At 39.2% G+C, this 71558-nt stretch overlaps 5 protein-coding genes across 5 annotated transcripts in view; 2 read left to right on the top strand and 3 right to left on the bottom strand.

Annotated features, from left to right (window-relative positions):
• Nucleotides 1–5015, bottom strand: part of LOC140941958 (protein amalgam-like) — a 6394-nt gene extending 1379 nt beyond the window's left edge. Inside the window, exons 1-5 of the mRNA XM_073390956.1 lie at nt 4973–5015; nt 3879–4208; nt 2740–3015; nt 1916–2242; nt 195–343 (exon numbers count right to left, since the gene is read on the bottom strand). Of these exons, the coding sequence (XP_073247057.1) occupies nt 195–343; nt 1916–2242; nt 2740–3015; nt 3879–4208; nt 4973–5015 (1125 nt within the window). The remainder of the gene's footprint in view (nt 1–194; nt 344–1915; nt 2243–2739; nt 3016–3878; nt 4209–4972) is intronic.
• Nucleotides 5016–10759: 5744 nt separating this feature from the next.
• LOC140941957 (roundabout homolog 1-like) lies at nt 10760–14169 on the bottom strand. Its single transcript, XM_073390954.1, has 5 exons — nt 14004–14169; nt 13435–13719; nt 12606–12911; nt 11460–11771; nt 10760–10953 (listed from the first exon to the last, which is right to left on the bottom strand). Exons 1-5 carry the CDS (start codon nt 14029–14031, stop codon nt 10760–10762), a joined length of 1125 nt encoding a protein of 374 aa, XP_073247055.1. The 5' UTR covers nt 14032–14169.
• A 10067-nt stretch (nt 14170–24236) lies between these two features.
• Nucleotides 24237–34238, bottom strand: LOC140941956 (protein sax-3-like). Its single transcript, XM_073390953.1, has 6 exons — nt 34127–34238; nt 32292–32627; nt 29050–29334; nt 28098–28385; nt 24470–24685; nt 24237–24400 (listed from the first exon to the last, which is right to left on the bottom strand). Exons 1-6 carry the CDS (start codon nt 34206–34208, stop codon nt 24237–24239), a joined length of 1371 nt encoding a protein of 456 aa, XP_073247054.1. The 5' UTR covers nt 34209–34238.
• Nucleotides 34239–43309: 9071 nt separating this feature from the next.
• Nucleotides 43310–46240, top strand: LOC140941526 (uncharacterized). The gene is made up of 3 exons (XM_073390538.1): nt 43310–43554; nt 44531–44646; nt 46026–46240. Exons 1-3 carry the CDS (start codon nt 43530–43532, stop codon nt 46200–46202), a joined length of 318 nt encoding a protein of 105 aa, XP_073246639.1. The 5' UTR covers nt 43310–43529; the 3' UTR covers nt 46203–46240.
• Nucleotides 46241–50826: 4586 nt separating this feature from the next.
• Nucleotides 50827–59327, top strand: LOC140941955 (uncharacterized). Its single transcript, XM_073390952.1, has 7 exons — nt 50827–51106; nt 51212–51292; nt 53598–53672; nt 54211–54653; nt 55322–56274; nt 57121–59136; nt 59220–59327. Exons 1-7 carry the CDS (start codon nt 50886–50888, stop codon nt 59325–59327), a joined length of 3897 nt encoding a protein of 1298 aa, XP_073247053.1. The 5' UTR covers nt 50827–50885.
• The last annotated feature ends 12231 nt before the right edge of the window (nt 59328–71558 follow it).

Genomic DNA, 71558 nt, shown 5'->3' with positions numbered 1-71558 from the left:
AATGTTTTGTTCTCCGAACACTATTTGAGGACAGGTCTCAGCAATTTTTTCGCCGATTGAAGGTCAGGAATACCTTTAGTCATAAATAGTATTGACAAAATAAATAGCAATTAAGTAACTCATACTAAGCAATTCATACTGTGTCGTTATTGCATGTCAATGTCAAGTAATGCGTAATCCTTTCTTCATTTTACCTCTTTTTCGACGCTAAACGCAGCATTTCTGTTCTTCTTATAGATCACCAATATCAGTAACACCATCACAAACAATAAAATTCCTGTTGCAGCAACTAAGATCCACAGGAGAAGAAAATGATCGTCGCTTGTTGAAGCTGAAGTATCATCTATAAATAGCAATCTCGAGATAAACATTTCAACGAGAAGTGAACATGTGGTTGTTGATATCCATACAATATTTATCTCTTACTTTCTTTACCGGGCTATAGTACTAGTTGTAAATGCTCAGTCTTTTCCTGATCGGTGGAATTGATTGCTTGTTTGTGTTCATGTTTAATATTAGCAGTACGTCCAGTTTTCGTTAGAGCATGGAGTCAACCTATTCGTGCAACCTATATAAAGGCCAAAACGAGGAGGCTTCCTCTGAACGGGGAACCTTTTTTAGGCTTCAGGTATATGAGAGGTTAGGAATTTCAGTTAGGCTGAAGTATATGAAAGGGTAGGGAAATTTGCTAAATCGGTCTGTATTTTATGGCTGTGAAAACGTCAGGAAAACGTTCAGCGGGTTTTGTCGGACGTGTTCATATATATAAGACAATGCTTTTACAGAAATCGAAACGGATGTAAAGTTCTTAAACATGTATGTGAAAGGGGTACCATTTTTGGAATGCAGAAAAGGGGTACCTTTTCTGTCAAAAATGGTATATATAAAAGTAAGGGGTTGGACCTCGGGGATTGATGACCCCCTGACCCCGGGGCACATCACCAAGCATTCCGATCCTCTAACAGATTTACGTCTGTAATTTTGTAAGCTTAAATAGATGTACTTTATTTCAGGATAGCGTAGATCCAGATTAGAATGGCCAAATAATGCGGCGGATTAAGCTCCATCAGGAACCTGATCAATAGGCACATGGCTGTTAGTCTCTAGTTTTAGAAACGATTAAACATAACAGACTTTAGCTAACTTGGTGCCTAGCATATCTTTGATCAGTTGTCATGGATTTCACTAGTTAAACTATAAAACAGTAGGGAAATCTGTCATTTGGGTCAGATGAATGTTATGGCTTACGAAAAGTTGAGAAAATGAGGTATTTTTGTGATTGATTCCTTTTTTAAGAGACAGTGCATTTACAGCAGTTAAAAGGGATGCAACGTTCTTAATAGGAAGAAAGCTCATTTTTTTATAACCTTTGCTTGGTTCGGACCGATACGGCACAGACAACATGAATTTTTTTGTGCGCTGCTAAAATCTTCTTTGTCAAGGATTAAATTGAGAGCTCGAGAAGACCACCTTATATACGAGGAACAAGAGTGGTCCAAGTTTTGATCATTGCAGCACGCAAGATAATACAGGGAGAGGTTCAGAGTTGACGCCGAGAACGGCGACCCTTTAGACGCGGTCAGTGAGATGGTCTTCGAACCAAGACAATTTTCTAGCGTAGCATTTATATTCAACGAACACTCTGTTTCTCGAACCATTCCCATGTGTCCGGTTGCGCTGTTTCCCATTGTAATCCATTGTAAGTCCACTCTTTCATTTACAGCAATTAAATTAAATTCTTAATCTGTTTGTTACCGTGAAAGGTTTGAACCCAGGAGTCATTTCATAAGTAGGTTGGGTATGATCGTCCGGCTGAACGGCTGAGACGAAAGCAGTCGGTTTATTATCAAAACTGTGTTCAATATAACAGACTTTAAAGCCTCTTGAAAGCTTGGAACATATTTTATTTTGTTACCTTTTAGGGTTGATAGAGATTTTGTAGTGGGTTTCTCTGCGAAAGTCAACGCTGCTTCGCTGGAATAAGTTCTTCCCATTGCATTTGTTGCCACACACATATACTTAGGATCGTCTTCCTTTATAGTACGTAAAACAAGGATGAGAGTAGAAACATTTCCATTGCTAGTCACGGAGTCGTTGACGACTGTCGAGTTGTTTCTTAACCAGATTATAACTGGAGGCGGAAAGCCTTCTGCAGCACATTTTAGGGCTACAACTGCAGTCCCAGATTGTAACTTCACAGTATTGTCTTGAGGATGCATTGTGAAGAAGGGCTTCCACAATACTAAAGCATAAAGCAAGCGAACGAATTTTATATTAATGATATAAAATCTAACCATGTAGTAATGCAATGGCAAACAATAAACACTTAATGACTGGTCCCGAGAGGAAACAGCTAATTTTGGTTCCGAGAATCTCAATATTTCACGAGGGGAGGCCGAGGGAAACATTGAGAACTTTTTTGATTTATTATATAGCTGGAAATTTTGAAGCAGAAAATTCATTTAACTTCGTTGTAACCGCGGTTGTCGGTCAACATTCCGTATTACCCTCTGACGTCATAGATTTTTTGCGATGTTGCCCGCTCGGAGATTTTGGCGGGAAACAGTTTTATTGTTGGATGTCATGTTGTGACCCCGAAGTAAATAATGAAAGAGCGCTGTTGGGAAGAAATTTCCAGCTATATAATATCCAGTACTTGTTAGTTTTATGGAGGGCCCCTACGTTATCTTTCCTCTGAAGCACTGGACATATCCGTGATACAAAAATGATAATATTTACCTGTGAGAGTTGCAGTCGATGACCTTTTCCAACCTGCAAAATTGATCGCCTCACACCAGTAATCCCCTTTGTCTTCTCTTTTGATCGACTCATAACGTAATAGGGAATGACCCTTGACAGTACTAATTGGAGAATGCAGAAGGGGACTTCCATTCTTAAACCAAGTGATGGTTGGCAGCGGAATTCCGGATGCTTGGCAAGTCAGGTTGAATTTGCTTGTAGAGGGAACAGTAACTTGTCGAGGCAGATCGAGGGAAAAAGTTGGTGATACTGGGTCTGAATCATAGAGGAAATTTTGATAGTTTAGATTATCGTAGTTTACAAAAAGTTTTGCCAATTACTAGCCCGGTTTACCCTTTTATTTTGTTTTTGTTTTCTGCGGCTAAAGCAATTAACTTCGTACTAGCTTATTTTGCTAAAAATAATTGCGGAAAAGTATCCCAGAGAGGAAAATGGATAACAAGCAAGCGTAATTGCGGGATCATGAATGGTAAGGCTTAGCATAGATTCACCATACTTTGTTTGTACAGTCCATAATATTACTAGTGCATGAACAACAAAAGCAAATCCACTTTTTTGAAAACTAAAGCGTGGACGTTCTTAATTTTATATTAGCGAGCCCGGCTATATAACCTGTAACCGGTATCAGTCATATATAGTTACTAAGAACTTCAATTGCTACCAGCCCTAAGGCGTTCAAATTGTTGAATGATTGCACCCTTTTTTACGTCATGGTTTACTTAGGAGCTAGCCTTTTTTTGTGTCTCTTTTTTCTTCCCATTTTACTAATTGAGGAAACAGTAATGTCATACTCTTAACCAAGTTAATAGCGAAGGAAGGATAGGCTGTCAGGACTTCAATTACTTCCAGCCCTTTCAAACTGAATAAATGCAACTGGTATTACGTCCTAGTTTTCTTTGGAGCTAGTCAAAATCAAGTCTCTTCTTTCTTCTCGTTTGCCCAGAAAAAGCCCTTCGAAAGAGGAATTAATAATAATTACAATAATAGAGATGATGACGATGATAACAATCATCATGAAAACAAGGTGCTTAAAAACGCATTTTATAACGCATGTCCCAATTAAGTTAGGACATTTTCAGAATTATGAACGAACAGATTAAAATGAAGCTGCTAAATACCTTTGAAATCTAGCTGAATAGACCCAAATGTGCAGGTCCAGGAGTTTCTAGCCCAGCAGGTGTATTCGCCAGAATCGCTTTTTGATGCATTGCGGATGACATAGGAGCAAACTTTTCTTTCTTCTCTATCGCTGGGGTGACCGCCGCATTGATTCTTTTTTGTGCCATTCAAATAGAATTCGACCGAATACGGCAGGGAGTAATCTAGATGTCCGAGATATTGCCTTGCACGCTCGGCGGTGCAAACTATTGTTATGTTGTAGCCCACTGGCACCCCGTACTCATCCGGGAATTCAAGGATGTTGATAGTCAGAAAAGGAGCTAGAGGAGCTGAAAAAGTTATCAAGAGAGCAAGCATCATAATTCAGGTTACTTAGAAGAAACAAAAGAGAAAAGTCGATTTGGTTCCATTTACCGGCATGGAATTAACAGCGATGTTAAAGGTGAAGACGGAAAAAGTAACTACTTCCCTTCATCAAGAAGTTAACTAATCGTTCTCGTGTTCAATATAAATTATGTAAAAAAGTGTAGCTCAACTGCCTATAAACAGAGCAGGAATAGAACAATACAACTCGACAAAGGCGGCTGCTATTTGATTGGAGGAATATCGTCTGCTAGACCATTCAAAATTAAATCCTCTGAATTTCTCGAGGAAAAGGCTCCTTCCTAATTCTGCAATCCAGCAACGCTCCATAAGAACATATACGAAATTATTTGGTAGCTTGCATCTTTATATGCCCCGCGCATTATTAATGGTGATATTTAATAATGACAATGAATGAATTGCAGTGAATTGAAAATATTGTTTCCTTTGAAGGCATAATCCTCGTCCTTAGTAATTAGCTTTAGAAGGTCGATTTTCACTAGCGTCGGAGTTTACGTTTCTTTTTTTTTTTCTTCCGACTGAGAGCTTGGATCTGACTAGAGTTATAAACTAAATACAGTTAGACCTCTTTTGACTGACATAAATACGCCATCTGAAATCAAGTCGTACTACAGTCAAGCCACGACTTTTGTAAACGGTCCTAATAAAAGGATAACAGTAGAAAAATAACTGCTCTTTGTACTCTTCGATTTAACAGGTTCACGTTTACCAATGTCACACTCTAAACGAACGTCTTCACTCTTTTTGTTCATGAGCTCTTTGGAACAATATATTTACTGTATCTCTATTAGGGTGTAAAATCTTTTTTAAGTGGTCGAGTTGCCGGTTTCTATATAGCATACCTTCACCCACTTGAGAGCACGCATCGCTGAGGTAGAAATACGCTAGGCAAATGAAGATGAATAACTGCATATTAACACAGCGTGTTCCCTTACTAGTTTGACCTGAAAACATCTAGGAAGACAACAAATTAAGGATTAAGTAATAACAATAATGAAAGCATCTTTATTTAACCGATTTTATAACCAACCGTTTAATCATTCAACAAGTAATCCCCAAGCTGATTCTGATAGCTGAGAGTCATGAATTACACCGGTTCTAATATTTAAACTTCACGATCAAGCCCTGTACGCAATTCTGGTTGCACAATGTATGATCAGAGTGTAAATGGCTTTAAAGGCATGCACTTCATGTCAATGAGGTCTAGTTTTGTGCCTGCGTGTGTGACACACTAATTTCACTTCATTCTTATTTATTCTTGGCGGGAATCAGTAAAAGTTTAAAAAATTGTGATTCGGCCAACCCTTTTGTTGTTGTTACCTAGCTACCGTATTTTCCTCGAATACAGAGCGATGATGTAACATTTTTCTTTAACAACAAGTTTTGCTCATGAAAAAGGGAAAATTGTCTACAGCAGGTAGCTATAAGCGATTTGCAAGGCTAATATGACTAACGCCACAGCAAGATTGAACAAATTCAGATTCAATTCTTTGAAACAGGTGTTTCTCAATCGATTTCATCTGACGGCATATTCATGAAAAGGGAAAGCATTTACCTATGTGGTTTGCAAGTGGTTTGAATAACGTCAGAAATTGAACTAAGGCTACGTTCACTAGATACCAGATAACGTTTTGTGCCAACACGAAAAGCTATTCTGTAAAGTATCACGGAACACTTACCCGATGTATGAGTCTCCACTTTGGAGATCAGCACGGCGCAGCTTCGTTCCGACACCGGCAGAAATCGCGCCGAATCACCGTTCTTATATGTGAACAGAAACCCCATTCACGAAGCTTTTCCAGGTGCCGGCGCAAAAGATATCCGGTATAGTGTAAACATAGCTTAAATTTTTTTCTCACTCTCCTGATTGAATTAAGGAACTCAATGGCACCGAACGAGAATATATTTGAAAACCACTTAAACATAGCACTGTTTAACGTATTTTAGTATTTAAACGGAAGAAATAGGCATATTTTTTATCCCCTAACAATTTTTCATCTCTTCGGATTTCCTAGCGGAAAATCTAGTGATCCGAAAATTATGGGGAAATTTCAGACAGAAATAAAGGCTACCGAAAATTCTACGTGACTATTACTAGTAGAAATCCGTTGAAAATGGGCAATGATAGCATTTTTTTAGATGTTCGAAAATCGTAGGAGAGGCAGGCAAGCAAGAAATTTTACAACAAATGTTCTGAAAATTCTAGATCTCAATTCTTCTTCCGAACAGATATTTTCCAAAAATTGACGTTGGGTGCCCCTGGCAACTTTGTGTAGTAAAGCGAACATTCGGAAGAGAATCATTTACGTTGTGTTACGTAATCTATTAAGAAGTGGGAAAGGGAACATACTAGATGTTAGACAGCACCGCTTATTAATTGAGAAGATGAATTAAGATTATTATTTCGGTCAACAAAAACTCTTAAAAGAGATTGACTGGCCATTTCATTATGAACTGCTACTAATTACACTTCCACTAGAAATAGACTGTGGGTTACGACGGTTTCCAAGTCTCCAGCTCTGTTAGAGGTATTATCATGTCTACATTTGAACTACGAAAAAATTATCTCAAGTCGAGTGCTCACCATGATTATCTCTTGCTCGTTCACCAAATTCATCAGTTGTCAGAGATTATGTGGTGCTGCTATAAGGCGCGGCCAACTGGTTAGGTTAGACGTAACGCTGCTGAGTAAAATGAGCCCAATCATTAAGAACATGACGTACGAGTGAGCTACTACCTGCAGAGGGACTCCCACTATATTTAAGATGAAATAGAACGAAAGGGTGAACCCGGAAACGAAAAAGAACATCTTATTCAACAGAAGATCGAAGATACAGAATTGTATGGACTGGTCGTTTTTATTTTGTTGCATTCGAATTCTTAAATAAGTACGTGGAACAGTTTTATTACAATTTATGGGGTAGTTCTGTTTTGCATTCTTTTAGGCTAATATGGATGTACGTTGCCAAAACTAGGAAAATATGAAATTAAAATTGCTGAGGTAAATTTTAAAAGGAATAACCCTATCGAAGGATAATTAGTAAGATCAAAATTTAAACATCTGAAAAGAAAAAATAATAAGAAATGAGAACAAAAAGTACACTGAATATATGTAAAAAACTTTATCATCTGACGTGGCACTTACTTATACCCATACCTCCCCCCCTTCCCCCTCCCCCCCCCCCCTCCCGCTTAGAAAGAATGAGATGATTCAACGGCAGTGACCAGTTGACGGTCTTGTGTCCTAGTAATTCGCGGAGCACAATAACTCTAAGAGGCCTAACTCATAAACTCTCAGGCAGTTTTTCGAGCCTTTTAGACTCAAAAGCGATTTTATCTCGTGCTATAAAAATTCGGCAGTTCATACCAGCTCATGTCAAAACACGCGTGGATAATTCCATATGTTTAATACCAGCTTAATCAAGCTCGGTCAAGAAAGTTCCGTGTGCGCGAATATTAACAAACCGAATTTTAAAATAGTAATAAAAAGGTACTTCAGCGTGAATAGCATGCATGCGTCGTTGCTTTCGGCCACGATACTCCCAGAATCGATGGCCACCGTATATACTGAGACCAGGATTTTCGATAAAATGTCCGATCCATTACAAATATTGTAGCTTCCGATAGTGGTTGTCATTTGATTTTGCACTTTTTATACAGTACACAGTTTCGTTATTATCTGTGATATTTGAAGTATCAAATAACTTAAAAGCTTCTGCCCAAATTTCCTACCGTATAGCGCAATGGATTTGATTCGGTGAAGAGCAAAATTCTACCGCGAGATTCTGTTTGTGGTGAGAACAAGAACACTGACATTCAGACACCAACCTTCCTTCAAAATTTCTCTTCCTTTAGCCTTTTAAGGCGAATTATGTCCGGTCGTTTTGCTGTTTGAATATACGGGATATCACTTTCGTATATTTATGCCGTGTAATGCTCTTCCTTCTGGGTAACACTGTCACACGAGTGCGTGCGTCCGTAACCTCTAATTTCGAGCATGTTCATTCGCACTCGACCACTTTACTGGCACAATTTTTGATATAAGTTATTTTATTCATTATATATGCTTTGCTTAAAGTCCTTGAAATGCCTTTTGTTCCTTTTTGATATGTAATTGATATGAAATAAGGAACAATGGTTCATTGCGTTTATTCGCACCGTGCGTCATGCAACTTGCCAGTATTGGACCGTTAAGTGTTCCTGTTTATTTACCCATGCTACGGCTAATTTAGATCCGGTTTGAATTCCCTGTTCAAAAACATCCTGTATCCCTGATCTATATATAGTCTATATATGGTAAGTTAAATCCGGTTCCAATGATTTTTGACAGAATACGTAGCCATATCACGCAGAATAAGTAGCCACATCTTCGCTTCGGAGACCTATTTTAATAGGTCTCCGAAGGTCTTCACTCTGCCAACTCAAGAGTCTGTTGTACACTATACACACTGGAAAATATCCGTTCTTAGCAACTAAAGAAAACCATATGCATGACAAAAAATTGTGCTTTTTCGTTATTTGACTTATTTACTTTTTTATTGGTGACTTCTTTATTAAAGGCAAGGGTAAAAGCATGTGGAACAAAACAAATTGAACTTAGGGAGATTGTGTATTTACTCAGGCTAAGATTGTTACTGATTTGACTACGTACTTAAAAAGTTAAGTCCTCCGGTTCCAGTTTCTCAGCATGCTTAAATTTAGCACTGCTGCCTGGACTCTCAAAAGGCGCTGCTTCTCTTTCACGCTCAATTTATGATATTTGTATATATGCAATACCATGTTTTTCATGATGTTCCACATTAAATTTCGTGTTTTAAGGTTAATTCTCCTTTTAGTGGCTGACTTATATAAATTAGTGGAAGATTACATCACTGAGGCTCTGCTCATAAACGAGTATTCTCGATTCGTCTGCTGTTTTCCTCAGCTGTTAGCTATTGAATGATGTAAACCGGGTTTGAATATGACTGTTCTTCCTTGAACTGTGAAAGAATGGAAAAATTTTCGGCGTTAGCGCAAACACCTTTCATGCACAAATGTAACTGAATTATCAAGCTAGGGCTATACGTGAGAGGCAGACAAGACTATAAAGCAAAGAAGTGGTCTAAGAGCCGGTTATTTAAAATTATTATACCTAATTGTATTTAACAATTATTCCACGAGGGCGCGTTGGATATGAGATGATAGACGCGCCTCGTTGGCTATCTATCATCTCATATCCAACAAGCGCGAGTGGAATAATTGTTTTATTAAAAACGCCCACAAAATCTCGTTGAATCTTCCCGACTAGAACAAACCGGAAAAGATAAGGGACTTCCGCTATTCACATGTCACACGTCTATCAAAACTGTCAACGCGCGAACGGACTAGCCTGGACTGCATGAATTGAAAAATCAAAACATTGTAGCGATGAACATTAGTTTTTTTAAAAAACTCATCGGGATTCTAGGATTTTACACAGCAGGACAGCTAAAAAAACCTGGGAGATAATGTAAAGGAAAAGATTTTCAAGTGACAGCTGTCGAAATTACTGTGAATTTGGATTTTCGGGGCAAGTACTGATAAGCAGCATAATTGGATTATCTATTAGTCAGTTATGAGAACAATTTAAAGTTGAAACCATTCTGATATAGTCCTAATAAGTTGCACGCTGGATGGATGATTTTCCAAATTTATCAGTCATTTGTGTTCCATGTAATAAAAGAATTATGAGATTTGATTTTGTGCATAACATCTAAAATCTTCTTAAGTGTTCCTTAAAGCCCCTATTAAAATTTGGATATCCAAAAACGAATCTGAAAATTGTTCAACAAACGTGTTTTAAGTCTAACGGATCGCGAGACCGCGGTTTGAGACACAGAGTACGCCTCCAGATCTGTTTGCAAGTTGTTTATTTTAAGAATTTCTCTCTTGGTTAAGGCGTATGCCTTCTTGACACTATAAACAACAATGGTTAAGTTGTGAGAATGAGGCATAGTTGCTTCAGGAAAAAAAAAAAGCGAAGAAGTGACAAACACTACACAAGGTCGGGGAAAGGGAAGGGAAAAAAAAAAAAGAAAAGGCAGCGAGGATTGACTAATTTTCTTAGATTGTAGACAACATTAACTAATACTATTTAGTAAAATCCAACTGGTGGTCTATTATTAATGTTGCGTTCTGATTGGCTGAGCTACTACTAGGCTAATGTTATAGCCCACTATTAGCGAAAAGCGCCGGCTTTGAAAACCAAAATAATGGCAACTGAATCTCGTTTTGCTTGCTTAAGTTGCTTTTTCTCGATATTTTTGACCAACTAGTTGGATTTCACTAAAACAATTATTCCTCTCGCCCTCATGACCTCTGAATCAATAGCCCATTCGGCCTTCATGGGCTATTGACTCAGAGCCCATTCGGGCTCGAGGAATAATTGTTAAACATTCGTTAACTTTATTCCTTGTGAAGGAGACCAATGTTAATGTCAAACCAAAGACTCGAGAAAACTCGCTTGTGTGAATACTGCTTAAAAAAATGAACTGTCTACCGGTTGTTGTTGTTTTATAGTATTACTAACTTCTTTGTTGACGTTAAATCCAGCCTTTCTGTGCTTTGCGTGGATAACAAATAACAAAGCCCCCACCACAAGAATCAATGCTGCGGCAGCGGCGACTAAGATCCAGAATAGCAAAGAAACTCTTGAAGAGGGTGAGGTGTCTCCTGAAGTAAATAGAAATGACAATGAAAGTTAAATGAAATGGAAATACGGGCATGATACCTCCTTACTGTTGACATCTTACCTATAGTCCTCTCCCATTAATTTCTTCCAGCGGCTTCAGTGAAAATCATAGAGAGAGAAGCGAGCTGAGGGAGACATGATATACACAAGGCCTGCTACACGTGTTATTCTCCCTCGGTGACTGCATTCATGTACTTATAATAGAACCCTAGTTCTCTATAAGATTAAAGTGCTCGAGCAATAAGTCTTCTCACAGTCACCTAATACAAGTAACTTCAAAGGATCAATACAATACTGGCAGTGATAAAAAATGGAGTTAATTAGTATTTCCATTCTCCCCCTGTATGAGTCTTTGTAATCACTTAGATTCAGGCAAAACTGGCGCTGTACCAGGACAAACCATCTTGTATTCTTCCATATGCCCTCTTGTCAATTAGTTTACACAAAATCAAGAAACCTTACAATAAAGAAACTTAATATAACTTGCTTTTCGCGGAGTCAGGTTTTCCTGTTAAGGAAAGCAATGCATTCCTGGAGACGCTACTCCCAATAGCGTTTGCTGCCTTGCAGGTGTAGTTACCAGCATGATGTTCTTGAACGTTAAGAATGTGCAGCTCTGAGATTGTGCTTTCTCTTCCCTGATAGGTCTTGGCCTTATTATCAACGACTTTCAAACCATTCCTCCGCCAAATAATCGAGGGTGCTAGAGATCCTTCGACAGCACATGTAAATATCACGTGTTCACCAGGGGAGGCAGCGAGACTTGCCGGGTGGCGATAGAAAGAGATGACAGTGCTTTCTGGGGGAAAAATTGGTTCAATTTTATTAGTCGCATCCCTGGGGAGAGCGGGGGGGGGGGGGGGGGGAGGTGGATACTATCAACAATTTTTAAATTGGGAGGCTCCGCCCAAGGGTCCAACCCCTTACCCTTTTTGACATTTTTCATGAAATAAGTGCCCCTTTCGTATACCTACTATTGACAAATGGTACTTTTATACCTTGTTTAGAACTGTGCAGCCCTTTTAACTGCTGTAAATGCACTGTTACTTAAATAGGAATCAATCACAAAAATAGAACGTTTTCCCGTCTTAATAAGGCCATAGAATTAATCTATTAGCCCTTTGAGCCCTTTCACATACCCAAATCACAGATTTCCCTAACTTTTCGTATACTTTAACGAGTAAAATCCCTACCCTTTCATATATCTGAAGCCTGATAATGATGATGATACAATGACGACGATGATGATGAATCATGATAACGATAATTTACAATAATATTATAAGATAAGGCTGAGTATCATAAGAAAAATTATATAGAACGAGGAGGGTGTTATCAGCCGAGACCAATTACGAGAGCTCCGAGAGCTCATTCTCGTAAGCGACCAGCCCTAAGTTGAGACCACTTTTTCGGTGGTCGCTTACGAGAGTTTCGATTTTATTTTCCACAGGTGCCTTCTCAGCCACAACTTGTTATCCTGTTGTTAATGTTTTGCTGAAGGAGCTATCCATGCCCTGATCTGAGTTTGTTGGGTGTACTTAAAAATCAACTCAATAAACAGCAGAGCTTGCGTCGTTAGCTGTATTTTCCTAACAGCAGTACCCGTGGTGGCTGTTAGTAAAGCTAGCCTTACCTTTATCTGGAAATGATGTCTGTGTTTTGATCACGGTTGCTTCATTAGAGTAAGCTTTCCCTACTAAATTCCTTGCGAAGCAGTTGTATTTGTTCAAGCTGTTTTCGTCATTTTTTACCAGAAGAAGAATGAGCCAGGACATTCCATCAGTTTCAACGACTGTCGCATTGGCCTGCGTAGAGTTATTCTTTAACCAGGTTACCACGGGTGGTGGTGATCCAGTGGCCTTACACGCGAAGGAAACTAAAGTAGTATTTTCTTTGAATGACACGAACACGTTTTTTGGATGAATTGAAATGGTTGGCACTGCAGGAAAAATAACGGAAGAAAACTAAAAAAAAGGAAAATCAACTTTACGAACGTATTTTACCTATAAGAGGCGAGCGGAAAGCGGACATGGATTTTAGGATTCAGCACTGGATGGAGTATGCGCTCTGGGGTGTGCTCCGCCTGACCTAATTGTGAGTACTTTAGCTCCTAGCTACAGGGCACGTTTCTAAGGTAGGGACTACAAAACATAAGAGGTTTAATACGTCTTCTGTCTTACGATAAACGTTTAATGACGTTTTTGAATGGTCGATTACTAACCAAAGGCATTCTATCACCATCGTGGACTACCACCTAGACTTGAGACTTCGTAGAAATTGCATGTTATCATTATTAAAAAACATGCAAACAAACAAGCCAACAAAAAACTACCCATGGCAAATTAACGTGTTTGCAGCTCTTTGGCATAAAATTAGATTATAGTAACGCCAAAGCAAATTCTGGTTTTTCTACTGCGGATTCACTCCCTTGACTTCCAGCGATGAAAAGAAGGACAACTTACCTTGGCTCAAACTCAATTTTGTAATAAGTGATCTTTGCCAGCCATCCGAGTTGTTTGCTTCGCACCAGTATTTTCCTTGGTTAACTGGTTTGACAAATTCAAGAGTCAAGATCGAGAGTCCCTTGTCTCCAGTGGTGTTTGCCCTTGGTACAGGAATCCCATCCTTGAACCATGTTATTAGAGGGACTGGGAAACCTGATGCCTTACAAGTCATGCTGGCTTTACCACCAGACGATATTAACATTTGTACTGGAGGGTTCACAGTGAAAACTGGAGGAATTTTTTCTGTAAAAATAAAAAAATAAAAAAAAATAGAAAATAACAAACAATAAAAAAAGAAACTGATTTTAAAACAAAAATTTGAATTTTATATCAGCCGAGAAAAGGGATAAAATAAAGGGTAAACTCCTGAATGGCATTGTTGGACATTTGCGTTTGTGACGTTGGATCACCTTGACTAATTAGCCTTTAGTTAAATATTTTTTTCTGTTTGTTTTTTCGTAGAAATCACGTACACTTATTGTAATATTAAATACAGCAAAATTCAACACACTGTAAGTCAATATTACCTTTGAAATCTAACTGAATAGACCCCATTGTGCATTTCCAAGAATTTCTAGTCGCACAGGTCTAATTACCAGAATCGTTCCTTGATGCATTGTGAATGACATAGCTGCAAACCTTGCTTTGCTCCCTGTCGCTTCTGCGACCACCGCAACTTTTTATCGTAATTAAACGGCTATCATGGCCGAAATAGATTTGCATCCAATATGGCATGTCGTATATTGGGTCGGAAATACCATCTTTCGAAGTGTTGCTGGTACAAGTTACTGTTACGTTGGACCCTATAGGTAACACCTCTTCTTCCGGGAGGGTGTTGATGGTAAGAGTAGGAGCGGAAGAAACTGTAAGGAGTTGAATTAAAGAGTGCATAGTGTTAACTATAGGTGTCTTAAAAAATTGTTAGTTATAAGGATACATAGAGGTAACAATACTATTGTGAGCATCGGTATTGAAACGGTATATTTAAAAATCAGTTAACCCCTGTAGAGTAGTAATAAATACAGTAACTTTTCAATCATTGTTCGATGTGTCGGGAAGCACTCCAAAGGCAGCTACAGAAGGCAGTCCCACATGACCCCTACCTGTATTATAAGCCCTTTTGTCTCGAGATATATACTACTTAAAGGTAAAATGGTCATAAAAGGTCAAAAACTGTTCTCTTATATATTGCCAAAAATTGGGCGGACCTCAAGGCCCTCGAATCCCAAATAGTTTCTTTCATTCAACGAGACTCTCTTAAATATCTTTTCTTAAAGAAAGAAAGAAAAAAAAAAAAAAAAAGAACAAAAAAGGTACAAAAATAGTCCATACTGACCGGACATCGACGGCAAGCACAGAACGGTCTATACTAACTAGCGTACTATCTATACCTGTATGTTGATTTTCCATCGAGGCGCACTGGGATGTTTCCGCATTATGGAAGTAGAAAAACGCTAAGCAAATAAAGAACAGCATGGCACGTCCAGCAGAAGTACCTGGAATGATTTGGAATACAAAATTCAAAATAACAAAATAAGTCGGTGTGATAAAAAAAAAAAAAAAAGAAGAAGAGCAATGAGTAAATATGTTTTTTTTGTAATAGCCAACTTCGATCCCAAGAGTTTCAGTTCATGATCAGTTGGTACAACGACGTTAAAAGATTAGCCCGCCATATTGTTATATATATTATTTAGTGCCTTAATCTAAGGATCTCAGGCTTTAAGTACTTCCTTTTGCGCCCCTTCCTTTCCTTGGCTACTGTCACTATAAAATGTCGCTGTACTGGCTGATTTGTGCTACTGACTGTATGTAGTTATACTAATTAAAATAGAATGGTTTGAATAATTATTTGGTTGTTTAGTAAACAACCGTGATTCAGCAGAAACTGTTTTACGAGTTTCGACTGACTTGCAAATCAGGGAACAGTGTATACAGTTGTATGGCTTGAATGGAAAAAACACGCTCGGGATTCTGCATTTTTATCTTGTCAGAAATATTCTAGTTACCCTACTGATTTCCTCTAACTGATTCTAACACCTCAATTAACAAAAACAACGGCATAACAATAATATTGGTAAATTGCATGATTCACTTTCATACTAAAAAAAATAGCTTGTATATTTAGCCATGACGAAGACTGATAAGGCTTATAGTCCAAAGTTTTCTTTTAATTTTCTTTTCGTTTTTTTTTTTGCCCTTGAATATATGACAACAACATTTCACTATGCTCCACTGACAAAATAGTAGAAACAAGATTTTAAGGCAGATGCTGCTTAGAGAAAATCCTAGTAAATAAGAGCTTACAGTCATGTATAAGAGCTTATAAGGAACAGTTAACTAGCCACTCAATCTACTCTCAAGCCCTGGATAATCTGTTTTGCGCCTAGCTTATACTAGAATCGATCTGGTATTGCGAAATCACTTTGTCGTTACTTTTAATAACCACGTTGTCCGTAAAGTAATTGCGAAATTTTAAAGATTTTTTGCTCGCTGCGCTTGCAGGGGTGACAAGGGAGTAACGAAGTAAGAAAACATATAGATTGAAGTTCTTACGTGATATATAGACGAAATCTTCAAACACGATCATAAAAATGAGCGTCGATTGTTTGCCTGACCCTCGCACCTTTCTGGATAGTTAATAATGAGCAGTTCTTATTCAAACACGTCATGTTCTTCCGCATTTTTGTCCATTGCGTGGGTCCAAGGCAGTATGTACTTTACGTAGAGTCTTTTATTAAATCCACAATTTTCAAAGAAGTGGAAAGCGTTTCGGTCTATCACGCCACCTGTCATTGCCGGATGCGATGACGAAAACACCCAATCCATTACTGAGAGAAAACGAAGCAAACGAGAAGCGAAAAGGTAGAAACGTTCACTCTAAATCCATTCGTACCTGAAGACCCCTTTATTTTCGTGGGCTTAGCCGCTTAAATTGGCTAAAAATGAACGGTAATGGCTCTTTCAAAAATCCTGAAAAATCGGCATCTTCTGCGAGAAAGTCTTTCCTTGTGATATTGAACCGTCATGATGTTAGGCATTGAAAAAAGCTTCAATGCGTTAATTTTTGCGGGTTTTAAAAAGTCTTCAAAAGCAAATATTGATGCACGACAAAATAATTGAGCATTTCGAGGGTGAAGCTTTAAGGCGAATGACATACTCATTATCCCATTAGTCCATTTGAAAAGTCTGAAGTTCAAGTCTTTTTTTTTTTGCGCAGGGGCAACCACCATTTCACAATTCCCCAGAAAGGGATGGGGGAGTGGAGAGTAGAGAATGGTTGCACTACTGATTCGAAAGAGAAAATTTCTGTTACGTCGGTATTCTCATTCGGTTTTTTTCCTTAAAGGTCGATCGCAAAACATAAGTATTATCATTTGTTTCTCTCTCATTTTTGTAGTAAAATTATTGGAGAAAAAAGAAAATTTGAAAAAGGATAAGATGATAATAATAATCATCATCAACATCTCAAACACTTTGAATATTGCCAGAACATTTAAGATAAATAGTTAGTTGGGACGTTAGAAACACCACATTTTAATTCTTTTTTTTTTTCTCGAGAAATCCATAAACACACGTGTCGCAAAACCTGTATTTTACTGATGTTTTTACGTAGATTTTGTAGAGTATAATAGTTTGATATTATTCTGAATAGGCTTTTAGTAGAGATGACCACAGTGTGATGGTCTCGTGTAGGTTTATAAGAGAAAATGAGGGTATAAAAACTGAATAATTTTCCCATTTTCTAAATAGGCTTCTAGTATAGAGATAATTATATCATCATGTCTTTGCGTACTTGCCGTCTTCTAAATTGGCTTTTTAAGTAGAGAGAATCATATCATTATGTATAATTAGGATTGTATTAGCTTTCGTACAGACCTTTTTCTACTTCTAAGAATAGCTTCTCAAGTGGTGTAGGTTACGTGCGCCCTAGCTAATGTGGACAGCATTCCAAAGTTTCACACTGCGAGATCAGTAATAGGCTAAGATCATACACATCGCTATCCCTGGAGAGGCGCACTCAGTGGAGAAAGTGACGATTGTAACACGATTGTGATTGTGGTATTGGCAGCTGTAACTATCCGATACGTTTGAGAAATTAAGTAAAGTTGGCCTTCTTACAACTTTAAAGTTTCAGTTTTTTTAGTCACTTAATCGGTCTATTTCGTTTCACATTTTGTGTCAATCAGGCTTAATGCAGCCCAAACCTGACCTGTAACGTAATTTGAAGCCATGAGATATTTGGGCAGCTAAGAGCACACATTCAACTAACGTGCACTAAGTTTAAGCCCTGGTTTGATTTCCGTTTTTTTGTTTGTTTGTTTCCCTTCCTATAATTTGTCAGGTATCTTTCGTGATCATGAACGTAGACAAAATTAAATAATTTTTATGTTGTCTGTGTTATGTTAAAACTAAAGTGTGTATCCTTATTACTATTATTATTATTATTATTATTATTATTATTGTCGAAAATGTTATTGTGAAATTGTAGACTTTAGAAATTTGGTCACCAATATTCAGTTTGCTTAGTCTAAGTTGCTCAAGCTTTGTCGATACAATTTGTTTATTTTAAACTAACTTTTTCCTTTTTTTATCCTTCTTGACTGACAATAAATTTGGTTCAGTGGATAAGCCTTTTGACGGCTTAAAATCCTTATCATTTGGTATTCAACGACGTTTTATTCAGAAAGGATCCGAGGTGACATCTTAACTCTTACCGTTTTTCATAAAACAATTTTAACCTTAAAGGTATCCCTTACGCTCACGTGTTTTTGTAAGATGGTAGTACCCTTTACATGGCTACTTCTTATCATTAATACTATTAAAATGATACGGCCGTAAGATCAGTCTTATTGTATAAGTTAATTGAAGACCTTTTTTGAATACCTAAGTGATAGAGGTTCCTAAACTATTTATATGCCTCTGGAGAGAAGCCTGTTAGAAAAGGCTCCCTTTTCAGCCGAAGCCTTACCACTGAAATGACCGAAAGTAACGACCGCCCGTCCCCCATTCCTTCCCGCAACCCCTCCGCTGCATGTGACAATAACTTAACCCACGCGGGGCAGGCGTTTAAGCTACCATTATTAATTATTTTCAAGACCTACAATCCTCGTCACATTAAGTTGGGACATCCGGTGCTCTTTCCCTCCCAGTGCTGAATTTTTTTGCTTCTGTGATACCAACTCGCAAAAACCAGCATTGAGGAGGCACAAATATCGGACCCTCCAAACTAATGTGACGAGTATTGTAGGAAAGATTACTTTCATATCCTACATGTCCATTTTCGATATGATTGTAAATTTTCTTCGTTCATTTATTCCTATTTTCTAGGTAATTGCTCATCAGACTGAGTTCTTAAGCTTAAATGTCTCGTTTAGCTTTCTGGCTCTAGATAAAAAATTTTCCTTTCATGCGTCTGGAATGTTATAACTGATTTAACCGGGTAGCGAACAGCGTCACTCCGCCTCATATTCATTCATAGGATTGAATAATTAGGTTGTTAACTTCCATCGTAGCTAGGCCAAGATGTACGTACTCATGTGTGCTTGTCTTGTGGCTCAAAAAAGGGAAAAAACTCAAGTTAAGAGCCTTCCGCCGTTTTCTTCCTCCCTAGCGCGGTATCAAATAATCCAAGCTTTATGCGTCACGTACATGCGTCAGTTGTGTCGCTAATATTCACTTCCTTTCCGGGAATTGAAGCTAAGTATTTAATAATTCAATTACGTTCGTTTCTCAAATTTAACTTCCTCGTTTTTTTCAAGCTTACAGCAAATTTACGCAAGGTTACAGAAGCAAATTTAAGTGAATATTTATTTGTTTGCGGGACATGAATTACTACCAAGAGAATTCTCTGTTGTAGCTACCAAAAATGGAGAACTTTCAAGGGTCTTAAAGCAGTCAAAGACACGGACAATATTACAATATTAGCTCCTTAATCTCGATACTGTGCTGGAAGGGGAGTTGGACCCTCTTAATTTAATTTCATTCCATTTACTATAAGGCCATCCCAATAAAATGTTTCGTTTCTCATTGCCCCGTCTCTTGTGATGGTGGGTCGGTCGCTCGGTCGGTATCCAAAAAAAAAAAAGAAGAAAAAAATGTAAACACTTAAAGGGGTCGGGGTTCCAGAGAAGCCGGGCTGCTAAGTAGGAAAGCCTGGTTACAAAGGCAACTCGAGAACGTGGTCTCTTCCACTATCGAATGTCTAAACAACCTTTAAAAAACGTAGTGTTGATGTTAATCAAAGACAAGGACATCACATCACACCAATTGTTGTTAATTAAACAAGATCGTATGCTTGTTAATTAAAGTACTTGGCTTTGACTAGTGAGCCTGGAATTTTTCTGTTTTTTTACTTTTCGAAAAAAATGGGTCGGTCGGGCGGTGGGAAACGTAACATTTTTTTATAGGGGCAGCCTGAATGATCGCTTAACAACAAATGTATTTACTAATCGTGAAATCAGAAATAGAACGTGCTTTTTGGAGAAGTTATTGTCGAATTCCAACTATGTACATATACAACAAGTTTTGGAATTGACTCGGCATTGTGCCATATAGTTACTTAATTTACCTTCGCTTTCAGGTTACTTAAGATGATAGCTGAATGAAAGAAAGCCCATAGATATTCAGGATATTATTTTGAATACAGTCGAACCTCCATCGAGGACTACCACTCTCGTGAGCGGACATGACCTAACATAAGCAGCCTTCTATATCCAAAGAAAACAAACTTTCCCAGCCAAATTGCAATTATACTTGGAATCTCTCGCAAAAAGTAGCTCTCATGAGCGGCCGCAACCACTTTTGGAAGCCCTTCAAAAGTGGTTGCGGGGAAAGTTTATAATAAGTAAATTGCATGCGGTAATATATTCTTCAGAAATTATTTGTGAGGACTCTTATACTCGGAAATAAAAAAATCCTTGTGCTTCGATTATTGGTAGCCTGCGTAACAGGCGTCTATAAGGAAAGAAGATTGGGAGAAAGGGAAAAGGGGAGGGGGGTTGGGAACGATTTTTGATAAGCTTGATGGTCGCTTAAGGGAAGTTCGACTTTAGTAAATAGATGGTAGAAGAGCTCAAGCTTTTCTAATGCTGAGTGCTACATAGAGGCTCTTCTCTGGACAGTCATCGGCCTAATTATATGAGCCGAGAATTTTCGTTAATTTTATTGGCGAATCCGGGTTTGGCCGCTGGCGGAGGTCTCGGTTTGAGCAACCAGCTATCTCAGTAGGTGGGCCAGTCTGCCTTCCAAATACCGCTAAACGGCGATGCTATAGTTTGGTACACCTCTGAACTAAGCTGGCTCTGTCCAATTTAGCTTCTAAAACAAGCCCTCCGCACACAAAGTTGTGGACTATTATTAAAGAACGTTTTAGGTTCAGTTTAAGGCTTAAACATTTACACACACTAGCCGTATTTCCTAGTTATTTTGTTCCATTTAATGAGGAACTGGGCAGTTGCTGATTGATAGCATCTCTGTTGATGTAAAGGTTTGAATATCTTTGTTCTTTGATGATCTGTGTAAAAAAAGAATACAAACTTTGACGTTAGCATAACATATCATAGGGGAAGCGCAGGAGAGTAGGAACATGTAAAATGGGTGAGGGCCGGACGGAGGGAAGTTGGACTGTAAGGTACGCTTCGGCTAGCAAAGTACGTCTGATAACGCTTTCCAAGGGGGTGTTTACATGAGAAAACTCGCACCGGCGCGAGTTTCATATCGGCATGACTTATTGATTTGGTATCGCGTTCACATGATCATGGGTCATTTCATATCTGCATGGGTTATTTGAAGGTATACTTCATGTTGATAAAGTAAACGTGCAATTAAAAATCGCAAACATTACGCATGCGCTACCCGTTCCAGGCCACCGGCAGACCGAATTCACACCGAAGCGGGTGGTCGTTTCGCGTTCACATGATACCGTTGCGAGATTTCGTACCGGAGTGAAATTCTCGCCCCGATACAACAACCGGGGTGAACTCACGCCGGGGTGACTCGCGCCGGCATGACATTTTGTGGTGGTATCATGTAAACAAATGTAGAGCAATGACAGGGGACCGGAGTGAACTCGCGCCGACGCGAAAGTCGCCCCGGTGTCATGTAAACACCCCCTAATATAATCAAATCTGCTTTTCGCTCTCGGGCTACTGATTAATACCATAGGGCTATTACAAAAATCAGGGGCGGCAGGAACTTTTGATTGGGGGTCCAAACTTTGCTTCAGAAAGGACTGTTGAACTGTTTTTGTGGCTAATTACTTCTCACAGACATAATCACGTGTTTCTCAATCTGTGAACGCGAGCGCCGTTGGCGCGGGATATAATGCTTTGTTAGAAGAGGCGAACAGATCACAGGAAGGTACACAAAAACAATTACATTTTTTAATATCCCTGGAATTTACTTTAGTAGCAAAATGCAACGCTCGTTTCATTAAAAAAAAAATCAGCCAGTTAAAAAGTGATATACGATCCTGTCGATATAAGAATTTCAGTCTCAAACAAACGTCAGGTCTGAAGAAAGTGGTGGTGTTGTTTTGTGGGGGGGGGGGGGGGGGGGGTTCCGGCCACACCGACCCTCACCCTGAATCCGCCCCTGAAGTTGAAAATAACGAGCGGTTTAGCCGCAGTGTAGAATCGGCCACAAAATTAGTTGAGACACTTTTTACTAAGAAAAAGTTTCTAAAAGCTTAAGAAGGGGGAAGAAAGCTTTCCACCCCCAACTCCTTCAGGTAATATCGTGTCGATGTTAGAGCTACCTGAAGGAAAAAACAAAGTTTAAAACCCCAACTTTGAATGGAGGGAAGGGCTGTTGAATGTTTTGTTCTCCGAACCCTATTTGAGGACAGGTCTCAACAATTTTTTCGCCGATTGAAGGTCAGGAATACCTTTATTCAGAAATCGTATTGACAAAATAAATAGCAATAAAGGAACTCATACTAGTAAGCAATGCAATGCAAAATCAGCCAGTTAAAAAGTGATATACGACCCTGTCGATACAAGAATTTCAGTCTCAAACAAACGTCAGGTCTGAAGAAAGTGGTGGTGTTGATTCGGGGGGGGGGGGAGAGGGGGGGTTCCGGCCCCACCGAACCCCACCCTTAATCCGCCCCTGAAGTTGAAAATAACGAGCGGTTTAGCCGCAGTGTAGAATCGGCCACAAAATTAGTTGAGACACTTTTCACTAAGAAAAAGTTTCTAAAAGCTTTAGAAGGGGGAGGAAAGCTTTCCACCCCCAACTCCTCCACGTAATATCGTAGTAAGAGCTACCTGAAGGAAACAACAAAGTTTAAAACCCCAACTTTGAATGAAGGGAAGGGCTGTTGAATGTTTTGTTCTCCGAACCCTATTTGAGGACAGGTCTCAGCAATTTTTTCGCCGATTGAAGGTCAGGAATACCTTTATTCATAAATCGTATTGACTCATACTATAAAACAATACAATTTATACTGTGTCGTTTTATGCATGTCAGTGTCAATGTGTAATTCTTTTCTTCATTTTACCTCTTTTTCGACCCTAAACGCAGCATTTGTGCTCTTCTTATAGATCACCAGTATCAGTAACACCATCACAAACAATAAAACTCCTGCTACAGCAACTAAGATCCACAGTACAGGAGATTGATCGTCGTTTGTTGAAGCTGAAGTATCACCTATAAAGAGCGAGCGAGATAAGCATTTCAATGAGAAGTGAACATGTAGTTGTTGTTATCCATACAATATATTTTCTCGTACTTTCTTTACCGGGCTTGTACTAGTTATAAATGAACAGTCTTTTTCTGATTGGTGGAATTGATTGTTTGTTTCTGTTCATGTTTGATACTAGCACTACAATTTTCTTTGGAGCATTGAGTCAACCTATTCATGCAAATCACCCTTGGGGACTCCCTATAAAGGCCAAAACGAGGAGGCTCCGTCCGAACGGGGTACCCTTTTCAGACTTCAGGTATATGAAAGGGTAGGAATTTTACTTAAGCTGAAGTATATGAAAGGGTAGGGAAATTTGCTAGTTCGGTCTGTATTTTATGGCTGTGAAAGAGTCACTGACGAAAACGTTCCGGTTTTGCCCGACGTATTCATGTTTAAAAGACAGTGCTTTTACAGCAGTCGAAACGAATGCAAAGTTCTTAAACAAATACGCGAAAGGAGTGCAATTTTTGGAAGGTAGAGAAGGGGTACCTTTTCTGTTAAAAATGGTATATGTAACAAAGTAATGGGTTGGAACTTGGGGCTTGATTACACCCTGACTCCGGGGCGCATTACCAAGCAGTCCGATCCTCTAAAAGATTTACGTCTGGAATTTTGTAAGGTCAAATAAATGTATTTTAATTTTTTAATTTATGCATTCAGCGTCCTAGCCACTGTTTAGTTGAGTGCTGCTCAACAACTTTGGATAGTGTAGATCCAGATCGGATTAGAATGGCCAAATAATGATTAAGCTCCATTAGGAACCTGGTCAATAGGCCCAGGGCTGTTAGTCTCTAGTTTTAGAAACGATGGAACATGACAGACCTTAGCTAACTTAGTGCCTAGCATATCCTTGATCATTTTTTATGTTATTCACTAGTTGAACTAGATAAAAGAGTACGGAAAACTATCATCTGGGTCTGTCAAAGGGCCCAAAAGGGCTAACAGATGAGTTTTATGGCTATAAAAAGTCAAGAAAACATTATCGTTTTGTGACTGATTCCTTTTTTTAAAAGACAATGCATTTACATCAGTTAAAAGGGATACAACGTTCTTAGCAAGGTACGTGAAACGGGTACTATTTGCCAATAGAAGGTATACGAAAGGGGTACCTTTTTCGTGAAAAGTTGCGGGCTAAGGGGTTGGACCTCGGGACGGAGCCTCCTCGTATAAACATTTGATGGGTACCATCCCCCCCCTCCCTCAGTGCAGAATACTTGCCTTTCAATGGACGCCTTCCTGCTAAAGAAAGCAATGCATCCTTTGAGACAACAATTCCTATTGTGTTCGCTGCCTGACATGTATATTTACCAAAATGGTGTTTTTCAACGGAGGCAATATGCAGTTCTGAAATGATACTGTCTCTTCCCTGGTATGTCTTGGCCTTTCTGTCAGTCACTTCCAATCCATCTCTCAGCCAAATAATCGAAGGGGCCGGCAGTCCTTCGACAGCGCATGTAAATACCACGTGATCACCAGGAGAGGCTGTGCGATTTTCTGGGTGCCGATATATTGAAGGGCCTATATCTGAAGTTTTTTAAAGAGAAAAGTTGTAATTTATATTTTAAATAGCTGCTATTTTGAACTAACAAGGGAACGTAACATTCTCTAGGGACTAAATAGAGATTGTTTTTAGCCTAGCTTGTCAAGCTCTCCATTTGATCTCCTTTTGCCACGCGAAATGAAGAAGAGCTTTCCTACAGCCGTTTGGCAACTCCCACTATACTCGAACACTTTCCCAACCTCCTCTTGAAAAACGTCAGCAACGCTTATAGTGTCTGAATATTACAAGTTTAAACAATAAGCTATTAGACACAGCGAGAGTCAGAACTTAAAACGTCTTTGATGCTACAAAAGTATATGCATATCATCGTCGAATCTTATCAATTGGGAAATTGATCTTCATTTTTAATTAATTAATTATTTATTTTATTTAAAAATCTGCGCTAAGATATCTCACAGAGCGAGCTCCATTACGTGGTCAATAAAAAAAGACTACTTATACACACAATAGTAACTTAGTAACAATGCATTAAAAACAACAGAAACCGCAATAACAAACATAATAGGGCTTGTAAACACTGATAAAAGAATCAACAACACATTCCATCGAGCAAGCGGGTCAATGGCCGACTAGTGTGGCACTTGATACACATACTCTTGTAGGTCTTGCGTTAAGGGGGGGGGGGGCGGGGTGGGGGTGGAGGAATCATAACCACTCAGACTTAGTAAGAAACAAACAGTAATTAAAAAGTTCTTTCTTAAAGTGCGCTACTGAACAGTTAAAGTTCTAGAGGCGGGCTGATAAAGTGTTCCAGGTTCCTTGGAAGTCTTCCTGTAAAAACTGTTCTCAAAGGCTCTAATCGTATGGCGCGGAGTACCTTGAGAGGAATCAGAGCGCCTGGGTCTAGTGCATGTGGGTAAATTACCGAAATAAAAGAATCCGATAGACTAACTATTCATCTGAATACATACACCAGATCTAAAAATTCATGCCAATAACAAAAAGATAGAGGCTCATTTTTCCATAGTCTTTGCTTGGTTCGGACCGATACGGCAAAGACAAAATGATTTTTTTTTTGCGCGCTGCCTAATTCTTTCGATGTCAAGGATAAAATTGAGAGCTCAAGGGGCCCACCCAGACGACGAGCGAATAGTATCCCATGATGCATTTTTCCAGAAGCATCACGCAATATCGCAGTCATGGCAGATTCCATCATGAAATAAGGTCGTTTTCTCGTCGGCTTTTTTCTCACTCGATTTCCAGTAAAAGTAAGAAAATTACATTATTTCGTTATTTGACATAATTTCTCCGATTTGCAATGGCTTAAGAGCGAAGTTTCCGCACAGAAACATTTATTTTCACGGTTTCAAGTAGTCTTCCCATCACAAAGTGTTCACTGACCCACAACAAGGTCATGAATATTCAAGATTTTTTGGAATATATGTTGAAATCTTCGAAATGTGGACGTCACGCCAGCAAAATGAAGTCCTGAATATTGTACAGGCTAAGAAGTACCCAGAAGTACCCACATTCTGAAGACTTTTTTGTCGACCAAAGATGGCTTAAATTTCGAATCTTTTATCACATTTCAACGCCATGTGTCATAATATATGTGTAAAGCCTGCTGAAGGCTACAATCTGTTGGGCGCTTTCGAGAGCGCTTTAATATTTATGCCGAAGCAATCACTTTGTATTTTCAAAGAGGTTATTTTTAAAAGAAATTTGTCTATAATTATTTTTAATTCGAAGAAGGAGCGGTGCATAATGGTGTGTTTCAGTGTGAAAACAACCTAAAGAAAGGTATCACGCAGCATGCAAGCCGGCACAACGTAAACAGGCCTGCTCAGAATTTGAAAAAGAAACATCAGAAACTTTATTTATTCAAAAGAACAGATCAGTATTCTGGCCAGGAAATTTCCTTGATGATTGCTTGAGTCAGTACCGGGTAGATTGTGCTTCAGAGAATTGTTTGTCGCATCGATAGGTTAAATTTTATTTGTAACTGCCGTTGTAAACTTCAGCTCCTTTGAGCGCGATGCTGTAATAAATTCTCCTTTGGTAATTAGCTTCACAGCGTAGCGGCTGTTTTGTTGGAACCACTTTATAGATCAGTCATAGTTTTGGTTCTCCTCTGGCCTGGGTACTGTTCTGCTCAGTGAACCTAGCGAAGCTTATCAATTGCCGAGTCTTATACTTTGTGTTTACAGTGCGACCGAGCGCACAAAGGAGTTCTCGACAGATCAGTGAAATACATGTAAAACCCTTCTTGATCAAAGTAACGCTGAAATTCTCCTTTAAAGGACAGTGAATATAAGCCACCTCGATAATCTCAAAAGTAGAAGCTGCTGAACCGAAACATGTTTGGAAACCATCCACATCGAGCACTGCGATCGATGTTCACTTCACGCGTGCTGAAGATTACTGATAATGATGTGTCACGTCCGCAGGTATAATACAACATGAATCGAGGTGCATCATGGGATACTATTCGATCGTCGTCTGGGGCCCACCTTATATATAAGGAACAAGAGTGGTCCAAGTATTGATCCTTGCGGGACGCCTGATAATAATGGGAGAGGTTCAGGGTTGACGCTGAGAAAGGCAACCCTTTGGACACGGTCAGTGAAATAGTGTTCGAACCAGGACAACACTGGGTACCGCAGATGTCGAATCGGTAGAGTTTCTAAACAGCACTGTGGTTTACCCTGTCAAAGGCTTTAGCGAATTTAAGGTAGATAGCATCAACTTACACTCGCTTGTCCAGCTTTTCGCCTAAGTTACGAAAGATTGAAGTAACTGGGCCGTGGTGGATTCGTCTTTTAAAAACCCGGACTGCTTAAACTTAGTCCTTTGTTATTGCTGATTTGGTTGTTTTTTTTTTTCATTTTTTTATTGGAAGCTCAGCCATAAGATTTAACGTTCAGTTCCTGGTGTATATCACCACAGCGTGCAATCTCGAGTAATACAACGGGGTTGAAAGATGCGGAGTAATTCGAGAGTTGTAAAAACCGACGACGAACTGGCCGAGCCTCAGAAAACACAGTATAGGAGTGAAATGTAGCAATTGTTTTCTTTTAAGTGTTCGTCCTTAGATTCGCAACGTTGTTAGCACTTGATGGGTGGTAAACGAAGTGGTTAAGAAGGAAGTTCAAGGTGGCTAAGATGTAGAGAGCCGAGAGCAGGCGAAGGCGCGTCCTTGTCTCCACCATTGATGCTTCATTATTATGTCTTATAAGTGTAATAGGTCTTAAGTGCATTCAGTTAACCCTTTCGAAATGCCGCGCCCTTGCTTACGGTCAGATTCCCTTAGCTTTTACTAGGAAGGTACGCTCGATAACCAACTGCACTCATACCGGACTCGGACGAGCGGTGGAAATGGAGCTTACCTTTAAGGGTAGACATATCTTTGCAACAGCCATAAATTATTGTCCGCACCTGGTATTGTATTGATCACCATTGCTTCTGAGGAATAAGCTTCCCCTTCTGAATTCCTAGCAACGCAGACGTAGCTATCTTCGCTGTTCTGTATTTCCACTAAAACAAGAATGAGCCATGAAATTCCATCAATTTCAAGCACTGTTCCATTGGGCTGTGTAGAGTTGTTCTTTAACCAAGTAACTACAGGTGGAGGTGATCCGGCGGCTTTACAAGCGAAGGGAACCATGGTGATATTTTGCTTTAAGGATACTACCACGTTTTGCGGATAAAGTGAAATTGTTGGCCCTGGTAGAAAAATGAAACAAATCTTATTACTCCAGTGTATCTCAGTAGCTATGCACTCATTTATTTCTTAGCGAACTGAAACTCAAAATGAATTTACATCAGTGAATTCTTTACTTTTGTTTGCCATTTTTAGTAGAGGGAATCAGCCACTTGAATGCCTTAACCCACCCTAGTCCCCAAGCGCTCCGGGCTCGGTTAAACGTGGCCGACTACCGTGAACTGTTAGGCACGCCGGATTAGGAAGCAAGATAGAACACCTAGATACCAGGCTGGATTCAGCTGATTTTTAACTGGCCCGTTAATTCATTTTATGACGCCCATGAGCTAAAAGGACGACATGCAACTCGTTCACAGGATCTTAAAGGAGCACTCGCCTACGAATAAAAAATACAATGTTTGGAACCTATGGCTGGCTACGAAGTAGCCGCGGGAGTCACGCAACACTGAATTGCACCAAAGACTCTTTAAATACTTATCGAAGGTGGTGACAGTTATCCATCGTATTCTCCAAGGTATAAATTTAATTTTTAATATGCGATACGATGAAGACAGTGCTTTGCACTCAAATCAGAACTTTCGTGTCTTTTATTTTACTGGTGTTCGAGCGAAAAAAGAAGGAAAAACAGAACTTTAAAACTGAAAATATCCATTTATAACAACTTACTTTGCTTCATACTCAGTATTGTACTAGAGGATCTGCTCCATCCTTGCGAGTTTCTTGCCTCGCACCAGTATTCCCCTTGGTGAAGTGCTGTGACCAATTCCAAAGTTAAGGTCGAGAGGCCTCTTGCTTCGGTGATGTTTGCCTCGGGCACAGGAATCCCATCCTTGTACCATGTAATCACGGGGTTTGGAATACCTACTGCCTTGCAGGTCAAGTTCGCTCTTCCTCCATGAGAAATAAACTTCTTAGCGGGAGGGTTGACAGTAAAAATTGGGGAGGAGCTCTCTAGATCATAACAACAGAACTTAACATTAAACTTAGGTGTTGTTCAAAAGGAAAACAAAATATTTATCTGTGTATCATTATTTCGCCCAGAACAAGCTCATTTACCTATAAAAATTGCAAGTACGGAGTTTTCGCCTATTTTATTAACGAGTTTGTATCTAAATGTAATAAATTGTTTACTAACTGATTTCAGTTGACTATGATTAAACGACTGGTGTTTCTTGATCAGACACTTCTATGCAGCAAGTTTAAAGAAAATCTAGAGGAAATCAGAAAACCTTAAGGTGGATAATTTCACTGCTTACCTTTAAACACTAGACTGCGTAGCTGGCGGTATTGTGTACTAGTCGAGTGAGATTTGGCGGCGGAGCCGCGAGAAATAAACGCCTCATCCCAACTCCATTTTTTGGATCACGGCTCCGCCGCCAAAACTTTAATCACACAATACCGCCAGCTGCGCAGGCTATTAAACACTAGCTCTTAATATATAGAGCCCGCGTACAATGCAGCTAGGGACCTTAAGCCGGCAACGACGACGGCGACGGCAAAGAGAACGGGAAAAAATGTAGTATGTTTAGATTAGCAGAACAAGAACTTTGCACGTTCAGCACGCTTTTTTGTACATTTGTCTGCCGTCGTTGCACAGGGGACCTACAAGCGCCTCTCAGGCCAGGCGGCCGATATGCGAGCGTTCAAGGGTCTCAGAAACAAATCGAACAACCTGATGAATGTTGCACGCAGGGTGTTTTACAAAGACCTCATTTACAAGAGCAGTGGCGACCAGAAGAAGCTTTTCTCGGTAACGAGTAGATTGCTTGGCGTGGCGCGAATAACTCAATATCCTCCTTTTACGGACAAGGTAGTACTTGCTTATAAGTTTGGTGATTTTTTCGCTCCGAAGATTGTGGTAATACAAAACAAGCTTGATAACATGGCTACGACAGTGTCGCCTGGCAGTGAGAAATGTTTAGCGGACTCACCTGTTGCGCAACTATGGATGGTTTCAGAGTATTTAATGAATCGGAAGTCCAGAAAGCTCGTTGAGGCCGCGCTTAAGAAATCCTACTCAATTTACCAAATACCTACGCCTCTCGTTGTCGGCTGCATTGATATTCTGGTGCCTGTTATCACCAAATCATTAATCTCTCTCTACAGACGGGTTCATTTGCTAATCAATGGAAGTGTGCTCTAGTTCATTCTTTGCTGGAGAAGCTTGGACTTGACTTGGTTTTCCAGAGTTTTAGACAAGTCAGCAATCTGCAGTACATTTCTATAAGCTCACCGAAAAGGTTGTATTTAGTCAAACACACGAGCACATGCATGGTCGTCAATGAAATCTATCCTGATCTACACGCGCAATCGCCCTATCGTCAACATCACAGCACTGAAACGGCCTTTCTCAAAGTAATGATCGACGTCCTCTTGAAAATGAACTCGCAGCATGTCATCCTGATGGTCCTGTTGGATCTAGGCGCAACATTCGACACAGTTGATCACAATAGGGAGTTTAAGCAACGCCGTTTTGAGCGACGCACGTCAACCGGAAGTAGACTTTTTGTACCCTTCGGCCGTGATTTGGAACAACTTCTTGAGCAAATCATCTCTATAAGAGTAAAGACACTTACCAATGCAAATTTGGTAGCGTCAAGGCATATTAAAAGAGAAAAAAATCTCACTTCCGATTGACGTGCGTCGCTCAGAAACGTCGCTGCTTAAACTCCTTAATATCTTGTTGGAGCGTCAGCACAGGGATGTCGGCATACGTGGGAAAATGCTTTACTGGTTCAGCTCATATCTGTCGAATCGGAGTCAGCCATCGATGGATCGCTTCTCAGACAGTTCTCACCTGGCTGTGGCATACCTCAGGGTTCTTGTCTGGGACCCTTGCTGTTCGTCATTTAAACATCCTCGCTGTTTAAGATTATTGAGCGTCATCTTCCACAAGTTCATTGGTTCGCGGACGACACGCAGCTGAAACTCAGTTTCAGAGAAGATGACGATAACGCACAAGATGAGGCACTGCGTGCTATGGAGGAGTGCATACGTGCCTTACGGAAATCGCTGACTGATGGAAGGTTGCTACTAATTGACGATGAAAGTGAATTTCTCGTCATCGAGACTAGACAGCAGCTCAATAAACTTGGCGCCTTCAGTCTACAAGTTGGTGATTATACTATTGATGCTTCGTTGAATGCTAGAAGCTTGGGGGCATTTATTGACAATTAACTAAGTATGAACAATCATATTAAACAAATAATGGGTAAAGCCTGTGTCTATCATATTCATAACATCCTTTCAGAACACTGCGGCAAGACTTAACGACCGTATCTCGCCATTTCGCCAGCTCTTTCTAATCTTTATTGGCTATCGCTGCCAGTGATTTACCGTATCTATTTTAAAGCTGTAATTATCACTTAAGGCCATTCATGGCATGTCACCTGGATACATAAGCGATATGGTTAGCATTAGGACCTCTTCTTCATATTCATTAAGATGGCATCACTCCACTGTTTTAGAACATCCTAAGACGCGTATGCTGGCAACATTAGGCGCTAGATAGTTTTCCGCTGCCGCTCTTAAATTGAAGAACAACCGTCTCGCGCATATCCGTGATATCGGGTAACTTAAGAGACATATCAAATCATACCTTTTGACATAAGCTTTTATGTAGTTTTAACTTGATTTTATTTTCACTTTTATTTTATTTATCTGTATGTATTTTTATCAGCATATTACTTTTATTCGGTTTTATCTATCATAGATTCCTTCTATAATTTTAATCATCATTAATGTAAAGCGCTTTTGATCATTTTTATGTTAAAAGGCGCTATAGTAAATTATTTATTTATTTATTTTATTATTATTGATTATTTGCCCAAGAAATATAATTACCAGAATCATGACCACTTCTTGATGGAGGTATAATAAAAAGTACAAATATATACTTTACTGCTTACCTTTAAACACTAGCTCTATAGAGCCCGCCGTACATTGCAATTGATTATTTGCCCAACAAGTGTAATTACCAGAATCACTTCTTGATGCATTGTTAATAACATGGGTACAAACTTTGCTTTCTTCAATATCATTTGTTCTACCACCGCATTCTTTTATTTTAAAAGGATTATCATTGAAGTAGAAGTGGATCCAATACGGTTGGCCTAAACTTGGAATGCCATAGTTTTCTTTGGAAGCGTTGCTAGTGCAAACTATTGTTACGCTGTATCCCACGAGCAACACGTGATCATCTGGGAACTCAAGAGTGTTGATAGTCAGTGAAGGAGCTGTAGGAACTGTAAATGGTTAAATATTAGGTTAGCAAAAACCATCAGTAGACTTTGCGCATACCTAAGGAAGGGAAAACAAATATCTTCGACTCTTTATTTTCTACTTAAGTACACCTCATTTGCCCCTAACTATGATATATCAACTGCCATAATAACATCATCATACATTTATATTTTGTTTATGAGGACAAATTGTACAGTCGTATAATTTTTACTACTAAATAGTTTTGGCGTGACAAAGCATAATTTATAAAACAAATTGCAGCACTACAACACTACCATGATGGTCATTTCCCCATGGATCTCGCCTATCCCTACCAGAGACGGAAGTGGCCAGTCCTCCGTTACATCTACTATATCATTCTATTGCAAACCACATACATTGAAAGGTTCTGCTTTTCTCGTCGAAGTAACAAAAGCTGGCAAGCATTGCAAGCTCTTCATTTGGGGAATACCAGAGAGCCAAGGAGCGGATGGAGTTAGTGGAAGTTGTCCACCGAAATCCATTGTTATATATACGAAAGCTAACTAGCCTGATTTTCATGAGGTGTCTCCTTTTGGAAGCTTGGTTGTCTCTAGCGGATCCAAAGTCCTAGAACAGCCACGACAGCTATCGAGCGAGGTTTGGAGAGAAAAGTAATGTTGATGTTGATAATGACGATGATGATGATTATGATTATGATGATGATGACGATGATGATCATGATGATGATAGTGATAATGATAATAGAGACCTTTAAATCCTAAGACGAGAACGACTACGAGTACGAGATTTTCTCAATACTACGTAGTGCTGGCACGTGAACCAGCGTCATTTTGGCGGGAAAATGTGGTAGCCGTCGTCATTCTACTACGAGTTTTAGCGAGAATGTCGAAGTGGCAGAAACAAGTTATCAAATGTTAAAAGTTTTATCATTTTGCGATCGCGAGAGGGTGTAACCTCCTTTACTAAAGGTAACAGTGCTAACATTTCTGGTGAAAAATGGGAAAATGAAGCTTTCCGGGGAGTCTATAATTTCAGAATACGCGAAAAAACGTGAAGTCAAATCTCGTACTCGAAGTCGTCCTCGTCCTGGAATCTAAAGGTCTCTAATAAATCTTGGATAACAACTAATACATTTATTCAAACGGACGAAGGCCTTGCTAAGCCGAAGTTAGAGCCGAAACGTCGACCAATTTAAGCAAACAGACGACAATCACTATCCCGTGTTCGGTAATAATTAATAATTAAAATCATTTGGCTGACTACTATGGGATTAGACAGCTTCATGATGAGGAATAGAAGCAGCATCGATTACTCCAATTTAGAGCTGCTGAAAAATGGAATCAACGAGATCCTACTCAACTAATATGGAAAGATTATGTCAGCACAGACACCCATTTCGCCGGCCCCTCCTTAATTATAAGCCGTCTTATCTAGTTTTGTTGGCAATTAATTTCCGTGGAGCACATTATTTTTATTCCTCTGACTTTCGCGTTTCAAATCGTGGTATATTTTTGCTTACCTTTTTGTTGTTCTTCCATTGGAACACAAGCTGTTTCTGCATTACGGAAATAGAAAAAAGCCAACGAAATAAGCAACAGCATAATTACTCAGCTTATCTCTGGTATGCTGCCTGAAATGAATTGAAATATTATTGTAAACATTAATGCAATGTTTGAATTAAGCATGTTCTGACCAACCATAAAATATGGACGGTTGACGTTATTTGTTGCATCATAATAACAATCAGCATGAGTTTTTAAATAAATGAACTTTCGTTGTTTTCTTTTCCGTCGTTTAATGCAGTTGAAATTGATTTTGAGGGTCACCCACGAAGTGAATAGCTCAGCTCAATTAATGAAGTTTCTAATATAGAACAACTGCACTCCTATTATTATAGAATTTTTCAGCTTAATCTAAACAATTGATGATAAAAAGATAAGCTAATATTCATATTCATGTTTCAGTTAAGAGCCTAGTTACAAGAGGCTGAATCGGGCTGAGCCACTTTAATCTAAGCCACCTTTCATAAGGCCCGCCATATAAAAGATGAAAAATCATATTCCTTTTTAAATCGACTCATGTGATAGGTCTTTTTATTTTATTGCTGTATTTTGTTGAACAGCACACAATCAGGCCGGTTCTATTGACTCTATTCCGGAATAAGAATGAAATAATACTAAAACTCTAGAAATCACTTGTTTTGGCTTTTATTGTACAATGCTATATTTACAAAACTGCCTGAAATAAAATGCTTTATTGTATTAAAGTTTATAAATGGTCCAAAAATCACCGTAGAAGAAATTAGAGACAAACGTTTTGGGTTTTCTTACTCCGGTATACAATTAATCGAACGCACCGAGTACTGTAAAACAACAACCAGAGACTAAACGCGTGAAATCCGTCAATCACGTTGTTCATTTGACAACACCTTACTTTGTAAAAAAGAAACGTAAAGAAATCACTGACAGCAGGTAGCTATACCAGCTATAAACTCATGAGTCCAAACAGTATGAGTAAAAATTGAATAAAATGTAATGGGACACCAATTTGGCACAATTAAAAACAGTGAAAAGGCCGTTGCTAACTAATGTACCAATTTACTCTACAAATTGAAGTCAGAAAAAATTATTAAGCTTATATTCATCATTTGCTTTTAAAACAGGCCTAATTTGAGCTCTGCTGCGTTTTTTTTTTTTAATTTAGATGGCAGCTATTTGTCTTCGAGGAATCGTCAGTGTTCAGTCACTGATTGCTAGATGGTCCAACTCATGATTTTCAGAATATAAATTAAAGTAACCTCTAATTCATCATCATGATTCACCATCTTTCTAAAAAGTGCCTTTAGTTATTGTAATTAACAATAGCAAGGTGATGTTGATGATTTACCGGACTTGAAGAGATTCTTGACGTTTAGTTTGTATCTCAAGTGGTAAAAGAACAGTGAAAATGGACTGTCAATGGTGTGGTGTTCTAATTTGATTTTTTCATTTCAGGGGGTTTTGTCTGGCAGTACAAACCTTTAAATCCCCTTAAGCAGTGAGCCAAATCTTGCGCTAAGGCTATGTCCACTAGCACACTGATCTCAAAGTAAATAATAATGACGCTGTCTTTATGATTCAGTTAAACATGGTCAAGCCGATAAGGGAATTAAGTCAACAATAAGCCAAGGTGATGTAATATACTGCGGATGTTATTTTATCAATGTGTGGTACTAACAACGCTGCATTTCGTAGAAGTCGGAAAAGCTGATTATAGCCAAGCTCCTGATTCAGACGGACAAACCAAGAAGTTATATTCTTTGCCACAAGAAGGGGGCCAAAGAAAATAGTGAGAATATAGCGTTCTTTTTAGATAAACAAGTTTATTTATACATATTATAACATGTTACAAGATTTTGGAATGACAAATAACCTGACAATAAATATCTGGTTAAAGGAGGCTAGCTATTGATAGATGACCTTTCTTTTTGTGACAATGAAATTTATACTTTTATAAATAAGAAAAAAAAACACAATGGCAAACTCTTGTTTATAGCAGGTATTTTAGAAACCCAAAGAAAACCCTCTGGCTCCAGTCGTTCCAATGGAAAAATCTCTATATCGTGGATAACGCAATTGGTTTCCAAAATACTTATCCGCTGGATAGTGATCTATGCGATGGATAGCACTATCTAACGTTTGAACGACCGGGACCTGGTGAATATAAAAAGCGATATTGGTGGGAATCAGTTTGGAAGCAATATCCGTACCACATCCATTATATATCAGTATCAACTATCAAGGGGCTCGTTTCCTCAGTAAATATATGCATTAACTCGACCATCATTGTAAATTTCTGAAGCAACTGCTTACTGATAATTAAAATTTTATGCTGAATCATCCAAGAATTACTCTTAGCCTGTATACTAGCCAGAGGTTTGCGCGTATGTGTGGTAGGGCCAGAAAATTTTACAATAATTCAGGCAGCACCGGCAGTCGACCTTCTTTAACTGAACTTTAATTAAGGGATAATAATTAACACGCCACAAGCCACAGCCGGATACGTAAATCCGAAAAAAAAACAGCTATGAGAAAAATAGGGACCGTGTAACCCCAACCTATCCTATGGCATCGCCTTTGGCAAGCCAAAACTAATAAAATGAAGCCTAATAACATGAATACTAGCAGAAACGGCGAGATGCTACATAAGATAGTAAGAAACATATGGACCAGTGCCAAAGGCAACGAAAAAAAAGGCTTATAACAGAATAAGTGAAAACTAAACTAAACACAGCAAGTTGACGTGGCGAGGCCGACCGTAGAATGACACCAATAACTAAACGCCGGCCCCTGTATCAGACCCTGTAACCGCGATTCCTCGCACGCTACAGTAGAACCCAGTTCTCCGTTCCGTGCCGGCAAAATGATAATTTATATCAATTCTTATTTACACAATTTATATTACTCTTGTTACGTAACCGAATCTCATCGACGAAGTTTGAGCGATTCTATAATTATAATTCTATTTGCTTTAAATCTTTTTAGCTCCTAGTTTTGGAGATGGTTTTTCTGTTAAAAAAAAAAAAAAAAAAAAAAAAGTATAGGGTTATATAAGTTGCCGTTAACCAAGATAGCAAAAAATAAAAATAAAAATAAAAACCGTTGATTATTTCATGGTGCGTGCATCATTAGTTAGACGCCTGTTACTTTTAAACGGACCTATACCTCCATATGGAGACTAAGGCACAATAAAGATATTGTTACCGTTACTGTTACTGTCGGTCATCATCGCTACCATATCACTCCATATCACTCGATATGGTTTTCATTTTTTCAGTATGGCGTAAGAGCTGCAGACATCTGTGACGATCCATAATCCATGTAAAAAAAGTGCAAGGTGCTTTTACCGCATAATTATTTGACAGTTACTGCTTTGATTTTACAATGTGGAAAAACTTGCACCTGCGTTTGACCGGCTCAGTGACCTATAACTCGGGCCCCTTACGCTCGCTTTTAACTGCATAATTATTTGACAGTTACTGCTTTGATTTTACAATGTGGAAAAACTTGCACCTACGTTTGACCGGCAGAGTGACCTATAACTCGGGCCCCTTCCGCTCAGCCAATTTAGTGTACATGTAGTACATCAATGTGGATTATTTCCGACCAGGGAATCAGGAAGTTCACCGAAATAATGACTACACAACCCGTTATACGATGGACTTACCAACTGGAGAGAGTTTCTGCTAGCGACTCAATTTCGACACCAATGAGTTACACATGACAGTCTCCAAGTTTTAACAATTAACTCTTGGCGAACGATTTTAATAGGAATTCTTAATTATTTGAATTTTGGTTAAACAAACGAAGCATCAAGCCTGAACTTTGATCGAGTTCATCGGAAATGACGCACTGGAAGGAAGACCATTCCAATCAGCAAAGCGTAGCAAGAACAACAGAGACCACTTTTGTAACGAACACAAATATTGCACCGCTAACGGCAAACATGCAACACCCATTCAAGTGACCCATTAAAGATATTGGTATGAATTCTTCTGTTTGTGGTAAAACAATCAACAAATTTGATCAACATATGTTATCGAATATGGACATATGGACAAGAAATGAATTCATAAAGGAACACCAAATAAATCTAGGTAGTTCTAGACGGAAAAAGACTGCCGATTGTCACAGTATGGACGCAAATACGGCTAAGAGAAAGGTCTTATAACTCAGTCACTTGAGACGGCATGAAAATTTATCGTAATTAGCTGTTTATAGTCAATATCGCATGTTCTAACAATACAAATGACAAATGGGCTTTTAGGCGCGTTTTGGCATGGTGCAGTTCAACCTAGCTCCTTAGACTTTTTAGCCCTCCAATATCCAAGTGACAAATTCCCCACACTGATCGATCTCTGTCCACATTTATTTAAACAATTTGTTGGTAAAATTTTCCCTCAGGAGATCATTTTCTTAATTCTTATATTATAACCGTCTCTTTTTAATACCTATTGATATTGATCGCAGAAACTTGTTTTTGGTCACTCTTTGGACTTAAGGGCTAAGCGGAAACCAGTTAAGACTAGAGAAGGAGCTATGTCACCGCTTGATGGAGGGGTGCCCGCTTTTACAACCATGACACAGCTGTCATTAAAAGTAGTCTGTAAATTAAGTTTCCATCTGAATTAATAACTAAATATAGTAAGCCCCATTTTTTTCTCATCCCCCAATTGTAAGGTTTTTTAGGAGATTGTCATGGGGTCTGGGGAGGTTGCTATTTACAGTATAGTATAGTATTTATATTCTAACTTTGCGAAGTTTTGCCTTTCTTACCAAATGAGAGACCTTACTTTGAAAAGAAAAGAAAAGGAATTGTTTCCTGCAATGCTCTGACAATTATGCAATTTGATATCAAACTACTATATCTCATAATAACCCGGAACAGCAAACGTTCCAAAAAAAAAAAAAAAGGATTTCAGTTCATCATGTTTCATTAAGCCAGGCATTACGTTTTCATTTTAACTAAGAGACCTGCCTTTGAAAAACAAAATACTAAAATAGAGAATTGCCTTGTACAATTCACTGGTAATAATGCAATTTGGGCTCAAGGTATTGCCTGATGATAACCTGAAACAGCATAGCTCTTAGTGAAAAACAGGATATATTTTCAATACGATCTTTGCATTCGTATTGATTTTGCGGTTTAAAGCTTTCTTAGAAAGAGGAACTAATTATGTCTAAGTGATTCACTGTTCAATCCTCATGAATACCTTAACTTTTTTGTGTCAGACACGTCACGACGACAGTTATAATTAATTATCATGGTGTTCCGGGACTAACTGTGTACAAAAAGACCTTTAACTCGCACTTGTGTTCAGTGTGTTTTAATTCCTCAACCTGATCGAGTTGCTCAACAGTCGGCTAAGGGTTACATACCGCTGATACAGTCCATTGTTTCTCTACGTAAGTAGCTGTGTAGTTATTGATTAGTTGTACGACGAAATCTATCAAATTTCAAACAGTGTGAACCGTCATCAAATTGAGTGTCATTATAACAACTGCTCAAAAAGATAGAAAAGGTATAAATGACAGAGCAAAATATAACTGTACAAACGGAAGCAGGGATCGTATAAAATTTTAGAAGATTAAAATCGATTGTAATTTTGGATTTTGAAAACTTGTTCACCTATCAGCTTTTCAAAGTTCATTTCTGTTGCTTGTAACGATTGATTGATGTAATTTCTAAAGTTTCATTGCAAATAATGACTTATAACTGCAGACTAACTGGTAAGCTGAAACTGTATTAGACAACCGTGAAACGAGCTCTTTAACAAAAGGGTTCATGCATGCGTAGACAGGGTGATCATTGAAATTGAAAAACGTTAGAGACGGGGCCTTTTACAATCCAATCAAGAGAGGATAAAGGGGACAGAGAAGGTATCCCCCATACACACCCTATTCCGTAGGTAATTCGTCTCGAGTTATTTTTAGAATCGGGATAAAGTTACCTCGCGCGCTGCGTGGATGTTTCGTGGAGGTTTCGCATGACTAAACGCCGTGCAAAACATGTAGGGCGAAAGGCAATGAAAGCGCAAAGAGATCGAGAGCATTTCTGAAATATTGAAGCGAAATGAGTCGGCGCTCACCTGGGAAAAGGGGGTCTATTGAAACCGGTCTTTTGTACAATAAAGCAAGAAGGACGCCAAGTGTTATTTTTGTTGAATAATAAAAGACTAATAAAAGAATAAATATCAAACCAGAAATTGCTCTCTTCAAGCTGTAAATTATAAATGATCCTGAGAGAATATTGAGCGTGTTAAGGATTTCCCTGCTGTACTGTTAGCTCTATACAAAAGAGGGAGGGCGATTCTTTTTTAATTTCCGTTTCGCTGACACAGCTTTAGCAGAAATCTCTCTTTAGTTGTTTCCGTCGACAAAACAAATTGCGATATCGCTCTCCGCGTCTTCTGCCATATTTTTCTGTGTCAATTCGTGAAGGACGAGTGGTTCTGAGCGTGGATCATCCACGCGTAACACATTCGCCCTACTTGATTGGCGGTTGTCTTAATCCCCTTGGGATCTATGGTCTTAAAAATAACTCGAGACGAATTACTTATCGAATAGGGTTTGTATAGGGGATGCCTTCTCTGTCCACCTTTATCCTCTCGTGAATCCAATCGAATTTCACTGGGGCATATTCGACTGTTGTTGTTATATGATTCTTGCATTCATCATACATAAACTGTATTCAGAAATCCTGATTTTTCAGTTTGATGATGTTACTGGCCGTGTTTTTTTTTTTTTTTTTTCATTTTTGACAATCAGAAGACGGATCAGGAAAAGCACTAAGTCTTGCAAATTCGTCCAGTTAAGCTTTAAATGACCTCATAAAGGCGACTGGGAATTAGCTTGAATTCAAGAGCCTATCATAGGTTCCACTTTTGTGTATAAATTTGGGCGAATCATATTCAGAACTAATCTATGTACCATTAACTTTTAAATGCAGTCAGTTTTTTACCATAGCCTGCTTTAGCCAGAACGAATGGCAAATGTGTAATTCTAGAAAATATCCTTACCCCCTCCCCCCACAGAAGGTAACGGAAATTCAGAGGGGAGGAGGGTCCAAAAAGAGGCAATTTCCGGGGAGGGTGGCGGGAACCCTTTCGAGGTTTTTTTCCGGCGGAAAATCCGAGTAAGATTGGTAGTTATTAAACAGTAAAAGCTGTTCTGTTGAACAAGCTATCAGTTATTTTACTGTCAATCGGAGTTTCAAAGCAAAAAATTATTGTTTTCATCGCTGATCTTTTATTTGCGGTTGGCTGAGTGCTTTTTTCACGGCTTGCACGATAGTTACTTGGAAGTTTCTCTGCAGACGTATGTCCAGATATTACTGGCCAGTTTGGGTGTGGTCATATGACAAAACTCAGACCTTCAGTGGGGGTAGGGGGAGGGGGGTTCGGTAGGAAAATGGGTGTGGCCTGAAGACAAAATTTACCCGTTCAGTGGAGGGGGCTGGAGGGGAAAGAGGTTTCTGCCAAATACCACATAGCAATTATTCTAGACATGGGATAACCTCAGACACCCTAAATTATCTTTTTCCAGCAACAGTTTCCTCCCACGAACATATCATTTCTTCCACATCTCCCACCCAGCAAAAATTTGCCTGAAGAACAGATATCTTGAGGAACAGATCCATTGGGTGCCCTGTCCATTGACCTAAATGACTTACCGTTAATTATTAACTCACACAGACCTCTACCAGGCAGAATAGAGATTATTTTGACCCTGCATTAACATAAAGAAAAAGATCTCTCTCATGTATGTCGCAGAAAGAATTATCTTTTGCATAAAAGTACAGTGTAAAGACATTTTTGAGTCGATTTGATTAAAATAATCTTTCCAGGGGGCGAGGGGGACCCAACCAAGTTGGAAAATTACCGAAATTCTACGGGTTGTCAATACACGACAAGTTGACAAATAATTCGTGCGGAAATTTAGACGCCTTCTCAGTCAAAAATTTAAACGCTAAAATCAAGGTCAAATTTTTAGTTCGTTTGGTTAAAAATTTGAACGGTGCGGTGTGAACACATAACCGTCTGAATTTTTGTACGGCAAAGGTGAGGTTACAAGGATGCGTGGTAGCTCCGCTGGGAGACGCCATCTTGCATGATTTGCTAAAGTAGCGCTCTGAGTATGAGCAGATGGCAAAACCTCTGAAAATATTAAACGGTGTCGTGTGAATATTCGTCTGGTGCCGTTTGAACGTGGCCCAGTGTTTTAGTTGTTACTTAAAAATATTGCCGTAGCTGGCGTTAACACTAACTTTGATAACATACCTAATGTAATGTAGCGTCATTTAATTTTCGTTACAGCTCTTCGGGCTATCAATACGATGCAAAGGCGATTCGTGACTACGGTGGCGAAAAATCTGCATGTCACTTTCGGTAGCTCAAAGCGCATATTACAGTTTCAGGAAGGCGAGGAAGTAAAACACTTGCGTCATCATTTTCTACGTGTGTTCTCTGACGTCTCGCCGATGAAGTTGCACCAACAAATGTGACGTTCCAAAGTTATGACAAAAGGTTTGATGATTATCTAGACCTTGCGAATAACACAGAACTGCAAGAGAATTCTCGAATGAAGGCTTTGATTGTCTCTAAGCAAGAAGATACTAAGGTACTGTGAAATAAACCATATTTAGTCTCATACCTCAGCTTATCAAAGCCTCCCAATTAAAAGCTAATAAGCAAATTTAAGGTATTTGAGCACATGGTACAGCTTTTCAACAACAACCACAATAATAATAATAATAATAATAATAATAATAATAACAATAATAATAATAATAATAATAATAACGAAAATACAACCCGCAAGCAGCAAACGCTATTCGGGGCGGGATGTGTAAGAAATAAAAAAAATAAAAAATAAAAAATGAAATAAGTATACGAATTGAATAAACGAAATAGTTCAGTAGATTCGTAAAATTAAATGTAAACAAAAAAAAAGTGTTATAAGAAAAAGGAAGATTAATTTGCTAAGACAATAGAGCACAATTAATTACGAAAAAGGGTAAAATAAGGTACAAATGCTTTACAAGCAAAATAAAATACTTAAAGAAATTCAGCTGTTGTAATGTTTCAAATGATCTAACCAAAGCCAGCTACAGAAGATTAGTACTTTCTAAAAAAGTTGATATTATGTTGTTGTTTTTTTCCGCCGGCCACATAGTCATCCAGTTTTTGTAAAGATCACCCTAAAGAGAACTGGTTTCCCTATTTCTGGCATCATTATACCATTCCTGGGTACTTCATACAAACTTCACAACCTTCAGACTTCAAACCACATCCTATAATTGAAAACAGCCCATACCGCCTGTGGAATATCGTAAGCAACGGCTTGATTCAGAGGTCTCCCGCTGACCCAGCAGTGGTAACTTGCATGGGTGGTTTCAATAGTGATAACAGTAAGTTTGATTTGCATTTCAAATGAGCATGCAACTTGGCGGGAAAATCTTCGAGAGGCCGAACTTATGAGGAAGAGAGATTTCCCACCACAAGACAGTCAAGGGAAAGTCTGATTATATAAAAGCCTCCTCGGGTTACTCCCTTATATAGGCTTTTCAGGTATGTGCGTTACCAAAGGGTACCAATGGTTTTTTAGACGTTACGGTCTGAAATAGGGTATCAATTTTGACCATTTTGGTCTGAAATAGAGTTACAAGGGTTTCAGGAAGGGTGCCGCACACCCCCACCTAATTTTTATGGAGGTGCCCCCCTCCCCCCACCCCCGGGTTAAAAGCATTGTTTTTAGGGAATTTCCGCACATAGTTCTTAAACATCTAACCGAGATTTCATTTGATCAAAAACAAAAAAAGACTCCGTTAATTTAGAGTCCTTGGTGGACAGATTGACAATTCTGCAACGCTGATCGTACTAGATGAAAATTAACTTTGCAAGAGTCAAAACGACAACGATAGAACCCAACACAGAGCGAGATTGCAGCCGTCGACAGCTGCCGTTCGCCGTAATTGTGGCTCTTCAGGACGGTGTAACAATTTTCTTAACTCAGTAATTAAAAAAAACAAAAAAAAATTGGATGTGTTTTCGAATGTTTTTAATGTATGAAATTTTTCTTTTGCGGAGGGGGGGGGGGGGGGGGAGGGTGGAGGGCGGTGATTATAATTTTTAAAACTGAACTGGAAAATATTGGATTTAGGGGCTGTTAAAAATTGATATTATATGAAGCGAATAATAAGTAGACAAATACATCCCAGATAGTCCACCAGAACAAGGTGCCTTTGAGCTCATTAGCAGACTACCTGGTTCATGTGTATTCCTTTTCCCGCTACCCTAATGTATGATATTTCTTCAAATAGAATCAACATAAAGAAGCAACAAACATGCCCCTTTAATATGGCGTACATTTTTTTTTCTTTTCAGCTGTGATAAAAGCAAAACACATAGCGATGAATTATTGGTATTTAGTTTTTGAGGAACCTGGCGGTACATGGTTATATATTACCGCTGCTGGAGGCGGTCAGCAAGTCACTGTCCAGGTTAGTCATTCCTGAACGAAACCTTTTCCCTGGTAGTATTAGAACAGTGCCCTGGCCTATTATTAGAAACGACGAGGAGGACTAGAAGGATAAGATTTCCTCAACAGTATAAGGTAGTGCGCACGTGATCCAGCGGTAGTTTAGGAGGGAAAAAAAAACGTCAAATGGCGGCCATTCTAGTTACGGCTTTTTCCGAGAGCATTGTTGTGGCAAAAAAAGTTATTTTTAGAGGGCGTAACCTCGATTAATAGAAATAACCGCGCTAGCTTTTCTTAAGACGAAGGAGAAGAAGAAGAAGAAGAAGCAGCAGCAGCTTTCAGGGGTCTCGATTTTTTAGAATACTGCAAAAAAAAAACTAACTCATGTCTTGTCTTCATAGTCGTCCTCTTCATACATCAAATCTGAAGGTTGCAAGTCTTTATCGTTTTTCAAGAAACATACCTTCATCGGCGTTATAATCACGGTTTAACCAGCTTGGACAACACGACACCATATGTGACAATAAACAACTTGGAATCATCAGTCTGTTCGATTTAGGCAAGTCTGTCCCAAAGATCCAATTCAAAACTGTGGCCAGTGGGTTTGAAATGAATATCAATGAAGATGTTCAGTCTCTTTTACCGAGTGCAGAGTAAAATTGTCTTTGTTCCTTCTGTCACTGCACGGTTAAGATGTGAAAATGTCTAATTTTACTTTATATGGAGGACATTAGAACGAATTTTTTTGTCTTTTTCTGAACTTAGATATTGGTTCTTAGGAATTCACCTCTAGGGAATTCTGATAAATTTGACAAACTAAGTGAGTTGCAAGAGAGTTGGCCTAATCGCAATGAAGATTGAAAAAGTACGCGAATTCAGATATTAAGCGAGTCGGACGTGGTTTACGGTATTGAGGCTTTTCTTTTAAGCGGTAATGTGAGGGATTTTGGTATCATCTAGCCCTGCAGTATGCGGCTTTTCATCCCTTTGGCTGACGGTATATTCAGTAAACGTAGATCCTACACGGTATTGCAATACCTTTCATTTGAGCTCTCCTGAAATACAGGTCAATACAATAATACCCAACACAAAATAAAGTAAGCAATGGCTTGTCTTCTCACGTTTTCTGGCAGTGGCTGATGTTCTGGTGCAAACATGTTTGAGATAATCAAACACGCCTGATGGATGCAATTTAAGTATTTTATAAAGTTTGACCGATCATAAATGCGGTATAGATTTTTCTGTCTATTTCGAGATGACATTTCGGTCATTACCAACTTTTCTTACTGTATTACAGTTATATTGAGTACCCCCAATGTCCCTCTCAAGTCAAACTCCATTCATTTCACTACCCTCTCTAAAAGCCCTTTCCTATTCTAATCTACTTTTTTATTGTTCCAGTCAAGTCCATCTGAAGAGGCAAAATTTGAGCCCGACTTTTACTGGGGTCATACAGTTTTCAAGAGCAGTCGTTACAACACCTTGTACCTTGGATGTGACGAGAACAAAATGGCCACACTTGTACCCATGAAAATAACGAGTTACCCAAATCCACAGGCTATGTTCATTGTCAATTAATTTAATGTTGTGTTGCCCCCCGGTTGTAACTGACAGAGCAAATACACTTGCATGAAATGTTCGCCGTATGATTACCATGACCAGAACTCTTCAGTCAGTGAGTTTGGATTAGGTCTCAATATAATGTAGAAGGTTAAACAACTAACTTAAAATTAAACCTTAACACATTGGACATCATAGCCAGATTTATAAAAAGGTGAGATCCCGGATGATATTGTCAATAAAAGGAACTATTACAGTTGATTCCTGAGAAGACAACAAACATGGCCTAATTTGTATTTCACTTCTGTTCAAACGAATGCTAGAGGTGCAACCTCACCCGTCTGTGGTCCCGCACCTCCATGTAAACAGGGCCTTACAAGCCGAAATCACGCAGACGCAGAGCCGGGGACAGACAAAAAAAGCTGCATGAGCAAAACATCTACACGCGCTCTCCCGTAATTTATTTTCTTTATAATTTGTTTTGAAAACTGTGTCCTTGTTATTCATGATAGCGGCTGGGAATATCTTATTATTGTGCATGTGTTATCACCGATCTTTTAGATGCACTACAAAATCTCAATAACAAGAAAAAATGAGAAGACACTTGCCCTGTCCCCGTACGGCGTATCCCCAGTCGCCCTCGGTCAATTCACTTCGGTGACGTATCCGAGGCGAACGGGCGGGAAACGTCTAGACAAAAACAGAATGCGCATGCGTGCGTTGCTGTTTGAAATTCAAGATGTTGTCCATGTTGTAAACAGCTGGATTTTTTTTAACCCTTGTGGATATTTGCGGGATCTGCTTTTGCCGACCGGCTTTAAAAAGTCATCAGAATGTTGTTCACGCATAGTCCTGTGAAGATTGATCCTTCTCCTTCAATCTCATTCGTCAGTGTTTGCAGCTGTTAACCCATTTAAACGACCGCGAATTTTTAAAGTAAAAACAATACTTTAGAGACCTCTGTGTATTAAACTTGGAGCGCAAATTTTGAATAACCAGAGAAACATACTTTCAAATAAAATTCATTATCTGCGTATCGAAAAATGCTCAAAAACTGAACCTAAAAGTAAATCCTATTAAAATGTGCCGACATACACAGAAGTTATCGGTGTATTAATGTGAGAAGCATTAAAGTCAACTTGGATGCTGTTGTCTCAGGATCGTGGTTTGAGCTAATGTTATCAATCAAAGAACCCACAACACACAGAGAAATTATTTCTCGGTTTTTTTTTTATCTATTTAAAAACCCATAAAGTTAATCCTTAATAGCAATTCGCGTAGCACAAACTTGGTTCGTGTATCTGTTCACGAAAGTAAAATCGGATGAGCACATAGCAAAAATTATTAAGCGGGAAAAATCCGTATTTTGGAAAGCATCTTTTTACAAAACTGATTAGGCGTGCAAGCCTTCGTGTACACGACTTTGCGACTGGTAAGAATTTCTCTTTAAATCAGTGCCATAACAAAGAGTTTTGCGTTTTTTCTCGGGAAAGTTATTTTATAAAAGCAATAGAAAACTTCTTTCCTGCGTTTGCATAGCCTGATATAAACACTCGAGGGGTTGGGCGAATTCTCGACAGTTATGCAAACCCTCGACTTCGTCTCGGGTTTGCATAACTGTGTCGATTCTCCCAACTCCTCTCGTGTTTATATCAGGCTATGCAAACACGGAAAACGTTTTCTATTGCTTAAACAACGGAGCTCTCGCGCGCCTGTGAAGCACCATGGGTAAGAAAATTTGGTAAACTATCCATCCGAGAAAATTTGGCTATGACGTAGCGTACGCCTACCCGTACACACGCTTCATGTGAGCTGAGGATGAATTGACAGCTGTTAAAATAAGACATTTGCTGACAGTAATCACATGACCATCTCGCGGGCTCAGATGAAAGACCAGTCGTTTTCCCCTACATATAAGCTGAAATAATAGGCTCCTGGTCGCACTTACCAACATAAAAATGAAAATGAAATGAAACTTCTGTTTCACCGGCCAGGGCTGTCAGACGGGTGCCAGAAGTCTAAAGTTATATGCGCAAGCCAATTAAGGTCAATTGACAGCTGTCAAAATGAGACGTGTGAAGACCACTATCAGATCACTAACAACGTGGGCTCAAATACACGATCTGACATTTCGCACCCATCAAAGGGACAGTGTCCCTATTATGCGCACGCGCGTTCGTCATCTGTTTTTTCTTCAAAAGACAATAGAACTGTCACATTGACTCGACAAGATTTCCTTCCGGACCACACCGCCGACGGTGATTTGTTGTTTACATTCTCAAGTAATATTTTGAAGAAGAAGTCTTTCGTTTTATTTCAAAGTTTGGCTCGCGAAAGGAAGACTCATCGCGATTTTATCGCTAGCAGGGCCGCCTCGCGACCCGAAAATCTCGTTCCGCTTGCTTGAAGAACAGTTTTTCTGATGTTAAACTCGTGTGAGAGGTCAATTGTTCTAAGTCCAGTAATTTGCTGATTTGCTCGCGTTCTAGACTCAAACGTTTGAAAGACATAAATAAAAATGCAATCTCCATCAACGCTATGAATCACCGCAAAGGTTAGTCAAAAATTATATTATGATTTCATGGCACTATTTTTTCTAAACATGTAGCGCCTGTTTATTTGATTTTGTCGGCCGTAGGGAGGTTCATTTAAAAGTTTACTAACGCGTCGTTGCAAAACATTCTGCTTCACGAGGCTTAATTCCACAAGATCTCCTCAGTCACATCAATGTCTCAATGGTTTCTTTCTTACAATGTTTATTGTTGCTGTTTCATTTCTGCGTATTTCTTTCACAATTATCTGAGCTTGTATGGAAGCTAGCAGAAGAAATAAGCCTTCAATCGGCATCAAAGCGCTTCCCATCTTTTGGTCCTCCGGCCAACGGCTGATAAAAGTAACGCCAAAAAAATCCCGCTTTCGCCCAAATCGAAACTTAACGGGAACAATATATCATTGATCTCTAATCCTGAGAGGTTTTAGTGTAGCATTGAACTCGGCCAAGCGCGATGCAAACGGATTTTTCAGGGTTCTCTTACTCGCCTCGCATCTTTTGATTTCGCAACATCCCGTCCAAAAATCAAAGTTTGGTGCATGCACAGTAACGGGATACTGTTCCTTTAATCTCCCATTACAACCCAGACTGAAATGTCTTACTCACACTCGCAGTCAACAGTCCGTTTATTCGAAAAGTCGCCATTCTAATGAAGTTCAATTGGCAGCTGTTAAAAGGTAGGTACTTAAAGTAGGGTTATCGGCCCACTGAGTTCGAGTTTTTCTTTGAAGTTATCCGCTGACAAGTTACTAATTTTCAAATGATTGCAGGCTCAAGTTCAATTTTTTTAATGCATGGGAAATAGAAAGTTGTGTTTATGAGTTGCACTATTAAACTTTTAATTTCAAACTGACCTCGGACGCGAGAAATAAGCCAGCTTTCAGGCAGACAGGGAAGTTGCTTTTGACCTTTCTCACAATGTTCACGCGTTGGTCACGCTCTACGTCCAATTTTTGTGCTCTGATTGGTCAAAATTTGACAGGTGAGTTCATGCGTTAAAAATTTATGGAGCATCTTGAAACTTGTTCTGATAGCTGAAACTAACAGAGTTTTGTGTAACCTTGTGATGTTTTTAACTGTCGTTTTCCACTGGACGTACAAAATGAAATACAGCTGCTAGCACGATTCTTAAGTTATTCATGGCTGGTTTGTTTATTGGTTTTTTGGTTGAGAAATGCGCCGCTTGTCAAAGTCATCGATCTCGGATGGATCGGTTTTACTCACTTCTCCTAATGCGTATTATAAAGAGGGTTCAAAAAAGTCTCAAGCGATTCTGATGGCCTTCAGGAGCTGCATCTTAACTGGTAAGCCTGAGTTATTATTGTATTTGATGTTTTTTTTTTCTGGTTTCCTAAAGTCGATCGTAGTTTCTGCGCCTAGTTTATACACAAGACAATGATCTGACCTACAGTCAGGTTTGACATCATGCTTACAGATATTTAAAAAGTCTTAACATCTTCTGACCACAAATGCAAAAAAAAAGGTTCCGAAGAGTACAATGTATTCATGATTTTCGCCAGTGTAAAAAGAAAGCTCTGAGCGATATTCTTGCCTCGCGGTTCATCTTGAAGTAAAGCAAACACCGGGAAGCCGGCTTAAATCTGCAAGGTTTTTGAAGTTTATGAGCTTAATATGCTTACCTGACTCATGATTTTCAGAGACACTTTACTCTCAAAACTTATCTTAGTGGATGAAAATTGTTGTTCATGTACATGTTTCACCGAGTTATATTTATTTTGCTGATTGTTAGTAGTCTCTTTCGGGTGTATGTAAATGGCCGAACCTGCCCGGAACCGCCCGGAACCAACCGGAACCCCCGGAACCGCCCGGAACCAACCGGAACCCCCCGGAACCCCCCGGAGCCCCCCGGAACCTACCCGGAACCTTGAAAAAAGCGCAAATGATAAAATTTAAAAAAAAAAACAAATAACAAAAAATAATACAAATCAAATAAAAATAATGAAAATGAAATAAATATACTAAATATAGGTAGCTTCCACCTTAAAAATAGTCTGAAAGCTACAATTTTTATTATTTTATTTCGTTTTAATTATTCTAATTTGATTTGTATTATTTTTATTGTTTATTTGGTTCCCGTCCTCTTGTTAAATCAGCCTAATACTTGAACAGGTCGGCACGTGACTAACGGAATGCCAAAGACCAAAGTACAAAGTATTGTTTTACGACTCGAAACCACGTGCGCTGTGGAAGTCAGCGAGAGAGCGTGGACAGTTTTTTCAAGTACGACCATGAATGAAGGGAAAGCCGAGACGATCACCATAGAAGATGAATCACAGTCTGAAGATGACAATAGTGAAGAGCTATATCAGCCGGTTTTTATGAGAACCGAGGAAACGTGTCCTTTTGCCAGGTAACATTTCCTTCGTACAAACAGAAATTTGACTGTTTACTGAGTTGCGTAAGCAAAAGCTGATATCTGCCCACAAATTTACGCGGTTTTGTTTTATTTCAACAGTGCTGTAAAAACTGAGGGGAACGGTCATAACGAAGTAATCGAAATCCTTTCCTCGCCGGAAAGAAGTCCGGAAAAGAAAAGGTAAGCGCAGATTCACTTTTCGTGGAGGCATAGCGGGCTCCATTAAAGAAACAACCCGTGCTAAACGAAGTCACTAAGGAATTGTTTTAACCGGCCAAGGTAGTTGGTTTTCATTAAATAATGGTAAAACTGCCGTATGTTTACATATCAGACGAGGCCGGTTGAACCGGGTCAAGGTGTGTGTGCATATTATAAACTAATTGCGATTTTTAGACGGCTGACTGGGAAAAAAATTACACGGCATAAGTTTATTCTGTACGTAGTGGGCGGAGTCGTGAAGCCGTGTCAAAATCGCATATAGTTTTGTATCGCGACTCAACTATTCCTTTTTTGAACCAAGGGACAATGAATGCACTATTGCAATTATTACTACTGTCGAAGAGCTTACACGAATACCGAACGTGCAATAGGCCTTATCACGGTTTCCGATGCCATCTTACCGGGTACCTACGCAAAGCGGTCAGAAATCACAGTTCTTGTATGGGAAACCGATATTGATAACAAACAACTTTTTCAAAAGCTAAATTTTGCAGAATTTGTGAATCGCAAGGTTAAGGTACAAGTTAGAAGTTTGTGTTCACCAAGTTTGAGGGATGTAGCCTGGCTAGAAGACACTCAGTTGACTTTTCTTATCAAGTTTCATTCATTTGTTTGTAAATATGGCTGGGTAGATGCGGTTCGCGGGAAAACAAAATTGTAGACAAATGTAAGGGAAACTAAAAATTAACCGGAGCGCCTTCTAGCCCAGCTACGTCCTTAATATTTGGCGAATACAATTTGCTACTTAGTATGATATAATTTGTGATTCATACGCTCTGCAAAATTTAAAAGGCTCTTTGCACTAATTTCTGACCGCTTTGCTTACCATATTACAGTTTTTGGTTAGCTGACTTAAACTCGTGAACAACCCAACTCAATGTAGCGTTCTCAATTTCAACTTTACTGAAAACCAATCCCAGGCTCGAAAATATTTTCTCTCTTTCTGCTTGTCTTTCTTTCTTCAGCATCGCCGAATACAGATACGCATTCCAAAAAGCATATTTTTTTAATATTTGTTGTTGCCGTTTTATGAAGTACACAAACAGTACACGTTCAAGGACAAAGACTTTTTATTACTCGCAATATATTCCACCGATTATGTAACGGGTGTAACTTAGTTATCGCTTTTAAATGAAAAATGAGATTGATTCAATTTCCTCTTGTTAAGTTGGCTGAACACAGTTTTGATACCTGTGTTTCATTCACCTTTTTCTTTATAACCGACCCCCTTTGCAGAGTACAGAAGAGGTAAATCTCTCACGGACCTGCTCGTCAAAGCTAAGCTATGAAGGCTACATGCATTTACAGTAAAATCACGCAGGAATTCCGTGCAGGCCTGTCACTAATATTTATCACTAAGAGTATTTCCGAGAGTGCAATTTTCATTCAATCGCAATTTTTTTGACTTACTACGCATGCGCTGCAGTTAACTGGGTTCTTCCAACGGTTCTTTCAAGGCCGCCACACATTAGCCGATTTTTTGTCGTCCGACCAAAAAATCTTCACTTGTCGGCTAGTTTGCGGTGAATTCAGACAAGTCTGCGACAAGATCGGGGCTTGTCGGGCGGAATCTGACAGTGCTAGATCTCAAAACGTCTTGTCGGGCCTTGTCGGCTAGTGTGCGGTGGACCAAGACAATTTGTCGGCGCTCGCGCGCGGCTCAACCAATTAGGAAATGTCATGGGAGTCACGTGAGTGGAATAGGCGCCATCTTGATTTTCAATAACCCGGCCCAAGCCTCATTACGCGGTTAGTCGCGACAAAAAATCGGCTAGTGTGCGGCAAGCTGATGGCCCGACAAATTTTAACCCTATTTGACCCCGACAAAAGATCTACGACAAAAAATCAGCTATTGTGCTGCAGCCTTAACAAAGAAAAAGCTGAGAATTGCTAGGTTCTTTGCATCGTCACGTTTTCTAACATATCTTTGTAATAAAAGACTAAAGCCATCGATACACTGCGTTCAATTATATAGGAAAATAGCGCAGATATTGCGGGTGTTGAGTAAATAAAATGATCGCTTTATCAGCGGCATGTTTGCTTTTTGCAATCCTTGTGCGGCGCGCGCTGAATTGCATCAGCAAATTGTGTTCGGCCACCAATTCGCACGCAAAAGGGACTCATTCCGAAACTTGAATTTGGTGGTTTAATACCTGTTGTGGAGCTCCAGTGCCCAGTGCAGTGCCTAAATCTCGAATATTTTTATCAAGACTACTTGTGCAAGCTTTAAAAACCTTTCTTTAATCCTTCTTCTTTTATTTTGTAGGTTAAAGGTTGAACTTTCAGAGGACCAGAGTCCTGAAATAGAAATTCACAGGAGATGTTTGGAATTCCAACCGAGGTAGGTTACATACATTCAGAAAAAAGTGAACCAATACATGTAAGTGAGGTTATATCTGACAAATTTTTAAAAAAAGGTACCAAATAAAAATTTAGGACAGTTTCACCTTTTTCGCGTCCAAAGCCACTGGTGATCAATTCATTTGTCATTACGGCTTCTTAGTATACTCAGGATCGAAGAAACACTGACTCTTCCGCTGTTGGAAATTAAATTTTACTTCTGACGCTTTTATAAGCTGGTCCCAAGTATACTACCTCTCGCCAGCTTCAGCTCCGAATTTATTTATTTCTTGTAATATTGATTCTTATGACATCTGGGCACTGTAAATGTGTTCATTTATAACGAGTCTGTTTATATGATTAAAAGTAGTAAGAAGTAAGAAACATGGACGTCATTGTTCCTATGTTTAGATAACGTAAGACCTTTCTCGGGGCAGTTCTTACGGCAGTTTCAAGATATATTGTACATCAGTCATGATAATTGTTAATTCAAAGTTAACATTTTGCGGGATTAGTCTGACTGGTTTGATTTCTGTTAGGAACTGCGAATTGTTACCAAGAATCGTCAGCTACTTTGCCGGGAATTTATCTTTTCCCATGACTGAAATAAACGATGGCGAATTTTCCGTGACTGAAACTGCCCGCATTCTGTTGTCAACAAATCCAACGTCAAAAGCTGTTTGTCAAAAATTCCCAAAAGGTGCTCAACAGAACTGCTGTTTCTTGGTGAACCTTACGAACTCGAAAGACCCACGTGATTTACGTGCCGACGATCTAGGGACCTGGAGGCACAACGGAGTTGTTACCACATACCTCAGAGTTAATCAAAGTGCGAATAAGAATGGAGAAATATGTCAACACCCAAAGAATTTCAAGCCTAGTAAGGAAGATATGGTGGACAGTAATATGTTTGTTATGCGTCGCACGTATCACGCAAACGGAACTGCGTCAGATTACAAACGACTTATTGTAGAGATGGAAGGTAAGAATATCGTACTTTAAGGTAAACACATACCGCATGTCAGTGCAGAATGCGCGCCTAATAACAACAAAAAACAAAACAACAAAAAACAACAAGCCTAGTCTATATTAGCAACTTCTTTATGTCGTTTGCTATTGATTGAAGAGTCAGATCGTTGTTCTCCTGAAAATCACTCGCTTGGTAAAATTCGGCGAAAGCTCATATAAGGTCTATGTTTTCCTTTTGAGCGCAAATCAGGGTGCGAGGACCCCAACTTTTCTGTTTTGTTTTTCGTCTTTTCCATGAGAGTCCAGTGAAATCCAGCTTGTGCGCCATTGACCAAACAATTGAGACAATTTTTGACCTTAAAGGAAACAGTAAACAAGGAATTGCGAAAACGCCTCTGTCGAAGCTCAATTTTAGCTTTATGAGATCAGTTTAAACACGCGAGTGTCTTATAAAGAAATGTGGAGAACTCTAGCGACAGGACTTAAAAATTTACATACTTCTTAATTTTGACAAGAACAGATTAGTAGACTGGTATACACAATGTCTATCCAACACTTAAAAATGTGGATTGTAACAGAAGGTAACAGATTATAGTGATTCATATACTAGTGACGTCTGTTTATCGTTAGAGTCTCTTCTAACTGAGCACTCCGTTAAACACCTCGTTTTCTCTCACCCAGATCACAAAGGTTGCCTTTTGCCGGTATGCGTCCTGAAGTACAATTTCGATGGGCCGGAACATTCTTTTGAAGTTGCACCGCATGGTAATTCAAAAGGAAGAACAGGGTATATGAGAACAATGCCTAGTACACTGGATCTCCTGAGAAAAGAGGCGCAGAGTTACACGCCCAAAGTAGCCGTGGAAGTTGTAGACGATGCTAACGGTGGTATCATGGAGGCTGACAGCGCTGGTAGTTTACCTAGGAATCGGCAACAGGCTAGCAATTACATAAGAACCGTATCAGGAAGCAATGAACGAAGACAAAAGAACGTGAAAGGCCTAAGGGACGAACTGTCTGCTGTGATGGAAATGTGTTTTAATCAGTCTCGTACTCCGGAAACAGCGTTTGTTCGCAAGGTCCAAGGCGCCCCCGACACAATGTGCGTCCTTGCATCCGACTACCAATTACGTGAGTTGGAGCGTAATGCGACAAAACCTGAAGCTTTTAAAATCGTCTCAGTAGATCCAACATTTAATCTCGGAGCGTTCGATGTCACGGTAATGACTTTCGAGCACGGGCTTGTTATCAATAAGCGCACTGGTAAACACCCCGTCATCATGGGTCCAATCCTGGTCCACCGAAGGAAACAGTTTTCGAACTACTTTTACTTTATGTCCTCCTTGGTGGAGCTGAAACCCTCCCTCTCTGAAATTCAAGCCTTTGGAACGGATGGAGAGACTGCTTTGCAGCAGGGTTTGTCCAAGCCCTGCACCAATCCAAGGCTCCTCAGATGCTTCGGACACTTTAAAAGAAACTGTGGAGACAAGCTCACTACTCTTGGCGTTCCCAAACAGTTCCAGAGTGCGTTCATTGGGGACATATTTGGTTACAACATCGGAAGCACTCACCATGAGGGGCTGGTGGACTCAGATAGCGAAGAGGTGTTCGATGCAAAGCTTTTGTCGCTTGAGGTAAATTACCACTTAAAGGTACCATACGTATTCAAACAGTAGATGGACACTATTCTCGTTTCATGTTTTTCTTCCCTTTTAGCCACACCGTTCTCCTTTACTGTCCCAAGACAATGCTGATAGAATAACGAATTATCACTCAGTCAGACATGAGAACAGACAATATATTAATACGAACTTTAGGGTATGAGCAAGACTTTAACCTTCGAGTGAGCAAGTAGAGAATGCTCTTCCACCCTCTTGAAGATTTTTTTTGGGGGGTGTGTGTTGGGGGAGGGGGGAGTAGGAGAAGGTCAAGATTTTCAGTAGCTGTTAAATTATTCCTGGAAATATTCCTAGTTATTACGCATTTTGTCTTAAAGGGTTTTCTTTCCGGCGCTTGACATTTTTGCCCACTTTAACAAGCCTTAACATATTTCACTTGGTTTAAGTTCGATTGAAACAATTATCAGCAGTTTGATAAAATCCGAGATGATGGATCCTAACTTTAGGCTACACGCAAAGACTGACGTTACATAACGTCATCATTGACACAGGATCTGTTATGTTGAAGAGGCCAGGAGAAAAATGGGCGAAGTACTGACGGTTAAAAAAGTTAACAACATTGCAACTGAAACAGAACAAAGACCCAAAGGTCCAACTAACTACCCTAATCCCGCGCAACTGTTTTTGAAAGGGCGAGTTTGTATCCGCCGGGAAAAATTGAATAGTGTAATCTTGTATTTTATTTCCCACTACACTTTAAAGCAAGGGAGTCTTGATTCATAGAGAATCCGTCGATCAGTTAATTAATGTTGCGTGCTGACTGGTATTGCTAAGCTTTCTATTTCTTTTCGCTCCTAACAGGAGACGTGGAACAATTTAGAAGTTAATGCGAACCCGCTCAAAGTGCCCTCCTTCCATCAGTGGTTTTGCAAAAACAAGGCCAAAGAAATGAAAGAGCACATGCTTCCAGCTCTGCGAACGGAGGTGGGATTGGGTTCGCCTCCAGAGCCATACTATCAAAACAAAAGTGAAAGCATGAATGAGGTGATCAAAGACCAAGTGCAATATCAAGAAAGTGAATTGCCAGAGTTTATCAAGAAGGTGTCATGTATCGGGGAGCGGCACAAAGATCTGCTACGCAAAGCAGTGGCAAGAACTGGAGAGTGGGAACTTCTTCCGGGATTTCGGTTCCTGGAGAGACCAAATTGGTTCAAAATGACCTCACAACAGAGGGAAGCTCACATGAAGGTTGTAATGAAGATTGAATTATCAGAGGACAGGACTCTTGCAATGCTCATCTTGCCTCAAGCGAGCTCCACGCTGCCACTCTTATCTACTGGCTACGATCAAATACCACACATATCTTCTTTTACCTTGAAAAAGTTGTGGAGGGAGGCCAGAGAGCTAGTGGCATCCCCAGGGTACGTTCTGCCAGTTGCTGGATCAAGCTGCTCATTTGCGAAACAGGTGTTCAACTCCAAGCAGCCTAGCAAGCCCCTCCTAGTAACAAGACGACCAACTAAACAGAGTGCAACATGTTACGTTTTTGAGTGCGACCCTGTTTGCCCTCAATATTCGTATTTAGGGTTGTGTTGTCATATAGTGGCAACAGCAGAGTCAAATAAAGTCCTGAAGGAGTACATCGACTTCTTAGAGAAAAACACTGCCCTACCAAACCTTCATCAGCTCTCACTAAAGTTCAGTGGGCGGAAAGGTGCTGGGCGTAAAGGGGGCAAACCTGTCAGAGGCCGTGCTCGTGCATCCGACAAACAGCCTGTCCTGGACACAACATTTTCCCGCCCCGCCAATTTTTCGTCCAACTCACCAATTGTGGAACAAGGCGTCAAAGAAAATATACCAGATGCAGCCTCTGAGGACAATGCCGGCGATAGTCAGCTGACGCATACCAGTTTTCCAATGAACACCACAAGGTCTGCTGAAAACCAACAGGAAACGCATACCTCCAGCTCTAAATTTGTCACGTACACTGGCTTTCCTATCGGATCGTTATCGTTCAGTGAAAACCAGCAGGACCAACAAGTGGTTACCTCACCACCGCTTTCCTGCTCGGGTTTCCATGTCCGAAGCGCATCTTTCAGCCGTGAACAACAGCAGCAACAGCAACCCTCTACATCGTCACAGATTGCCTTTGGTTGTGTTTCTGCTGGCACTACACATATTGTTAATCAACAAAAGCAGCAACAGAAACCCTCTAAATCATCACATCTTGCCTTCAATCGTGTTGCTGCGGGGACTACACACACTGTTAGTCAACAACAGTACGAACAGCAATCATCTACCTCGGCACAACTTGCCTACGATGGGTACTGTACTGGCGCCACATCCTTTGCCAATGAGCAGCAACAACAGCAATCATCTACCTTGTCCCAGCTTGGGTTTGATGGCTTTCCAGCTCAAACTTCATCATTTTCCAGTCAACAGCATCAGGAACAGCAACCATCTACCTCATCGCAGCGCGTGTTGGATTCTTTTACTTTTGGAACTACAACTTTCGGCGATAATCAGTTGCCACAGCAGAAGCAGCAACTGTCTGTTTGCCCTCGCATCGCCTATGCGTACCCTAACCTTCCTACAGACATTATGTCTGCTAACCCTTACGAATGTCAGCAGCCAGCTACCAGTTTTTCAGGGTGGTTTCCACAGCAGACGTCTTATGGAGAACTGCCATTTGTAGCGAACAAAGAAGCCCCTTCCACTCGGTTTTCGCCCTCTCCCAAGCCGGGTTTTCCTTCACCACCAGATGGAGTATTCTATTGTTACCTTCTAGAGTTTTGCCCCCCGCAAGTGTCCAAGTGTTACGGCTGTAATCAAGGGCTGAAACCTGAGGGCCGAGTCGCACAACCACCTTTCAACTTGGTAATAGTTACCAAAATGAACCGCACATATTATTCAAATGGGGAAAAAAATTGTAAGTTGTCTAACGTATCCTTTCACTGTAGGTTGAAGTGTGTAAGGCAGAAGCAGCCATATTTTTTGCCAACGATGTGCAAGATTCCCCCAAACCTAACACCATTCTTGTTGCCTTGTCACAGGGACGTACTCAATAATCTCTGATTTAAAGAACACGCATCCTCCAGCCAAATCATACAGTAGCAAGTAGTTAGGATGTTACGGCTGCACTCTAGGGCTGAATTGCTCGCAGTTCGTCATATAATCATCTAGTATTTGATCTACTTTGAACGGGATAAAAAGTAATGATTCGATACTAGAATCTGAGGAAGAGATTACAACGGAAAAGGAGGCTAGAAACACGTCTGTGTAGTTCAATGGAGTAATTTAATGTTATCAGTTTATAAAAGTCAAACTGAAAAAAATGCAGCAGAAGAAATCGTTTAATACCCAAGTTATTTCTTCGATAAAAACTATCGGTTTCATATATGACGACGGGAAAAAGAAGGGCAATTCCCATTTTGATGGCGAAGACTACAGTATAAATACTTTTTGTCCACCTCTTAAACTGACAAGACGGGCGACGTTTGGCAGCGCCATGCCAATACCTGTGTGCTACAGGTAGTGATGCCCCTTCATTTGAGCAGTATTGAAATTATTCTATAAAGACGCCAAATCTGATACCACGTCTGTTTTCTCAGGTTATCGATTACTCTGTTCAGTCCGTACCGCTGTTATAAACTGGCGAACAAAATAAAACTGCATAAACTGCTGTATTCTGCCCTAATTAATCTGCAAAGTTGCAATCGCGGACAGTTGGCTGTAATCAAACGGCTATATGAGCTTATCATTGTAAGTCCTTTTCATTAAATCCCCCAATCATTGATTACAATCACTATAGTAATAAATTTAAGAGAGTAACTTTGTAAAATTGAGGAGGTTTAGGCTCCGGCGACTGTTTTGAAAGAAACTTAACAGCCATTTTGCAAGCTGCTCTCCATATTTTTAATTGTGATATTTGAAAATGACTGTTAAAAGCTCTTTTTTAGTTGGCAATTTTACTTTTGTGGGAAATTGTAATGGTTATGATTAATTGGTAACAGGACATCGTGTCATCCAATTCAATCTGTAACCATACTCCTGATTAACAAATCGGACTCCCGTTTCGCGGTCGTCCCATTTGTTAATTACTCATATGATTACAGACCGAATTGGATTTCACTCAGTACGATTACCATCATAAAGAAAGGTACCTGTCAACGACCGTTGTTTTGTCTTACTCCCATGTAATCGACGACGTTGTGTTTCCTTCAAGTACTCATTACGTAACTATCTACCCTTGGTTTAGTGGTATTTCCTACACCCATCACTCTGTTTTGAAAGGTGTTTTGTTGCGTTCTTAGGCTTTGTTTAGGGTAATATCGAGCCCTTAGCGTTAGGTTAATCGTGTCTTCCGTCAACAGGAACGACGTTTGTAATCATGTTCTGTTTGTTAGTTTATCAGGGTCTTGACGATGTTGAATAATGGTAATCAAGACAATAATCTTGGTAAATGAGGTTGAATCTGTCAGCCGTTAATGTCCGTAGCTTGTGTTAGATCAATAGATAAATTAATACAAACGTTCCGGCTTCTACGAATATTTTTAAGCTCCAGCCATTTTATGCATTATGTATATGGGAGGGCAGTTGTTACCCGCCAACCAAAGCAAGCCAAACAGCAGTTTTTGTCACAAACAGTGAAGTCATATGTTCTCGTATCTTTTCACTTGAATAAACCAATTCCTGTGTGACTTCGTTTAGTTCTGGTTGTTCTTTTTTAATGCAATTCCACGAAAAGTTAATGAACCCGCGATTTCCTCTTCTTTTCTGCGCCTGTTTCCTGATTAGCTCGTAACTCCCTTAGTCACGTGCCGTTCTGTTACCGTCATTTTGAAGTGAAAACTATTTATTTTTATCATTTCTATAGCGTTTTATTCTTACTTTGTTACTTGTGTTTATTTTATTTCTTATCTTTATTTTATTTTATTTTTATTATTTTGGTTTCCGGGGGATTCCGGGTCGGTTCCGGGTGATTCCGGCAGGTTCCGGTAGGTTCCGGTTGATTCCGACAGGTTCCGGTAGGTTCCGGCAGGTTCCGGTAGGTTCCGGGTAGGTTCCGTGTTTTACATACACCCGTCTCTTTCTCAATTTAATCCCTGCGCAGGTTGTTTTCAGTGGAACATATAACAAAACATCGCATGCAGGATTACTCAAAATGCCGCGCGTAAATATCAAACGCTTTTAAAGATAACACATTAAAAAAAAAAAAAACATAAATAAAGGGAAATAAAACCTAGACATAATAAGTTCTCTATCGTGTTGAAGCTTAACTCTATTAATGTTCATTCAAACGGATCCGACAGCTTGAATTGCAAATTTGGAGCTTGACAAATGTGAGAACCTGTCCGACTGGCCGAATGGGTGATTTTGGGAATTTTTTTAATCGTTTTCACTACAACAACCATAATATTACCCTACTTATCACATAGGAGCAGATTTTTCCGACTAAACAGTCCCGGTATTATGGAAAATTCTCTTCATGAAAACCTTTATAATGTGGTCAATTCTATAATTTCTTGCTCAAAGGAAGCGAGTGCTTCAGTCGTCCTGGATGTGGTGTTTTCACTCACGTGGCCTCCATCTATGCAAATTTATTGGAACAAAAAAAAACGATTGCATAAGAAAAGAGTTTAGCTCCTAGAGGACTGGTTTGGCCTCATTTGAAAACACTCCATTGAATGAGCGCAATTTGTCATGCAAAACTGTAAAAAGCTGCAAAATTATAGCTTTAAATAGGGCAGGCATAGTACTGTTTTCCTCAGACCTTATGTATAAAAACACTGATATATAAAAACTATATTTAAAAGACTGGTTTACACACCACAAGATTTGTCGCCAAGATTTACTTGTAAAGTAAACCTGTAGAACACAAATCTTTATCGAAACACAAAAAGACCGGCCTGATTTAATTCTTTTTATTTTGGGTTCCTTTTAGACAGAGGAATGCAAAGAGGAAATTGGCTGCAACCGAGGACTATCGTGTGTTGCATCCATAGTCTCTCCAACGGAGTGGTTGGAGAGACTGTGAATTATAACCTTATAAAATAAAGGTAGTGGTAGTGGTAGTGACTGGGTTTATCTTCTTTTGTCTGGGAAGAATTTGTTTTCTAGGCCTACATAATTTACAAGACTATATCCCAGGGACGGAGGGGGGAATACTTCCTTTAAAAAAACAACAATTAATGCCCAAAATAAGCATTATAATTAAGTTTAGGAGAGAATGCGTGTTACACCCAGTGAGAAAGCCTGTCCATTCTTGCACTGCGGGCATTAAACTATTTGCTTGACAATGGCCAAGTTTAAAGATCCGACACTGATGCCCAAGCAGCCAATACTGTGACGGTGGGTCAAATAGCGACTCGGTAGGCTTGTATAAACAGGTGATGAAAAAATGGTGTTCTTTTGCCAGATATATCATGAATTAAAGCATGTCATGTTAAATCAGGTTCAAAACAAATCTATAAACCAAGAGAGGATAAAGGGGACAGACAAGGCATCGCCCATACACACCCTATTCCATACGTAATTCGTCTCGAGTTATTTTTAAGACTATAGATCCCACGGGGGATAAGACAACAGCCAATCACATAGCGCGACTGTGTTCCACTTGGATGACCCACGCTCAGAGCCACGCGTCCTTCACGAATTGACGCAGAAAAACATGGAGGAAGCGCGGAGAGCGACATTGCTATTTGTTTTGTCGACAAAAACGACGAAAGAGAGATTTATGCCAAAGCTGTGTCAGCGAAACGGAATTTAAAAAAGAATCGCCCTTCCTCTCTTGTATAGAGCTAACAGTACAGCAGGGAAATCCTTAAGTCACTGAATATTGTCTCAGGATCATTTATAATTTACAGTTTGAAGAGAACAATTTCTGGTTTGATATTTATTCTTTTATTAGCCTTTTATTATTCAACAAAAATAACACTTGGCGTCCTCCTTACTTTATTGTACAAACGACCGGTTTCAATAGACAGAAGAAAATTTCTCATTTTATTAAAGCACTGAGGTTACGACAACTTCGAGTTCAACTGATTTCACGGGTTGTCAAAGAGTGCAGCTATTCCCTTTTCCCAGATGCGCGCTGACTCATTTCGCTTCAATATTCAGAAATGTTCTCAATCTCTTCACCGGCGCTTTCATTGCCTTTCGCCCGACATGTTTTGCACGGCGTTTAGTCATGCGAAACCTCCGCGAAATATCCACGCAGCGCGCGAGGTAACTTTATCCCGATTCTAAAATCTAATTAGTATAGGTAATAGCATGATTGGTAGTGATATTTGGCATAAATACCACGAGTGATATTTCAAAATTGTTATACGTAATTTCACGAGCCGTTAGGCGAGTGACATTTGAGACAATTTTGAAATATCACGAGTGGTATTTATGCCAAAAATCACGCACAAATCATGCTATTGTTTGTTTATACTACTAACCGCAAAAGGTTGTAATTTTCACATGTAGGTATTTCAAATTAAACTGAAATGCCACTGCTCTAAGCCAATCAAATTGCAGAAATTTCTCATGTAGTAGTATAACCTATGGAATAGGGTGTGTATTGGGGATGCCTTCTCTGTCCCCTTTATCCTCTCTTGTATAAACAGATTGTTTCACAGCAATTTGAAGCACTTGTGCTCGCGATCGACATCGGTAAACGTTTCTCCTCCGAACTAATGTAAGTGTCCAGGATGGAAGACTTGAGTTTTCCTGAGGTACGCACAATTTTCCAAATAATTACCCTGACCCAACCAAAGTCCCAAAAGGACGCAAGTTCGCTCATTACTCCTCTTAATCATTACTGTGTATGAACAAGAAGTTAATTTGACATGGGCACCCAACGATGGCTTCCTTCTAAATACATTGAAAACACTTTTTAGGTTATGCAGAGTACTTTTAGATCGCTAGAAATGTAATTCTAAGCGACGCTATAAAATTTGTACCTGTTCGGTCATTCCAGGATCGAGAACTTGCATTTGAGTCTTCGAAATTACAAGGAAAAATTTAGATGCAATTCAACGTATTAAGAAAGTGAGGATTTTTCTGCAGCTGACTCCTCTCTCTGTCACATATATAATTTTCGAATCCGAAAATTTTAGGTTTCCTTTCTTTAAGAAAAATAGCTTGACCTGGCCAGTGAAATGTGAAAAATTAAACTTCAAAAATTGTCGGGAATTTATTAGATAAGCATCGAAAATTGTACATAAATGAAACGATCATTTAGAAATTTTTAGCCGCCCTCAGTAATAGAAAATTCTAGGCAATTATTTGCTTCTCCGAACTGATATTGTACAGGAAACAGTCGTTGGGTCTCCCGATTTGAGGCAGCTTTTATAAAGAATCATTCAGCTCATCGTTATTAGAGGTGTATAAAAAAATGCTGGTAATATTCCCGTCTCATCATACTCAGATCAAGCTGATCAAGTCGAGCAAATTTTTATCGCTAACAAATTAGTCAAGGCGGTTTGTTTTGTGACTCGCAAAATAACTTATGGGGGTAGCTCTCTTTTTCAAATTTTATAACAATATGTGGTGAGTAAAATCGAAGGAAATAAACGAGGATATTCCATTTTTTTAATAATTTAATATTAATAGCAATAAAAAAAACGAACCTTGTAACCATGAAAATAAAAACGTGTTGCTGACCGGCTGATTGAACAAATGCAGTTGACTGCACATTTTTTAATTTTTCAACAAGGAACCAGATCAAAGCGCCAGTTTTCATAAAGGGAAGAGGTGGGCATGTTGGATTTATCGTGCGGTTTTGACTTTGTTGGCTGCAAGCAGTTTCGGGATGTCAATTTACGCTGTGTATCAAGTGACGTTGGATGAAAAGGGAGCTACCGGTGAGCCTTGGAAAGCCCACGAAGTTACTCCAAACACCAGTTATCGAATGTGGAATCCTGTTAGTATGTCAAACGATGGTTTGTTGCTGCTAAACCCATCTAACGGCATTGTTTATTGTAATGGTTCTTTCAGTGGCGGTGGAAGTAAGTTTCCCTTTGTAATGTGTTTCTTGTCCTTTTTTTACCAGACTACCTGGAAGTAAAGACGTAAACTTTTCACAGCCTACAATTTTTCGCATATTATCGAGATCAAAGCTCTTACTGCAACCTGGGCAAGAGTATTAAACCTGGAGCCTGCCCCTCGAAAAATTATTAATGGACGTTACCGGTAGCCCACGTGCGATATATCAAAATTCAAACATTACTTAAAGGCTTTCTGGCCATTTTCAGTGTGCTCAAGTCTCTTCTGGGAATTGCGAGAGTATATATGAAGTCGGGAAATAAAATTGCAATTTTAACCTTAAAGCTAAGCCACCCCCTCGGAGTCATTGTTAGAAGTTTAATATACCGAAGGACGAGGCTATTTGTTTGAAATTGGCCATTTTCCATGTAGAAATGTCTAATTTACCAAATTCAGCATGAAGCAGGTCTGTAAACCAAAGAAAAAAGCCATTCTTGAGTTAAAACTGAATGGTCAAAAGCCACAGCAAATGCATTCTGTACGACAATCTAATATTATAACTCAGACCACGTCATAAGGGAATTTCTCTTCTGTTACTGTTTTGCATAAATGATCGCACGCATCAGCATACACGTGGAGTTCGCGTAAATAGTTTTTTTTTTGTTTGATGCTCAGCAGGACAACATATCAAAGCATGCAGGCACTTTGTAGATACATAGAATAGATACGTAGAAATTTGAAGTGTTCCTGCCCCAAATTTCTTTAGTTAATATGGTATTTTACAGAAATGTGTGATTTTGTTCGAGGGTTATCACGCGCCGGTAAACCCACAGAAAAGGTGTGGTCTTTTGCTTAAATATAAGCTTGTCACTCTAAAATGATATCCCCGGTCCCTTCTCTGCATCTGATTTCCTGTTTCGAATAACTTTATTTTTTGTTCTGTTTTATCAAGGTGGACTGCAGAGTTTATCGACTGCTATGAGATTGAAATTGACGGGAGTGGGGATCCTATAATCAGTCTGCTGTTCAATTACAGTGGTAAAAAATACGCCCTTAGTACAACGCAGAACGACTTCACAGTTTTGGTAAAGTAATTTGTCATCATCAATTTAACATGCTAACAATCATGTATGTTGCATTTCTTTAAAGGTTGTATTCCCTTCCATTGATTAATTAGCGATCTATGCATTTTGTCATTTTCCTGCTAATCACTTTAGCTAAGTTATAACTTTGTACTTCTTTTTGTACAGTGTCTATACACTGCTCTATTACTTTTTCCCCTCTACCCTTATAAAAGACGTGCCATTTACCCTGATTTTGGGCTGTTAAAGTTTATATATACCTACTATTACGGACTTTAAGCTCACATGACCACAGGGTGTACTGTTAGCCTATGTATAGGGCATATGGTTGTTAGACCCGGTCTCTTTAAAGGTTGTTACATATCAGAGTTGACCCCCCACCCGGAAGTGCAAGCAAGAAGTGCGAAAGATAGCTTCGCAGGCCGTGCCAGAGGATGCTCGTGAATATGAACCCGCAAATAATTAAAGAGACCGGAGGGGATAAGACCGGACAGTGGAAATTGCAATGGGTCCACTGTTTTCATGCTTTCATAGGTCCTAAAAGTAGCGAGAGCTCAACAATTGCGTCTGGAAGGTAAACGAATTAATCCTGTGAAATTTGAAGACAGTTAAAACGGGGAAATTAAGGAGGCCATCTACATTCAAACAAACCGTTTTACCGTTACCAACTGCCCCATGTATGGGACAACACTGTCGGGTGGCCGAACGTAGCCTAAAAGCCCGCAGTTGCAGAGAACGACAATCCTGACTATTATTCATAACTAGCCAAGGAAGCTTGGGCGCATTGGCTTCGTTTAATATCCTTGTACAAAGACTTTTAAAGTGATTCAGGTAATTTAAAGTGAGGTACCAACACTTTATTTCTATGCATAAATTTCAACCATATATATCTGGATCATATCCTCCCAATTCTCGCTTTACCTTCGATTACTACTGGAGTTATACCTTTTTCCATTACAAGTTGAACAAAACAAAATTCTTGGGATGTGATAGCACTGGCAAAGCTACGTTAGTGGATGGGATGCAGTCCTCTGATTATCCAAACCCTCAAGCGCTGTTTATCCTCAACAAAGTTTAAAATGTGGAGTGATGGATTGCTTCTTTTGTACACTTTTTAGAAAAGGGAGGTGATAAAGTCACAAAAATTAAATTATTGTAAAATTTTGGGGTTGGATAACATATCCAGGGAGGACAAGATCAATTATGTTCACTTGCTGAAAATCAGACTGTTAGTTCCAATTGGTGGGGAGATATAAGCACCGTTATGTTCCAATATGATTCCATCATATCCTTCTAGAATGGACCAAGATCGTTAACGTTACGTACCAAGACAATTTCAGAAGGATTTATGTGGAGTTATTACAGCCAAACGGTGCCTCTTTCTTCCTCATATTTACACTAACTTGGCTGATTTATGGCAAGGTACTTTTTTGTCTTATTCTTTCTGAATGCGCCAAGCAATTCTATATAGTCACTAATAAAAATTTTAATTTTTGTGACGTTACAAGAATTAAGTCTTTACTGTATTAATCACTTGCCTCAGTGTTAGTTTAAGTACTACATTTTTACTTGCTATTATAAATTTTCATATAACTGCTTCGTCCCCAGACTGGTGAACACAGCAATGTTTGTACATGTATAATACTTTAAGGTGATTAGTAAACGTTGTTGCAAATGGAAACTGATTCTCAAAATGAACTCTTTAATTTTTGTTTCCTTTATTAGAAACTAATATGTTAACATTTCCTTTTAGAGCTCCCTTTACAAAGAAACCGTTAAGGATTAATACTGTTTTGTAACAAACAGAGCTAGTCGTATTCGAAGAATTATAATTTCATTTAAAACTTTGAAAAATAAAATAAATTTTTAAAAAGCTCCGGTGGCTTTTGCAGGTGACCCAATACGTCTTTGATATTTCTCTCTTTTTCTCCCCCTTTTTGCTTTTTAATTTCTGTTTAATGTCATTTTAAATTCATGTTACCTTTTTTTTCACTGTTCTTTTATATTTAGTTTTATTTTAATAATAATAATAATAATAATAATAATATTATAATAATAATAATAATAATAATATTATTATTATTATTATTATTATTATTATTATTATTATTATTATAACATAAATCAAAGGCAAAACTGGAGAAAATAGAGAAGAACCAATTTCTTCGAAAAGAAATAGAAAAGTTAATGTTGTGGAAGCTGAACTAAGTGACAATTGTGCTAATTGGGATTGGGGCATTGGGAACTGTATCCGATATGTTTGAGAAATACGCGAAAAAGCTTAACGTTACCATCATGCTTGAAGTGATTCAGAAAGCTGCTAATAATAATATAATGATAGCAATAAAAAATTTTCAAAATAGTTTTTATCAAGCGCCCAAATCCAGCGCGCTTTACAAAAATCCACTTAAAAACTCGAAATCAGACGAAAAGTTTGGTTCGGTGGAGTGCGGAGTGCTTTGCTTTCATTTACTTACTCTTGTCAAACTAAATTACATTGCGTGAAATCATCTTCCAAAGAATCTATCACACATTTGTTAAGTTTTTACCACACTAACCGCAATTCCCACACTCCACACCCCCCAGACTCCTCATTTTCCGCCGAACATAATGGTTTGTGACAGTAAAAAATATCCTAAAGGGATTTAAAATTGTCTTTCGATTTTGCTTGTTTTACGTGATCTTGTCGAGAGTTCCACAGTGTGGGGCGGCAACAGAAAAGGCCTTTCGTGTCCACAGCTCTCAACTTCATTTTCTTAGATCTCAAATCCCGTACCAAATCAACTGTATTTTAAAACTGTCTGTGAAGTAGTTTAAAGCTTGTAAACGATTTAAAAACTATTTTTACTACAATTTGAGGTATTTTTATTATATTTTAGCTTCTAATGCTACCGTAAAATTCCGAAAATAAGCCTCTCTAAATATAAGCCCCCCAAACCAGTAACGCAAAAAATGCCTCCGTTAAATCGCCCCTTTAAATATAAGCCCCCCGGGGGCTTTTACTTGGAATATTGCCCTCCAACACAAAGCAAACAAAGCAAAAATGGTAAATTTACTTCCAACTATAAGACTAGGCCAATCGATTTTGAAACGCAACTTTCCCTCCGTAGATAAGCCCCTCCGAATATAAGCCCCTCCAAAAATAAGCCCCTCAAAAAGGGCTTTTGAAAAATATAAACCCCGGGGCTTATTTTCGGAATTTTACGGTAGCATTAGAAGCTTGAATTGCATTTGATATCTATTTGAATAGCATTTATTAATAACATTTTGCCAGGTTTCCTAGTAAATTTGAAACATATTTGTTATCAAAACTACATTTTAAATACAGTGTTTAAACTATTTCTTCAGAAAGAGAGTACTGGCGAGTTGCTAAAATTTTTTCAAATACCGTATTTAAACTGCATTTTGGAAAGAAGAACCTAAAATCAAAGATTTAAAAAGTAGTTTTTACAACTTAAGTTAAAAATCAGGTTTTAATGGGTGTTTAATATACTAATCCCCGTTTACGACCTTAAACAGTTCATAAATAGCATAGTTACTGCGCTTTTCACAAACTGATGCGAACTCCAAAGTTCAAAAGGAGCCTTCACAATTGCGTTTTTCGCTGTCGTCAATCATAATTACGATCACAAGCAACGAACCTTGAAACACAGAAACACACAAAACGGATCGAAATCCACCAATCACAAATCACAATCCATGACCTTTTGAACCCGTTAAAGTAAAACTTTGTTTCCTAAGAGGTCCGTTAAGATGATTGGCGGCAGCGAAAAACGCAATCGTCAGTTGGCTTTTGAACTTCAGAATTCGCATGTTTGTGAAAAGCGCAGTAAAACATGATGGAAGAAGGTTTAAGAGGCAGCTCAGCTTAAATTGTGATTTGAAATGATGAGCACCTTGAAATGTCTCCGAACAGGATTAAAACTGGCTGTTTTTACAGTATTTTCACATACTATCAACTATCCTCATTTAAAAGGTATTTAAATGGAAACGGAAAAAAAACCAGCTGTCTACATAATGAAAAATATACTTTAAAGAAAAAAAATTCAACCAAATTTATTTTCAAACAGATTTTAAATACTGTTTTCGGGGTATTTTTAGAAATTGATAACCGCGCATTCACGGACTTGACAAACAAAATGCAACAGACATGCAGATACAGTCAGCCAAAAGAAATAAGAACACGTCGTCTGGGCACAGCCCATTCTACAAAAGCATTATTCTCATAGTTGAGGCGGACAGAAGTGTTTAAGGGTTTAAATTAATTAAATTTAATTACAAAGTTTTAATTATTTCATCGTCAATCCAGGAAAAAATTGACGAGAGTTCTCAGTTCTGGACACATCCGATTTCTAGTCATGCCCTACTTAATAAGTAAGCAGTAAGTATAAACGCCACAAAAATATAAAGCCTAAGTTTGCTAGAAAACAAGACACAGAGCCGTCATACAGTTGCAGGGAGCTAATGTATCTCCAACAAAAACGAACAATCAGCCTTAAACTTCGTCAGTCAAAAAAAGTATCGAGCCCATCGACAGTGCATATGTGACAGTGTAAAAAAATCAGTCGATCCCCAATCGTTATTCATTGAATCTCTCTGTGCATATCTCTACACAGCCAGATTTTAAATAAATCATTGATCAGTTACTAATTTTTGAAACTTCTAAAATTCGCATCAACCATAACGTAACATTAACATACAGTGTAATCTAAATAAGCTAATCGATTTTGACTTAGAACCGCAGTTACCCGCGCGCGTAGAACCGGATACGGTGAACAAAGGTAAAATAAGCCCTAATAAACAAAAGTATATAAATTTACGCCCACCTCTCGTGTTACATGAAAACTAAACCAAACGCTCGAGAAATTCCTCCAAATCGTTATCCCTGAGCTCGACTTTGCACATGCCGGCACTTCCCGCGCAATAGAGTCACGTGGTAAAACCACGTGCTAAGGAACACAGCTTTGTATAAAAAATTATAGCGGACGGCTGTTGATGGTTGCACTAACTGGCGTTGAGTTGTTCTTTATTGCGCAAAAAAGAGTGTTTGTCAACTCTGTGGACTGTCCAGAGGCGCAGATTTTGTTTTAATCACGTATCAAAATGTCTCCGAATCGTCAGCGACTGGGATTTACTTTTATAGGAACGGATCTAAGTTCAACTGGTAGACACACGTACTGCTTGAGTCTTCGCTATGGGAATAAAGTGAGAGTACGATTGTTCCCGTTTTAGAATAATCTGTTA

This window comes from Porites lutea, chromosome 6 (assembly GCF_958299795.1).
Source record: "Porites lutea chromosome 6, jaPorLute2.1, whole genome shotgun sequence".
NCBI classification, from domain to species: Eukaryota; Metazoa; Cnidaria; class Anthozoa; order Scleractinia; family Poritidae; genus Porites; species Porites lutea.
Note: the sequence above shows the minus strand (reverse complement) of the source record. Positions and strands in the feature narration are given on the sequence as shown.

Bases quoted from the DNA above. Each gene is read 5' to 3' on its own strand.
- LOC140941957 (XM_073390954.1), bottom strand. From the start codon at position 14,031: ATGGGGTCTATTCAGTTAGATTTCAAAG. The intron at 12,912-13,434 runs GTAAGTTGTCCT...TTTTTCCTGCAG, and splicing joins AAAATTGAGTTTGAGCCAAG to TGCCAACCATTTCAATTCAT. The intron at 11,772-12,605 runs GTAAGGCTAGCT...TTTTTCCCCCAG, and splicing joins GACATCATTTCCAGATAAAG to AAAGCACTGTCATCTCTTTC.
- LOC140941956 (XM_073390953.1), bottom strand. From the start codon at position 34,208: ATGCTGTTGCTTATTTCGTTGGCTTTTTTCTATTTCCGTAATGCAGAA. The intron at 29,335-32,291 runs GTAAGCAGTAAA...GTTATGATCTAG, and splicing joins TATAGAGCTAGTGTTTAAAG to AGAGCTCCTCCCCAATTTTT. The intron at 24,401-24,469 runs GTAAATATACAT...TGCTTTCTTTAG, and splicing joins CGTTGAAAAACACCATTTTG to CAGGAAGGCGTCCATTGAAA.
- LOC140941526 (XM_073390538.1), top strand. From the start codon at position 43,530: ATGGGTGGTTTCAATAGTGATAACA. The intron at 43,555-44,530 runs GTAAGTTTGATT...TTTTCTTTTCAG, and splicing joins TGGTTTCAATAGTGATAACA to CTGTGATAAAAGCAAAACAC. The intron at 44,647-46,025 runs GTTAGTCATTCC...TTATTGTTCCAG, and splicing joins GTCAGCAAGTCACTGTCCAG to TCAAGTCCATCTGAAGAGGC.
- LOC140941955 (XM_073390952.1), top strand. From the start codon at position 50,886: ATGCCAAAGACCAAAGTACAAAGTATTGTTTTACGACTCGAAACCACG. The intron at 54,654-55,321 runs GTAAGAATATCG...TCTCTCACCCAG, and splicing joins ACTTATTGTAGAGATGGAAG to ATCACAAAGGTTGCCTTTTG. The intron at 59,137-59,219 runs GTAATAGTTACC...CTTTCACTGTAG, and splicing joins CACAACCACCTTTCAACTTG to GTTGAAGTGTGTAAGGCAGA.